The sequence below is a fragment of the Crassostrea angulata genome, chromosome 4, assembly GCF_025612915.1.
Source record: "Crassostrea angulata isolate pt1a10 chromosome 4, ASM2561291v2, whole genome shotgun sequence".
In the NCBI taxonomy this organism is placed as follows: Eukaryota; Metazoa; Mollusca; class Bivalvia; order Ostreida; family Ostreidae; genus Magallana; species Magallana angulata.
Genome location: NC_069114.1, coordinates 1989293 through 2061381, shown reverse-complemented (window position 1 = coordinate 2061381; position 72089 = coordinate 1989293). Strand labels below are relative to the sequence as shown.

The 72089-nt window shown below is 32.2% G+C and overlaps 2 protein-coding genes and 1 pseudogene across 2 annotated transcripts; all 3 read left to right on the top strand.

The window, feature by feature from the left end:
• The first annotated feature begins 10563 nt into the window (after nt 1-10563).
• Nucleotides 10564-11207, top strand: LOC128180499 (glycoprotein 3-alpha-L-fucosyltransferase A-like; annotated as a pseudogene).
• A 24745-nt stretch (nt 11208-35952) lies between these two features.
• LOC128181548 (4-galactosyl-N-acetylglucosaminide 3-alpha-L-fucosyltransferase 9-like) lies at nt 35953-44459 on the top strand. Its single transcript, XM_052849989.1, has 2 exons — nt 35953-36065; nt 42140-44459. The coding sequence occupies exon 2, from the start codon at nt 42151-42153 to the stop codon at nt 43264-43266; it is 1116 nt and encodes a 371-aa protein (XP_052705949.1). The 5' UTR covers nt 35953-36065; nt 42140-42150; the 3' UTR covers nt 43267-44459.
• A 15512-nt stretch (nt 44460-59971) lies between these two features.
• Nucleotides 59972-61096, top strand: LOC128179516 (glycoprotein 3-alpha-L-fucosyltransferase A-like). The gene has a single exon (XM_052846952.1). It carries the CDS (start codon nt 59972-59974, stop codon nt 61094-61096), a length of 1125 nt encoding a protein of 374 aa, XP_052702912.1.
• The last annotated feature ends 10993 nt before the right edge of the window (nt 61097-72089 follow it).

The window sequence follows — 72089 nt, the reverse complement described above, 5'->3', positions numbered from 1 at the left end:
AAGTCTAGCATGATTACGGAAATATATATATATATATAATCCAAAATGAGTAAAGTTAATCCACACAAGTATTAAACAATAAAAAATAACAGAAAGCCGATTCAAAACTCTACCGGTTTCATTATACATAATTCCAGTACGTAAGATTAACGCAGTTATCGCCCTTAGACGGAAGGTGGCGCTATCGTCGACCGCCATTACGGTGCTGACGGTCAACATTCGACTGATACGATGCCATACGAAAAAGGAGGTGGAAGACATTGTGTTGTCTTCAACTGTACCAATAATCAGAGAAAGTTGTATAGATGGAAGATAGAGGAATGCTCTGAGCACGGGAAAAGACACGAAGATTGTCCTTGCCAAGCGCCTTTCAGGATGTTTTGCATTCCAGCGCAAGTGGATACCAGATTGCGATGGCTCAAAGCTATCAATAGAAAGGATTATCAACCTGGAAAAAAGGACCAAGTATATTTATTATGTCGCAATTTATCAGTTATCGTCTTTTAATTTTTAAATTGATCTTATTAATTTCATATCGGAATTACATCGTCAATAATAACAGCTGAATATGCAATATATGCTGACCATATATATCTACACATGTACATGTATACACATGTATAACTACCACATGTGTTCTTTTATATACTGGTATGTAGACGTATACAGTATTCATTAACATACATGTTTATGTATAAATATGATATATGACTGTGCATCTTCACAGTTTTCATCAGGGTTAATTATATTTTTATCTTTTAATGCTAACAGGTCTGTTCAATTCATTTCCTTGATGGGTGTCCAACCAAACAGAACCCTGACCCACAATTATATATGGGATATCACAAAGAGGTTAGGGTGCAAAAAATTACATGTTTGTCATAAATTTTAGTCTGAATTTTGTTTAATTCTACTTTCAGAATGAGATACTTGCAGTTAATGTGATTCACATATTACTATGACTATTATTAGAATAGTTTAGTATTTTCAAACTGTCAAATTAAATAGCAGTTTGAACTTACATGAAGCTATTTTGAGTGGTCATACTTTCACCAGTGATTGCCTGCTGGCGGGTACAATGACTGTGTGGGACATGATTGAAGTTAACTATGGATGCAGGATCATCCTCGGGTATGTAAAAACACAATATGTGTTCAGATATGTATGATATATTACTATGCATGATTTTTAAATAGATAAAGCAAGGTAGGAGAAAACTGGTAAGGAGCATGTTTAATCAGGAGGATGAGCAGGAGCAGGATGAAGAAAGTGGCCTTATATGCATAGGAGGAGATGAAGCAGCAGCAGAAGCCACAGACATGGAAATCAATACTCCCTCAGCAGCAACAGCTTCTACCCAGACACCACCTGTTATTGTTCATCAGTGTGGGGTGTCTTGTGTTACCTATCGACCAAAATCAGATGCAACAACTCAGACAATTGATTCATTGCATGACCACTTATATTGTCTACAATTAACATCTAATACTGTAGGTACTCAAACAACACGTGAACTTTCATCTTTCAAAATTTTGACAGAGAAAGATTCAGTGTTTTATACAGGGTTGTCACTGACAGTATACTCTACTTTAGTAGATATAATGAGGGTACATGGCAACGATTTACCTTATTTATTGTCCATCGATGAACAAGTTTTGTTAACGTTAGTTAGATTACGTTTAGGGTTACAGTTCCAAGACTTGGGGAAAAGATTCGGAATTTCCCATCAGCTTGCTAGTAGAATTTTTTATTCATGGATAAATATCCTAGCTGTTCAGTTGAAAGATTTGATAATGTGGTTGCCAAAGGACACAATTCAAAGATCTCTACCAACTTCTTTTAGGAACACATATCCTAAAACTACATGTATCATAGATTGTACAGAAGTGTACCTTCAGAGGCCATAGTCCCTGAAAGCAAGGACTGCAACTTACAGCAGTTACAAGTCGCACAACACATTAAAATTTCTTGTTTGTATTGCACCAAATGGTTACATCATGTTTTTGTCAAAGTGTTATGGGGGCAGAGCAAGTGATAGGTTTATCACTAAAAAATCAGGGTTTTACAACTATTTGAATCCAAATGATGAAGTTATGGCTGACAGGGGATTCACAATAGGTGAAGAACTATTCAGTTTACATGTTGGGCTTAACATTCCTTCATTTTTACGAGGTAGAAAGCAGCTTAGTGAAAAAGAAGTTATTCAATCTCGTAGAATAGCATCAGTGCGCATTCATGTTGAAAGGGCAATTCGTAGAATGAAATCTTACAGAATTTTGAACAGCATTATTTCGATAAAGTCAGTCAAAAAAATGAACAAAGTAGTGAAGGTAGTGGGTGCTCTTTGTAATTTGAGACCTCAGCTTATTAAAGATTAGAGGTGCTCATGCATAGTGTAGAATTTTTACATTGTACTTTTTTGCTACTTCATTGCTCTTTTCTGAAGATAACAAGAAATTATGTACAAGTGTAAAGACTGTTTATTTTTGTTTTCACAAAGTTGAACACAATTTTTCATACTTCTCACTGAAAACAAATCTGCCTTGTGAAAAATCATCAACAATTCTAACAAGTAGATGATTGAAATAAAATGCTCTGATTCTTGGTAAAATATTGGAAACAAAAGTTTCGTTATATTGTACATCAATGCACACTGAATCCCCATTTTTTGCAAACCATGTAAAATATTTGCACGTTGATTTTCTTGTACAGAAAAGTTGCATTTGTATTTGTGTATAATATCCATTTCTGCCTGACTTATTAACATTGATAGTATCATTTTCTTTACAAATGTCATAACTTTTGTTGTTTAAAAGTTCATCAATTGATTTTACTGGACATTTTATTTCTAAAAGCATATCATCATCAATTGTGCCATCAGGACTTGCAGACAGAAAAGGTTCATCTTTATTTATAACAGTACCACAATTTTTAACTTCTAAATCAAATTTCTTTTCAAAGATTTCTTTGGCTATTGGTTCTGATACTTTTCCATGTTGTGTTGCATTGTTGCCCTTGAATCTAGGATATAAATGGTTTGTAACAAAATTTTGTGGATTTGCTTTGCTTGTTTTTGGTACTTTGTTAGCCACAGATGCTGGAATTCTAACCTTGCGACTATCAAACCACAAGTCAGAATTTTGTTCCGTAGTATTGAGACAGACTTCATCAATTTTGTTTTCAGACAGATGAACATATTTTCTATAAAAATCTCTACAAGGCTGACACTGAATATCAGCAATATTGATTGGATTTGAATAATCAAGATCATGATTCCCATGATGCACATCTTTTGGGTTACTTGTTTTTCCTGCAGATGTGCTTAACTGACAGGGCTCAGATAACAAAATCTTATTTATAATTGTGCCCTTGCACTGAAAAATTTTTGAAAGGCATGATGAATGTGAAAACTCAACCAATTCATTGTGTGATTCTAATTTCTTAAATCTAAATTCTTTTTGAGGTTTACATCTCACAATAATGTTATCTGTATTTATCGGTTTGTTTTTATTTGGCCGTGAAAAATCAATTTCTTTGAGCTCCGCCTGATGGTCAACTGCAGAGGATGTTGCTCCCTTGCCCCAAGACACTGGGAAATCTGTCACAGATTTTCCTGCGAATCCTTGATTCCATGCCATGACAACAGCATATCCAATGGCTGAAATATGGCTGCATCCTCTTCCTAAACCTGCTGGGCATGTGCAACTAGCATTCTCAATCTTGTAGCTATCTTCTCCATCGGATGCAATTAAAATCCATGCATGATAATCTGCACGTCCGACTCCAGGCTGGGATGGAGATACTTTTGCTTTCAGGAAAACATTTTGTCCAACATTTATACTTTGAATATCTCCTAGCCACCTGGAGTTGACATAATTTTGTCCCCAAAGAGATCTAAATGACTTCATTTCTTTACCATCATAAGCTTTTGAAAATATCAAGTAGTCTACTAAATCTTCATATAAAATATGAGGCCAGCTTTTCAGATCATTTGTTTTCCAACCTGGGTCAGATTCATTTGGTGGATCTGCAATTTTTAAATATTGTTATTTATTTCAATTTTGTTCATTATGCATAACTTTTTGGCGAAAGGAAAACTAACAATTAAAAGCAACTTATTATGAGGAGTTGCTGGTTGAAGAAATACAAAAACATTGATAACTAAATTTTTAATGCGTGCAAAAATTTTAAACTGCATAAGAAATTGGAGATCCACCAGCATTCTCTTCAGATTATCACACTTCACATTACGGGATTTGATTGTTTGTATAAACCATCCATTTATATACTCAAAATCTCGACTCAATGTGTTACTTTCATTCAAGTCAGAGAATTGAGGGATGTAAATAAAACAAATTTACGTTAAATGTGCGAGGTGGGCGGGTACGGATCCAAGTTTTACTGTGTAATAAACAAAATTACAAACACAGAAAGACCAAAAACAAACAGAACGTGAATTAAATGAGGTTTAAATATATATTTACAATTCTTTTTATCCATCACAGTGATGTTCCACACACAAAACGAGACAAAGTCGACGTAGTAAATATGACACTTGTTTACCGTTGTCAGCACCGTAATGGCGGTAAATCACGTGATCGTAATATGGCGCCGCCCATAAATTAGGTCAGAGAATTAAGTATAATCTTCAGGAGTTTGAACAATCACCATAGATACATAAGTACATACATTTCAAATGATCATTGTGACGTCATATAACATCAAGTATATGTTGCGCTTTTCAGAGTTCATTATGACGTCATAGTATAAGCGTTTTGTAATAGTACGGGAAAAACATATAATATATTCAAATATTCTATAATTGTACAAGAAAAACATAAAATATATTCAAACATTCATAATTATAATGCATTCAGTTTTGGTTTATATAATGAAATGAAATGTTTTTCTTTTGTTTCGCGCTCTTTTTCGGTTGTTATTTTATAAAATTTATAGATAGGACACACTGTAAAGTTCGGAAAAATGTTCTTGGCACAGTTTCTGAGATGTCCGCTAACAGCTGTGCACTGGTATTTTGTTTCACGAATTTGTTGTCGGTGGACGGTCATTCGATGTCTGAGGGTATCCCCGGTTTGACCAATATAGTTTTCTCCACATCCTGCACATGTTATGACGTAGATTAGATTAGAACTTTCACATGTAATAGAGGAATGTATATTAAAATTTCTGCCGTTTTTGAACTCGAACTGGTGGCCTTCTTGTAGGTAAGGGCAGGTGGCACATCTTGGCTTCTGGCATTTACGGACATCTGGTGTTTCTTCGATATTTTCAAATTTGGCACGGGTTAAAATCTTTTTCAGAGACGGACTTTGTCGTTTACTTTTAATGATCTGAAATTTGTTTAAGACTTCTTTCATTTTTTTTATCACGTTCTAAAAGTTGAAGGTTGCTTTTTATAATTTGGTAAAACTCTTGATTTTTCGGGTTGTGTGTTGAGACGTATGGAATAACACATTTTTCTGATTTATCTTGTATCTGTAGTAGCTCATTTCTATCATGGCATGTGGCTTTTTTGATTCCATGTTCCACTAGTGATTTGGGGTAGTTCCTTTGTTGTAGCAGGTAGCGTAGTTCACTTAGTCTGGAATTTAGAAGATTTTTGTCCGATATTATAGTACAAAGGCGCCTGGCTAAATTATAAGGTATGTTGTTCTTAATGTGTTTTGGATGGCACGAATCATAAACAAGGTATTGTTTGGTGTCCGTAGGTTTATAATTTATATCAGTAATAACTTTGTCCTCTCTTTTTATGATCATAACATCAAGAAATGGGAGTTTTTGTTCGCTACAGTCCATTGTAAATTTCAAATGGTTGTTTAAATTGTTTAAAATATTGTAAAACTTATTTAATTCATCCTTGGTTTTAGTCCAAATTATAAAACAGTCGTCCAAAAATCTTTTCCATGATTGTTGTATGAAAGTTTTAAATTCAACACTAAATTGGTCCTCCAGGTTTTTATATAGCTTTTCCTCCAGAAATCCTAGTACAAGTGTAGCATAGGTTGGGGCAACTTTAGTTCCCATAGCTGTTCCAAGTTTTTGTTTATATGTTATTCCATCAAAATTCATGAAATTGTGTTCCAGAATGAATTTTAAACTTTGTAAAATGAAAGGCTTGGAGAAATATATATATATATTAATCTTATTCTGATTTTATAACATATCTTGAAAAAAATCAAAATATTACACTTGCGTTTTTTACTTTTTTGTGTTTAATGATCACAAATACAACCATAATTATTCCATACTCAATATTAAACGCCAAAAAAGTGGTTGGTTTTTCTGTTTGGCTTGAAGATCTAGATATCGCAGAAGCATTTAGTTAGTTATCTCTGTGTCTGAGTCCGTGTGTGGGTCTCTCTCTCTCTCTCTCTCTCTCTCTCTCTCTCTCTCTCTCTCACACACACACACACACACACATACACACACACACATACACAAACACACGTAGACAGAGCATCTTGTTAAACGATACAAATTTATGAAACATCCAAAGAAACGCATGGTCACTTTACACCTCATGAAATATAACACCTACGGCTTTCTGGCGTTAGGTAAAATAAACTACACTGAAATTGTTTCCATTTTATTATTTGTTTTTAATTACAATGCATTGAAAAATGAAACCAACAAATAAACGTTACAATTAATCTCAATATATCTTTTCTTGCATCTGTGTGGTATTTATCACTTAAAGCTGCTGGTTCAGATTTTTTAGCTATGTATTATAATACCACCAGTGAAAACTGGCTCTCAATTTAAACACAGAAATATTCGAAGTAAAAAGTAAATATGTGGAGGTGCTTTGATGAATATTTTGGTTTTTCTTGTTCCTGTTCAATCAAAATTAATTTCACATCACATTAATATAATTGGAATGTTGAGTGGCGGAAAACTTAATATGAGAATTGGATGCAGATTTAGACTAATTTGATCTTGTTAGGACGAGGAGCTCTGTAAAATATGTGAAAAAATTCCAACCTCTCAATGTTTTAAAGAAATTATATAGTTTATGGATTAAATAAAACACAGTTAGGAATATAAAAGGGGATTATGTGTTATTTCACATCTCATAACAACAATCAAAAGAAGATAAATTGTTGAGTGGAGAAAACTTATGACGACGATCGGATGGATGTGGCCATTTTTAGTTACATTAATGTCCGTCAGGCGAGGATCTCTCCACAAGAAATCCCAAAAACCCAACAAATTAACATTATAAACAAAACAAAAATCTCTTAACGTAATAATATATAGTTTATGGGCAAAAATCCAATTCGAATTTATAAGGTATATCCAATTGGTTTTCTTTGGAGACATCCGTCCTCTTTTAACTATATATTCTTTTCATAATGTATCAAAACTGGTCAATAAAAATACAGAGTGCATTCCCCGGAGACAACAAGAATCACCACTATCTTATGACTAAAACCTTTCGTTATTTGATATTGAATGAATTATCATTATATGTGGATTGGGGTTAAGGTTATCTTGTATGTTTCAGTGTGAAACGCGACCCCTCGGCTTATAAAGATTTTTCTAATTCTTTCATGGTTCGTGAATAATAGACGTGTCTAATGCTTTGTTATCATATCAATTTTAGCATGTAATGTAAATAACATATAGCTGTTGTGTAAAGGGAAGGGTAAATTGTTAATTTTTAAAGATGAATTTAAAACGAACTTTAAATAAATCAATAGAAAAAAATAAGAAACTTTTTTCCCAAATCAATCCAAGCGAATGGCGTACATATATGATATAGACACCGCGTAGTTGAATGGATAAACAAGTCTATCTTTTAAAAAAAAGTTCTTTTTGGATTAACAAGTCTATCTTTTAAAAAAAAGGAGTTTTAAATAATTTTATAGGAGAGAGAGAATTTTCAGAAAAATGTTTTTTTTTTTTAAATTTGCAGATGGTATATTGTCATACCTTTTCTGGAGGGGATAGACTTATAAAAAATTATAAAAAAAAATTTCATACCGCACTAACGCTCGATATTCAATTTGTCTGCACGGCCTGGTGTGTTATAGGGCCGACGATATCCAAAAATTAATAAAATAAAAACAGGTTTTATCCAACTTGCTTGTTTTCGTCCTTTTAAGCCCTTCGACAAGAATCATTCGATATAAGGAATAAAAATAAATTAAAATCAAACCATCCTTCTATCAATGAGAAAATCAGCAGGAGTACTGTTGAAGTTACCATCGTATTAAAGCTATATAAGAAGTATGATATGTACAATTATTACTTCAAACTAAATATCAAATCCATGCGATAAATATCTTTCGCCTTCAATCTCAGGTTGTAGAATGATAATTATCGTCGCTATCTATGCAATACGAAAGCCCAGAAGGCTTATTCTAGTTACGTGGTGCAGACCCCCTGACCCCCTACCCACATCTCTAGATCCGCGCATGAAGACTATTATCTTAAGTATGTTTTAATCTAAATAAAAATTATCAGTCCTGTTTCAACAATGAATATACATTGCATTACATATCGCTTTTCTTGTATACATACAATACGTTTATAAAATACACAGCAATTATATAAAAAAAATTAAATTGTTTTCTTCACAAATCATTGCAATTTATGTGGTATATATGATCAACGTAATTCTTAATTTCAAGGAGTCTGACGTACTATATCAGGCAGGGATCCAGGGGAAAACACCCCAAAACGATCGGTAGAATAACACGCTGGATGTGAACGGTCATGAAGCAGAGGATGCCCACTGCTCCATGGCACCTGAACCTACCTCTAGTTTTTTAGAGGTCCGTGTTGGCTTTGCCCCTGTTTTATATTTTTCCTTTAAATTGGACTTTTGATTTTAAACACTGTTCGTTATCACAACATGTCATAGAGATGCGTAAGGCTTGTTTTAAATATTGTACTGGCCAAAATAATGGAATATGCAGTGTTATTGGAAACTTTTATTTTTACCAATATGTAACACGCAGTCTGAGAGTGTTGCTTACGCAATACATGTCCCCTACCCGCACACCCCCTCCCCCAAATGTGAAACAATTGTCGTTTTATTTGCTATAATGGTGTGGACAACATTTGCTTCAAGATTTTTTAAAAGAACAAACCCAACTAGTAATGAAAAACGAGTTGCTTTAAACGAATTTAGTCATCATATTCGGGTCCATTTTGTTTTTTGTTGGGGGTCCATTAGGCTACATAGATGCACCAGCTTAATACGAAACATTTCTGAAAATTAATAACTTGAAACCAGTGGGGAAAAGTAGCGCAATTCGAACTCGATGAGAGATAATTGCTGTGTTGGATGAATGTAACAGTAGGATCTGCACGAAAAATAGTCCCGTCTTCTCAATTCTCACTTTCATTTATTGGAACACTAATCTAACCTGATCAAGAATACGAAATTTGTGTCAAACAAACCTTTTTTTAAAACTTGAAACAACTATAAGATAACCTTATAAGACCAAGATATTTATACATGTACCTTCAAAATTGAGTCTTCGATGTGAACAAGAGAAAAAAGATAGCTTCACGATGAAGCAAGGGTGAATAATGTTTACCTCTTAATGAACTTGAAAACTCGTGCACGAGAGTACCTTAAATTATAATAACTTTATCTCCAATTTCCAGATTAAGGTGGTATGAGATACCTGTCCATATTGGTGTGGATAAAAGCACATTGTTATCAAAAATCTCTCACCGTCTTAGATTTTTTCAAATTTTACACTTTTTGACCAAAAAATGTTTTCTTTTTTTTAATTTTTGAAATGGTAAAATTAAAAGTCATCGTGAGATTCGAACTCATGACTTACAGATTTGCAGTAAAAGCGTCACAATATGAAAGTGTTTCATACCACCTTAAGATGGATAATCAGCAATCGATTACAACTATAATGTTTTACATGTATTCTCATAACAAACTTACCTTTACAAGGAAAGATTAAATGCTTAAATGCATATGGTTATGTTTGTTTGACGAATGAATTATCTTTTCATTTTATTAGCTGTGTAGATGACCATGAGCAATATTAATTGAAAATATCTAATAGATAATTCACATTTCATGTTTTCATTTAGGTTCTTCGAAAATGAAGCCTACAAACATAGCATTCCTTTTGTTTGGTATTACGGGTCTGCTTCTTGTTTTTATTCTGGGATAGTTTTCATTGTCAGAAGAAATATATTCCACTGATGTTCATCCACATATAAAGAAGATAGTAATGAGTGAAACACACACCACTTCATCTAATGGTGAAACATATTCCCATGAATAACAAAACCCTGGTAATCTTGTGGTACAACCTTCCATTTTATTGAAAGTCTTCAGCGACATATTTTCGAGCGAACCAGTGTAAAAATGTTGGATCTACCTGTATTTTATCAACCGTTAATTCTGATCTAAATAAAAGTGGTGGAGTAATCTTCACACACTCGACTTTGCCAAGAACTCCTCCTGTGAAGATTGAATCACAGGTCTGGATTTTCAATACTCTGGAAAACAAAGCGTTCACACATAGGCCAAATACCGCCTGGGACTATCAATTCGAATGGATCATGTCTTATCGTAGAGATGCTGACGTTTCAAGACCGTACGGGACAAAAGTATAGAAAGAAATTATTCTGAGGTTTTTCGTCAGAAAACAAAATTCGGTGTTTGGATGTCTGGTCACTGCCCTGTTCCATCTCGTCGTAAAGAATACATCGAAAAGTTGCAGAAGTACATTGATATTGACACGTTTGGATCGTGTGGGAAGAAAAAGTGTGGGGTTCGAACTCCAGCAATGAATGAATGTTTGAAGAATTTCTCCAGGGATTATAAGTTTTATTTCTCCTTCGAGAATAATATTTGTAGAGATTACTCCACAGAAAAAGTATTTAACTTATATGAATACAATATGAGCATTATACCGGTTGGAAATGGTCCATCCCAAGCAAGTGAATATTAACCAACGGGAACTTTCATAAACGCTCTAGATTATACCTCTCCGGAAACATTGGCAAAAAAACTTAAAGAAATTGGATCTAGTGAAAAATTATATTCTCAATTTCTGAAAGAAAAAGATAAATATGGTTCTATGAATAACTTTGAAATATTTCGCGATTCAATGTGTTCTGCTTGCAAAAAACTAGATCAACTAGAGGCTAAGAAAATACCAACAAAACCGAAAGTGACTGACATGTTTAAAACCGAATGTTAAATTACCTTAATGGGGTCATGGTCACGATTTTGGTCAAATTTTATTTTTACGTTTTTATTATTTACAATGCTTTAGAAATGCATTTCGAATCATTTAATATTTATTCATTTGATGAGATATCGGCGCTTCTGATTGGTCGAAAAATTTCTTTGATACCTGCATCAATAAAATTTTTGCCGGATCTACTTTTCTCAACTGTTCTGATCTAACACTATTTATAGAACGGGAATTTCCAAGATAAACACTGCCAAGAAAATGTATAGTTGTGTCTGTTTTATTGTCAGCACACAAAATGCAACCTTGTGAATTTAAAAAAAATGAAAGTTTAACCTTTAAAAATAAACAAAACACATTATTTGATTATTTGATCACGAAATATAAAATTAAGCGTCTTCTCACGATTTCGTCTGCTTGAGATCAATCAACATTTACAGCGAGGCTGGCTGTTCCTTTTCCAGGAATATTATAACGAACATATAGGCCTATAAACTTTCACGGTAACACTGCTGTTCAAATTTGGTAACGATAATTTTTAAATTTACACACGTACATGATCGGTCATCAGAATAAGCGTCGTACAGAAAAGCTATGAGTGATGCATCAACTCCTTCTGCGCATTCGAAACGGCTGATATATCATTTAAGTACATCACTGGCTATATAGTTACCACAACGTTTACAAAAGTCGCTTATACATACTATTCTCTGTCGACATATCAGTTATTTTCATCCACGATCGCCTTTCCTTTGATGGTTATGTCCAGTTGCATATTTTTCAGCGATCTCACATGAAAACTAGTTTTATTACGAGTTTTTCTGCACAGTGAATAATATCACAAGCTATCGCATGTATTTTCCTTTCGTTTTCAATTCAGCCGGTTCAGATTTTAACTCACTATTTGTGTTTAATCCTTTCATTCAGCTCAATAGCTCTGCATCAGCTGAAGGCGCATCCATTTTGAATATTGTTGCTGTTGTTGTTTTGTATTCATACGCGCCGCTTCATTTACATTATTTATATTTTTGATCAAAGACACTTCACATTTTTTTATTTGAATATGTTTTATTAAATGATAAGAAATGAAGATAATAATTTTTCTATTGATCGACGTATCAAAGAAAAAATTGACCGGAAAACATTTTCATCAATGCGCTACGCGCATTGATGAAGTTTTCCGGTCAATTTTTTCTTTGATACGTCGATCAATAGAAAAATTATTATCTTCATTTCTTAAATGATCAAATCAAATTTGAGAGTCATTTGTAGAGTTATAAGCAAGATACAGGGCTCACAATTCTTTGTCATTAAAAAAAGGCTCGTGCCCTGCTTTTGTTAACATCGGTTCCATATAGCAGTAAAAAATATTTTTCCAGCTTATTTGTCTTTTTATTCATTTTAAGCATGGATATACAATTCCTAACGTTTAACACATTCCTTTTAGGTTTAAAACTGAATTTTTTTCTTCAACGTTCAAAATGTAAACAAACGCTTTGTTTACATAGCGAAGAATTTCAGGCTCTGTAACTTGCTTATAACCCAACAAATGAGACTCAAATTTCGGTTGCCTATTAAAAATGCATTTTTAAAGCATTGTAGATATTAAATCGGAAAAATAATTTTTGACCAAAATCGTGACCTTCCCCATTTAAATTAACCGATTGTTAATAGTTCTGGTATACAAATGGAGGGAAAACTCTCATTAACAGCATGAACTTATTTTTTGCAGTTTCTTCATTATTTCTAACAGTTTAATAAATCACCGAAGCCGTGAATTTATTAATAAAACAATTGAAGCTCGTAATTTATTATAATATTTGTGATTCAAGACGGGTTTGTGCATTTGGTTATATCTTACCTTTGAATACAATTGCAATGAATAATTCTCCTTCAAAATATTAGCTTTTATTTTAACTTTCCGAAGACAAATAAACAAGGGCATGAACACATCGTTAGATCGAATAGTTGGGTACATGTATATAATCAACTAATGCATTTTCCATAGGCGGTAATGTTAACGATAGGGTTCATAGCTCCGGTCCGGTTAGCATCGAGGGACCTCTTGAATTAAAGCTCATTAAATTGTATCTTTCCTGTTAAAATTTCATGGTGTGAAGTCAGATTCGTTTTCCGGCAAAATGCGTCTGTATTGAAAAACTCTGAAAATGAAAGTAAAAGTAAGGAATTTCACAGTTTTGGAAAGGGTGTACATCAAACAATTTCAATTCTTTTCTTTCAGTGATAATTCAATTTTGACACTTGCATATAAAATTACAAATCCTCTTTTCTGACATGTATTAAGCATTTTGATTTAAAATGTCCCAATAAATGTATATACACTCTGCAAGTATATGAACTATTTTGCTTAAAGGCACTACTTTGTTGTCCTACCGATTCTAAAAATAGTTAGAGGGATATACCCAGATAAGAGGGTTAATCCAAAACTAATGTCACAGATAAAATCGTAAAAAATCGGCGAACAGTGACAACATCTCGTGCTTCAGGCATCCATCTATTTCAATTCAGATCTGAAAATGTCCATGCATTATGATAATTACTTCTGAAGATGATTACATTATAAAATGTCCATGCATTATGATAATTACTTCTGAAGATGATTATATTATAAAATATGCCAATGGCACTGCCTTCAACAAGCAAAATATAATGTGCTAATCCACAGCCACGATTAGAACTGAGTATAGCATTTTCAATTGAAAACAGTGACAAATTCCCGACAAAGTCCTCGCACAGTACACCACTATAAGTTTGCAACAATTCTACTTGAAATTCATAACAAAAATTATTCTCCTCAAGCTGAATTTTTTCCAGTAATTCACTTGGGTGCAAATAATAATGACTATTTGGAGATAAACTATTCTGTATTTTTTTCTATACATTTCATCTCCATGCTTCATGACATCATGTTAATCTTTTTAATCCAGTCATGAACATCTGATATAATTGTTTTCAATAAAAATGTTACACAAAGGGATACACACTGTTTACCTCTTGATAGCAATAGAAAAACATATCAGAACTTTGATTAAAATCACCTTTACACAAGATTATGAATTCAAAGGTCTAATATTGGTGCGAGATATTTATCAATGGGAGAAAGATCAGCTGAGTTTCTGATGAGAGGCATTAAGATATTGATAAAGAATTCTTTTAAATCATGAATATGACTGGTTTTGTCCGTTATAAAGTTTAGAAAATGTCTCATAACATTAAAACAAATTACATGATTGTATATTCCAACTAAGCCGGACAACATGACAATTAACATTTAACTTGGTTCTTCAATCGCTAAGATTTTATACATCAATTAATCTGTTGGTCACCCAAAATGTATAATCTTTATAGATTTTGCTTACAATGTATTGTTCAAAATTTAAATTCAGTTTAATTAACTAAAGAGTCAATGAACGAGAAGGCAAATTCAGACTTGTGTTTATTTTCTATGTACAAATTTTTTTTTAGAGATGAACAGCAGTCATAACGCATGTTGACTGGGGGCCAATGAAACACCTATTTAATATGTAGGACATCTGTGTATTTTAACTTCGGCTCGCGCATGAAGTTCGGTATTAAAATTCACAACTTTTCAAAAATGGCACATTGCGTTTGGGAACTTTACTTTCGATTCAACCTTCAACCTCTTCTATTGATTTTATGAGCTCGTCCACCAACTGAATCTTTGACGGCGTTGTGCATTCAGTTACGTAACTCCATTTAACAAAACACTACAACTATTGAACCCGAGCAAGAATATTTTGATCGATAAAGCTATTTGTTTATTTTCTTCATAGAATTCGGTTTACACATAGAGGACTTAAAATGATTTAATGCGTGTTTTTATAATATATATTTACAGAAATGCATGAAAAGTTTCTGAACTATTTTTTTTCGCGTAGACTCAATTCATGTGTTCTATGCGTGCCATCCGGTTTGAGACTTCGGCTGACAGTAAACCAATAGTCGGGGTCACGTGACCCCGTCTAAAAATGACTTTCACTTCATAACACTCTAGCATCTTCCTCTGATAACTGAAGCTGTTTGACATGTTTCAATAATTTGACTTATGAAAATGTTATGGCCAATTAAATTTATAATTCAAACACCAAGATTTCTGTGATACTTCTCTCCAAGAAAATGAACATTTATTGCAATGTTTACAAGCGGATTCAACTTCAACATTTATGCATATTTATAAACCATAAAAAATGATCCACATTCAAATAAAGCCCCAGTATTTAGCTTTTCCCTTCAGTCCCCAGATTCTTTATATTTACATGTACATACAAGTCTGTCAACTCGTAAAGTATCTTTACTTTTACAATTAGTTTTAAATATCATAAAATGTTTGCAGGATTCAATGAGCAGTAGTTATACCACGTTCAATATATATAAATAGCGGCTAGGCTAGCAGATTGCACGTGCCTGTGTTTACAAACAATCCAGCATGGCGGCACGTATGCGCCCATATTGATTCAGTCAAAAAGAACAATACAATATTGAAGACAAATTCTAGAATTAGAAAACGAATATATAACATAAAAACAATGAAATTACAATTTTCTACGCTATAATTATATGAATTTTTGCAAAATAAAATCACGAACTTAAATTTCTCGACCGACGGTCTGGCGGGTAAAGCTTACTACATTGACATGAAAGTGAAATTAAACATCGAACGTTAGCAACATTTTACTAAATTGCTCAAATTAATAAAACCTTACAATAATCAAAAATGTTTATAAATAGAAAAACTAAACATGATTAATCTTGCTTTTTCACGTCAAACTCTTCTCCTTTGCTGTCGTCTTCTTTTTCAGTCAATCCCACGCTATGGACAGTAGTTTCCGAAAAATTGAATTGGAAAAGATTAAACGTTGTTTTTTTGTTGATTCAAACGTCTCCAAAGTAAATAATTGCGATAATTCTGAACTTTTCAACTAGGAGATGAAAACTACTTTGTGTAGCGGAGATTTGATGTTGTTCGGTTTTTTGTTTATTTTTCAGCATGTAACGCCTACAGCCTTGGTTTTGCCTAAAGCAAAGCCCGGCTAATCAATTCCATAAAATTTTATCCAAAACATGGAGGGGAATTGACCTTAATATGTATGACACTTTCTTTGAATCAACTTCTGTCAAGATATCTAACGGACCCGACAAACACTATGGCCGCTTGACGTAGAACTATGACATCTGTGATATTGATTAGGATATTCCAATTATTATATTCTTATTGATATAATACATAAACTACATTTTATAGAAATATATGGATGACTCTTGTTGTATTTACTATAATCATGATATTAATACATAAACTCTAAATAATTGGTACTTTTTTATTCAAACACTTCAAAAACCTTTCCAGCCTGGTACCTTTTTCAACTCTCTCTCTCTCTCTCTCTCTCTCTCTCTCTCTCTCTCTCTCTCTTTCTCTCTCTCTCTCTCTCTCTCTCTCTCGTTTAAAAATTTTTCAAACGTTTGAAAAATATATAGTATATAATTGAATTAACAGGAAACAAACAAAATATGCGCAAAACGTTGAATGCAAAATGTTTCCTCAGATAAACTAGATGTACTTTGAGGGCGAGAAACGCGTTTTTTCGCGAAAGTTACACGTTATATCGCGGAAGTTATAGACGTTTATTTGCGAATGTTACACGAAAGTTACGCGTTTATTCGCGAATTTTTTTCACCTTCGAAAATGAGCTCAACGGGCTTTCGTAATATATAACTCATAAGGAGGGTCAATTTTTTTTTTGGGGGGGGGGGGGTAATTTTGTGCAATAGATATATGAATTACATTGTGTTACAACGCCAATTTGTTTGTGATCTAATAAATGAAAAATTACAAATGTCTATTGGTCTTCCAATACAATTCTTGTTTCATTTTGTCAAGTAATTTGCAAATGTCTATTGGTCTTCTAATACAATTCTTGTTACATTTTGTCAAGTAATTTGACTAAGGTTGAAAGTAATGACTATTTTCTTCAAACATACACATATCATTTTATTGCATGAAAATAACAATATGTAAAGATTTATTGAAAACGTTACTATAGCGTTGAAAAACTTACAAAATTACATTAGCATAACATTTTGAAGAATTTCTTTTTCAATTTCATAAACCTTATTTAGAATGTTAATATTTATCTAACGTAAATGTTATAAAAATATTTTAGATAACGTTATAATAGTGTTAAAAACAATACAAATTCACGTAATTCTAACGTCACAGATTATGTATATCGTAACATTTTGATAACGTTTACATATGTAACGTTTTAATAACGCTTTTGTGCTAACTAGGTTGTTTGAAGAGTTTAACAGTTATGTTCTCGACATTTTGTGAGCAGTGCAATTGATGTATTTAACATTCAGTTCATGTATCATTGCCACTTATCCCTTCGCGCAACTTTGCGAAAAGGATACAGCATTGCTGCTGCTGCTGCTGCTCTGTCTGTGTGTGTGTGTGTGTGTGTGTGTGTGTGTGTGTGTGTGTGTGTGTGTGTGTGTGTGTCCATTTCAACCTTATTAGCAAGATTCAACGAAAACCCTCGTATGCATGTTTATTAAACTTTGTACACTTCATAGGGATGATTAAGGACAAATCTTATACATTTTCAAGAAATTCTGTTAAATATGCTTTAAAATATCGTTACAATCCCAACTCTTAAAATAGAAATTTTTTGTAACTCAACAATAGACATTTCCGGTTCTTTAAGGTAAACATTTCAAATCAGCAACTTGATATTTTGTTGAATTTACGACTAGTAAACGTGAGAAACAAACGTTTTTAAGAAATCGGGACTTTGAAAGATGTCTAAAGTGAAAAATTGAAGCGAGAAGGAGATTGAGCTCATCTCAATTTAAAATCAGAACAAGCAACCGTCTGAGCCGATCTCCAGGCTATATTTCCCGATTTACTAAGAGAATAACAGGTTCATAATTCAGAGGAGACTTCGACGAATATTGTCAACATTATCAAATGGAATTCATTTCATGTTTAACGCTGTAGATATGTTACTCTTTTTTTAATTGGGGTTTAAATTACACTTGAACTTGATTCTCTTCATCGTCGGAATCTCGCTTCTCTTAAGAAAAGCGAGACTGACCGTGGCGAGACTGACCGTGGCGAGACTGACCGTGGGTGTCCGGCGATGGTTTTTCTTTCTTTTTTCTAGCATAATAAGTATATGTATACGCTAACAAGATTACCTATGTAATTTCATAGATAATAAAAAATGATCTTTTTATTTATCACCCGGCTTTATACATAATACATGTGTACACAAACAAACGTGTTCTCCTTGGGCTTCCACACCTTTAATACGTCTCCACTCTTCATCTAAACTTACCTTTGGTAAACTTACAGTTGAAAACATCGGTCCTTAATATAACATATAGATTGATCAATCGGCCCTTCTACAGGATACCTATGCTATTTTTTTTACATTGTATGCTTGGATTGATATTAAAAGAAAGCAGTGAACATCATCCCTGAAACCAGAAAAGAATGAGAAAGACTTTGTATAAAATAAGAAATCGGGGTTTACACTGAATTCACAAGGTACGTTAAACCCACATAGTAACAAAAACATTGGCATTTAATGAATAGATGTGTTAATCTGCTTCTCTATAAAATGATCGTCCATCATCCCGAAACCATAATATAATGTGAAATACTTTGTATAAAACGAGGGGTCAAAGTTCACATTGAAATAACGAAGCAAATGTAATACAGAAAGTAACAAAAAGAGGGCTTAAATAAATAATTATTTTTGACGACATGCAAACACTTCTTTTGGTTTCAGGCGAATACAACCATAGTTCACATTGATACATGTATATGGTTAAACTGCATTGTAAATAAAATGTATTACTTGTAGAGGGCGGGCACCCTGTAGGTTAGAGAGGTATGTAGGCTTAATAACTTATTCCTGAATATATACCCTTGCATTTGTTGCAATGATTGTCTCTAATGTGAATTTTCTATAAGTCATATCGTACATTTTGCTTCTTTTGCATATATGTTTATCGAATCATCGTTCGTCTTTTTACTATTTTAATCATACTAATCTTCACGTATTGCTTTGTTTTTGATGGATATCTCATATATATAATTATATTAACATTCGGGGTATTTTTCCCCTTGTGTTAGCACTGAAGCGTTATAAATATATTTACGATTAAATAAAATTAGCATAACCATTTCGATATGTATTTTGAAAAATAATCGATAAATCATATCTTTTTTTTTTTATGTCAAAATGAATTTCCCCGGCAGTTTCTTGCACTATATTTTTAGTTGCGGAAGCGCAATAAATAACACGTTTTATTAAGGTCTTCCGTTTCCAACGGAAGACCTTTCTATTATTGTGCGGGAAAAATTATTTTTCTTTTTTTTTTTTTTCTTCCTAGACGCGAACTTTGAGGCTTCATATCTTGCTTATTTCTGAACGGTTTTTGCTCAAATTTTCAGGGCTAATGTACTTTACAAAACACTATCTTAAGCAATTCATAAAATTTAGAATTCCCCTTCCGTTAAAGAGTTATTCCCCTTTTAAAAATTTTTAGGGCCTTTTGTTTCCAGACAAAGGCTCTAAGACTATGATAGCAGGGAATGGGAATCCAACGAATTTGAATAACAGAGACATTGTAGTTGTGCACATCTGTTTTTGTTTTAAGATTACGTTTTTTATTTAGGAAAAGGTAGGGGATCAAAAAACAGGATTCAAAAAAGTGCGAAAATTTAGACATATTTTCCTTTATATCTTTTAAACGAAAAATATTTTGTTAAGACATGTAGAATAAAAGTTGTGCAAAATATAGAGGGCTTTCATTTGACACCAATAAAAAAGGGCTGGCCCCTTAAATTAAGGGCCAATGGCCCCTAAAAAATTTTGCTTAATAACTCAAAAACGGTTAGGATTTTGATATGGCTGTCGCTGGAAAAGTTGTTTGTTGGGATCTCACAAAGGTCGTTACAATGTTATTTTGTATGTGATTTGTGTAGTATGAGTGTAAAAAGCTTTACATGTTGACATGTACATGTTTTCATTTGACAAGTTAACGAAAGTCTTTGTGCGTACAACTGGCATAAAGTTGCCGCAGAAAGTATGCTGGTTTATACAGGAGGCATTAATTCATAAGAATTTTTGTTGTTGTTGGAGTATACGCTTTTCCTTTAGGAGTTAAAATTATTGTTGTTAAGTTCTTGTAGTGCACAATCATTAAAAACGGCAATTGTAAAACAAAACATTCTTTTTCTTTTCTAGTAAACCACAAAATATGGAATTAAAAAACTCTATGCATTACATTTTAGTTATTAACGCCATGCATTTAAAATCTACCTTGAATCAGAGCTGCATGTGTGTGTGTACCATTACGTAAGCTCTCCCTTGCCCGCGGCCGAGAAAATCGGTTACCATGCTCGCGGCTGGACTACCTAGCGGTCAGCGGTTATCTAATACACGAGAGTTGCGTCTCTCATATATGAGTTTATGTAGCCGCGAACTCAAGAATTGTTTTAGTTTTGATTACACAAAATCTTTTGTGGATTAAACGATTGGATGTCAAGAAAGAAATAGTTCATTTAATTAATAAAAGCAATGTCATTCTCTAAAGCAATAATAGACATAGATCAATTGTGGGGTTTAAGTTTAAAATATATAACTTCTATTTGATAGAGTAAAGTCATTATACTGCAAACTTTTCAAATCTTCCTTGGTTCTGAGCTGTGCGATTCTGTGCTTTGTACCTTTACGTAATCTATTCTTCGCCCACGGCCGAGGAGATCAGCCACGGATGCATTACCTAGCGGTAAGCGGTTATTTAATACACAAGATTCGCACACCGCGACTTACACTTACATGCATATGAACGTGTTTGAGTTAATATAGCCGTATATACAAGAACTGTTTTAATTTTATGTTATAAAAGTTTGTCCTACTTGTATATATATTTAATTAAATATTTGAGTGTAAATGAATATTAATGAATGATATTACTCCAAATCGGAAAAATCGTTAGAATAAACTAATGTTTCGTTTGTTTAAGTAAAGTACTTTAAAAACTGTACAATTAATGTTTTAAATCAACACCCCCCCCCCCTCAAATATTAAACCTTTAAATGATGATCATCCCTCGCACATGGCTGAGGAGATCCGGCGCGAGTGGATAAGTGATCCGCCGTCGGTTCGTGTTCTTCTACATGTACCTTATGACGCGTTTATGTTTCATATTTTGCACGGACACAACTATATTTTATTATGTTTTCAACTATTATATTGGTTTAAGATGAAAAGATAAATTTATTTTACTTGTACAATTGATTAAGCATTGGTGTATACGATAGCGTACAAGGTAGTTTAAAAATCAAATCAAATTATAATCAAAGTTCCATGTTACATGTTTGCGGTAGGTGCTAGCACGATAAAAGAATGTCCTGAGTTGAGGCATTCGATGATTATTTAAAAGAATATTCACATGAGTTTTAAACAACTTTAGATTAGATTCTATCGGTCACATATTATAATCACTTCTGTAGTTTTTCTACATGTTCGTTTCATTATGGAAGCGAACTCATTGCTGCCCCCCCCCCCCCCGCCCCCTCCTCCCGCCCCGCTGACAAGAGCTCGCGCTGTATTTTTTATTTTTTTTGGCGAAACGATATCAAGATCTGTCGAAAATCATTTTTGGTGGCTTCTTCTTATGTGTAACATTTTGTTTCACTTTCCCAACCGTTTGTTTATTCAGTCAGTCTGTGTTAATTCAATCGCCACGTGCGACCGAGAATCTTGTGTCGCTTCAGCGCACACAGCTCAGAACATATATAGCCCCGGGTCATCAATTGTTATGTAATTGAGTAACAGTTGGAATGGTGCTTTTACTACATAAAATATAAATAAAAAAGCATCCAGAAAAAATGTTACCGTAACTCAATAGTCAATACCAAAAATAAAAATCCGTATGATTACAAACTGAAATCGGGTTTTCAGTATTCGGCGGGATTTGATTTTTCTTCTAACATTAGTCACATTCGTTAGAAAACAATGTTATACAAACATCCGATAATTTTTTTCCTATGTCGTATCATTCGCGTAAATAAATATGTTCTGTACATATCCATGTACCTCAGAAAAAATTCAAATGATTAAACAAAAAAGAAAGTTGTAATTACTATTTCGGATTTTTTTCAAAGTAATTTAACATTGTATTGAAAAGAACAAGAAATAAAAATGATTTAAATTTTTGACTCAATCTTCGTATATATTACCGGCGCTCCTTACATGTATAACGGCGTACAGTGTATATAGATTATCATGATCTATTTGAATTAAGTTCCATTCGTAAAGATTCCCATAATAATTAATTGCATGACTGTGTACATTGTAGGCAAATCCCTGTGCGTTTATTACGTCTTGTTTTCCGTTAACAGTGGTTTAAGTAATTAAAATAATTACTTGTAAAAATATCTGTAATCGGGATTCCAAAGAACTTACTTCCCGCAATTCATAGAAATGATCAGTATGTTTTCTTTTTATGTTTAAATTTAATTTTGTTCAAATAATTAATAAATTTTCTATCATTTAAATTGTGTGCTTCATCAAATACTGATTCCAATTACCTTGAAGTCATTAATTTTTCCATTGGCTATTGACAAAAAAAGAGACGCTTGACCATCCAATGAAAACAAATACACAGAGTTTGATTGACAGGTTCAGCCAGGTGCAGGTCTCACCCGATGTCCGAGGTTATGTGTGTCGCGAGTGGTCTCAATAAGAGTTATCGATGTAAATGAATTAAAAAAGATACATGCTTATCAAAACATGCTCGTGTAAGTTAAAGTTGATTAAGGCTTGTTCCAACAGAAATCATATTTTGCTAACTGTATTTAATATTTTTTATGTATAGCGAATTTTAATATTGTACAGTCATTTTACCGGTAACGAATCAGTATGCGGTTTCTCGTGCATGCAACTATTATTATCGGAATTCCAAATGTTTTTATTTTTTGTTTAAATCGCGTTTCTTTGTCCTTCTAAACTGTATCAAACCCGAAAAAATAAAGGATGAATTACGGAGACAGTAATTTCAACACCCCCTCCAGTTTCCTAGTTTTGAATTCGTTTCCCAGTATCGAATTAAGCGCCCTTTATCACTTCTGACCGAATATTTTGAGGCGAATTAATTTCAAAAATATACTAGAGGTACATGTTAATGGACTTATAAATGAACAAGGAAAAACAATTGTGGGAATATGTCATTCAAACAAATTATATGATCGTTATTTTTATCATACCGTTTTCCGGTCAAATTGAAACTGGACTTGAACAGTTTTCATTTCCGTTACTTTATAATATTGAATTTTCATACAAACACTTTATAGTAGTAATTGATGATAAGTAGTTGCCATTTTCCTTTGTTTTTCCCGTATATCTATCAATTTTTGCAGCCAAATAATACTTCTGTCGCAATGAACCGTAACTAGGAAAACTACACGTGGTTCTATTTGAAGTCGTAATTTCATTCAAAGCTCCATTATTATTTGATATGATGTATTATCTTTTTAAATGAATTATATTTACTAATTATTCACTAAATAGGGATCAATAACAAACTTCTTATTTTCATAGTTAGGCTTAATTGTTTTCACACTTTCGTTTTTTCTGCTTTGAACATCCGGCAGCCCATATCTGGGGCACATTTTTAATTTGTAAACAATTCGGTAAATAATCGTGCAAATGGCAAACACTGATATAATATTTATTTCTATGTTATAATCACCTAGCTAGAATTTTTTAAAACCTCAACTTTGTCTTCCACCAATAATTTTTCTAAAAATTATTCGATACTGGCAAATATTCGTTACCGGTAAAACTGTACCAGTACTGAAACATCGTATAAAACGTTATATATACATGTACTCTGTAACAAGTCGTCTTTTAATACATATACCTTTCTTTTGTTTGTTAAAAATAAATTCAATTTTGTAAAAAGATAAGTATATCATTTCTTCTAGATTTTTTTTTCATGAAAATACCTACAAGAGAGTTTTGCCAATCACAAACAGTTTAAAGAACATGTAATGTAAAACACGGGCTCCATTTTGAAACAAATTGTCAGAGAGTTCCGAATGAAATCTGATAAACGTTTCACATGGTTCTCGCACGCTTTGCTCGAAACGATTTAAACGCATTGTCCGAAATTCTGCACGCTTTGTCCGAAACGCTAAACGGTTTACACGAAACGCTTCACGATTCACACGAAACGCTAAACGGTTAATACGAAACGTTTTTCGCACGTAAGTCGCACGCTTTTTTTTGTTGTAGTAGTACGTTTCAGGGTCTGTAAATTTTGTCAGCACGCAACAATTCTAAATTGCACATTGTCTTCAAAAATTTACAAATATTTAAATAAAGAAGTTATCTTAGAGAAAAGGTTACGTGTTTTGTAAACGGGTTCGGTTTAAAATAAAAAAAAAACCACAATTCCTGACATGACACATGAGTACATACTGTTTATTACAATGCTTGCTACCCTCTGAAAATTTAACTCGCCATTAAATATCTCATTTTTTAAATAATGTTTGTTACGATTACATAAACTGTATGCGACAAATAGTTTTCCTAAAACATTTTCTTATTTTCTTTTTCAAAACACGTTTTATATGCAGGCTTTCAATCACAACACGTTTTTATAACAAAAGCAGAACTGAAAGTTTAGTAATTATAATCGTTTGACACCATATCACATATATTTTCAACTCGCAGCAACAACGGAAGACCTACTCGTGGCCTTGCCACGAGCTCTGCTCTAGTTTTTGTTCTATCAATTATTCATATTCCTGACAAAGAGCATATATAGAGTATGGCTTTGAAGCGATAATACAAAAATATTATTCATTTTTTCTGCACTGCTTAGTGTGCTAAAGATCCGACGATATCCGAAAAGAGTGTTCAATGCTTAAATAATTTAAACAAAAACACATTAAATTTAATGATCTTGAAGTTTCCAAGGGGGTGGGGGTGGGGGTGGTTCAATCTTTGAAACCCATCCCCACCTCTTTAGATCCGCGCATGAAAATAATTACTAAGATATCTTCTAATCTAAACTAAAATTTGTCAGTCGAGTTTTACGAAATAAATGAATATAATCATTACTTATTGTTTTTGTTTACAAACTATGTGATAATAACCAAGAAGCTTAAAAATATCAGAATGTTATCTTCCCATATCATTTATATGGTACACGTAATTCTTAATTTCAATGTGTTCCATTTGTCCCATATCGGAATCGCCGAATTTATACGCCGGTTTATAATTTAAGGTCAACCCCGTAAAATAGTCCGGCGGATCTTTAATGTTAACATTAAAGGTCCGGCTTTCCCCTATAAGAAAAGGTCCTACCAGTAGTCACTTATATTGAAATATATCTCAGAGCTATTACTCATTTTGCTGATTTACTTTTACATGTACCTAAAAGATGTCTTTGTTTACATTAACGGTCATTTGCGCATGGTACATCTATGACCGTATCACTAAGTTACTTTGTGGAATATTAAATATTGATAGCGGATTCGATTTTAACGAATTGTTTTAGAATCTGAAGAAAAAAATAAACATGTGAGTGTTTTGACAATTATTTGACACACTATTTACATGTAGTCTTTTCGTTTTTAAATCTCTTCCGGTGAATACGGATTAGCAGAAAGATAGAAAGAGAGAAAAATATCTCCCGTGTAGTGTTCTACACAACTTAGGTTGTCTTTTTACCTCCTGCTTTGTTTAATTTTCAGTAGATCAGGAACGTATGATAATATACTAACAATTAATACGTCTTTAGGTAGGGTTCATCATTATTTTAAGAAAATTAATGAAAGGTCGCATTATTCATTACCTGGACAGAGGGTATACATTCATAATATAGTGTATACGTAACAGTGGTAACTATTATGTGTTAAAAGACAAAAGAAATTAATTAGATGTTACATGTACTTATAATTAATAAGCATGTTTTGATTGACCGCAATGATGAAATAAACAGGCGTATAAACAAAATGGAGGAACATATTGTTGTCACAAATCTTTTTGTTATCATGGTAACAGATGTAACAAGTCAAATTTAAATACATTTATCTTTAATAATACAGTAGTTTATAGTAGTTTATTCACAACATTTTTTATGTGCCTTATTTATATCCTAATTATGCATTTTTCTGCCTCTGTTTTCATCGAATGTGAGTAAAGTTGTGTAGTAAAGAGGGATTAAACATTATATTATTTAAGAAATGAATAAAATATTTTTTATTCTGATCGACGTATCAAAGAAAAATTGACCGGAAAAAAATGATCTAAGCGCGTACCATTTAACCTCTCTTGTGCCATGCGGCCAATTTTGGGCCGATTTGAAATTGACACTTTTCCGTAAATGATTTATCAATTATTACGCCAAAAATTATAAAAAACATAGTATGCTCGACAAACAAATAAAGGAGTATTTTATAATTTGTCGACATGTTGACTTCACAATACAGGATAATTATCTGGATTAAAATCTAAGAATTGTATACACATTTCAAGGTACAAACTTTTTTTCAAATCATAAAATGTGAAGTGTCAGCGATAAAGAATGTATTGATATTATGTAAATTAATACAAAACAATAACAGCAACTATATTTTGGGGAAAATGCCGTGGTATTGAGCTCAATTTGATGGATTTAACACAAATAAAAAGTTGAAATCTGGACCTGCTTAGTTGAAAACGGAAGGGAAATACACGCTAATGGTACAAAAAGTTAAGCGACCTAATCGCAGAAGGTAAACAACATCAAATCGATTTTTTGCATCTTTTCCGAGATTACAATCATAAGAGGTTCTTTTGAGGAGCATCTAAAAAATTAGGGACATTTACTACAAGAATAGATAGGAAATAGCTTCATTTTCCCCATGTAAAATGATGTTGATAAAAAAATATTAACTAGTTGAAAAAAAAGGCAACTTATTTGCATCATGCATGTCAAGGGCTTTAAAAGATTTCTTTTTATAGCGTTGTATATAACTTCAATTTCACTCCTCATTTCCTTATTCATTATCAATTTTTTACATACTCCAAAAAAGTGGGGGGGCCAACTCCATGATAATTCAATTTCTTATATGTAAATTTTAAAAAAATTGTTGCTTCGAGAAAAAGTGGGGGGGGGGGGGGGGCTGCCCCCCCCCCCCTGGCCCCCCTGATGCTACGTGCCTGAACCGGATGAAATCTTGAATGGATTAAATCTGGTTTTTCCGGGTATATTTGACCAAGAGGATTAATGAATCAGAGTAGTTATTTAATCCGGATTATATTTTGATTACGCGACGGAGTGCTGTTCTTCCGCTTCCAACAGTAGGAAGGAAACGAAGTAAGAATCACAGTATATACAAACCATGGTCTCAAAGGTAATGAATTATGCACCAGAATACACCATGTTAATTAGGTTATAATTAAAAAAACCCGTGATAGTTATTAAATGAAAAGAGTCTTTAAATTTTCACACGACCTTAAAAAATTACAAATTTGGATATGATTCAGAAATTGCTTAAATTTATATTGTATTAATATTAATCATAATAATATTGATATTAATAATATCAATATTATTATTATAAACAAAATTTCTTTAAAATCCAAGCTTTAATTTTTCAGTAAAACTATCTGAAACCAATATTCTATCATATTTTTGAAAATTGTGAACATTTAGTAATGTAAAACAAACTGCAATCGCGACTTCTCGGGCTTCTCGAAAAAAAACCCCACATCTAATGTATAAAATAGGCGTCCATGGCAACCCCCCCCCCCCGTCATGGACGCCTACATGTATGATATACATTAGATGTCTTTTTCCCCAATCTTTTTTAGATTTGAAATGTAAAAAGAAAAAATTAAGTCATACTTAAATTAGATCAACAGAAAATTATTTTGATATGAATACAACCCATTTACGATCTGTTGAAATGCAACTTCGCACTCTCGCCATCGCACCTTCGCTCTTTTTATGTTTGTGGAGCTCTCTATTGTTTAAAGATAATTTTAGCTGCATAAAAATAACCTCTGAGGCGGAAGACGGACTTTTGAGAATTTATTTTCAAATAATTTTCGGGTAATTGTATTTCCCAAGGGTAGGTGGAGGGGTTCCGAGGCATATTTTTGCAAAATAAATATAAATGTAATTTTCAATTGTGGCGGGAGTTTGGGATAATTAGAAAAACACAGAAAGATTTAACTAAGATATGATACATATGTATGTCCATACATTCATTTCTTTCTTGTTGACAGAATAACAGGTACCAATTAAACTACTTGTTAAACAATAAATTTTGAAGAATACGAGCAGTAAATCTAAAAGTTAAAATTTAGCATTTTGAACAAATCGGCACCCCATCATTTACCTTTGATCTTTTATGAATTACCACATGTCATTACATACAAGTACAGTATTGATTAAAATGTAATTGTCCATTGCGAAGAGAGTTGGGGGGAAGGGAAAATTATTCAACTAAGGTATGACACACTTTCATTCATTCATTTACTTTTTTGTTTAATTAATAAAATATAACAGTTTAGCACAAATAATCAATGTAGAAAAAATACGAGCAATAAATTTTTCTTCACGTACAAGTTGGCACTGAAAACAAATCGGCAATGTATCGTCTACCATTTGATCTGACAGAATTTTAACATGCATTCTTCGATAATGAAAACGGTGCCAGTATTGTATTTTCCCAGTTCATGCGCAGATCTAGAATCGGGGGGGGGGGGTGCAGTGGTCCGGACCTCCCTAAAAAAATGAGTTTCCCCACCTCCGGCAAACTCAAACAACCGTTGGACCCCCCCCCCCCCCAAAAAAAAAAAAAATTTTTTTTCTGAATCCGCTTATGCAGTTTAAATTGGGTTGTCAACAAAACAAACAATATGTAGTGATCATATTTATTGGATAAAGCGGACTAATAATTTTGATTTAGATTTAAACATTTTGGATATTAATCTTCATGCGTGGATCGGGGAGGGGGCGGGGGCGAGTTCAAGACGGCCCCTAGGAAAATTCAAGCATATTAAATTTACATTATAATAAAATTACTGAAAATATGCATCGGATCCCCCCCCCCGACACACACAGGAAAAGAAAATGATCCTTCCCCCCTTTTAAAGGAATGATCGGCAATAATGATATATTGATAGCTAGAAGCAATCAACATGATCAGTTTGATGTAAAATAATTTTAAAAGTACTGAATTTTTACAAAATATAGAAAATTTTGAATCTGTACACCATAATTTCATCATTATAAACCGTCAACAAATTTAATTTTGAAATAAATTTGGGGAAGGCCGTTCGTAAACTCCTTGTCTAGTTATATATTTTTAACGTAATTATTAAATGTTAATGTATCTTCTTCGGAATACTGAATAGGGCTCTTCAAAGAGCATTAACACGTATACAAAGAAAGAGTTGTATTAAAATAATTTAATGCGACTGAAAAACATTGAATGCCATCATAACTTGCTATTGAGGTCGCATTATAACGTAACCTTGTTTATAAATCAAGCCGTCTTCCTAGCTACTATTATGCAACATCAATAGATCGAGGTCAGTTCATGGAGCATCTTCTTATGATTGAGGTCAGTTCATCGAGGTCAACTGCATTACTGAATGAATCTTTCGATCGAAATTCTTACGCGTGAGACAAAATATGCATTCTTGAATTAACAGGTCGAACTGTATTTCATTTATGTTTGCATCTCTTAAGGTAAATGAATTGAAATAAAACTGAGTAAAATGTTATATAAATAATAAACCAAACTTCAAGTTTTTATAAGAACTACTTATGCAAGCGGAATGTGTGCGCACGTGGAAGCATTTGCCGGATGCCTCATATGGACACAACAGTGATCGGCCGATCACAAAAACACTTATAGGACAAGCATATTAAAATCACTTGCCTTAACAATAAAAGAAAAACCTGCCTAGAAGGTTCATTTATGAAAGACGAATAGGGTCACCTAAAAATACTTTTATCTAGTAATGACGAGAAAATATCTCGTAATTACGAGAGAATATCTCGTAATTACAAGAGAGATGTTATCTCGTTATAACGAGTTTATTATGTCGTTATTAGGAGATAAGATCTTGTAATAACGAGAAAAGATATCCATAATACGAATTAACTATTTCGTAAGTACGAGAAAATATCTCGTTTTAAAGAGAAAATATCTCGTAACTACGAGAAAAGATATTGCTATTACGATTTGATTATCTCGTTATTACGAGAAAAGATCTCGTAAAGACAAGAAAAAATATCGTTAACACGAATTAACTATCTCGTATTTAATTTATAACGAGAAAAGGTGTCACTATAACAAGAAATATCTCGTAATTACGAGATGAGATATCGTTTTTACGAGTTAATATCTCATTATTACGAGAAAAGATCTCGTAAGTACGAGTAAAGTTCTCGTAAGAATGAGAAAAAATCTTGTAAATACGAGAAAATATATTGATGAAATAGTGCGTTTTATTGTTCTTACCTCTCATTGTGTAAAATGGACAGACATAAGATATTCATTAAATTAGTGAAATTAAAAGTTTTATAAGAAAGAGCAAAGCAAATTGATTAATAGATTAGTTAACCAATTACTAAATATGAAAGATATTTTGTTTTAAGACTCCAATATGTTAATATAAAAATGAAAATTCAATATAGTTTGTGCATGAAACTATAAAACACAATTCAGTGTAAATATCGTATATCCTTTATTTAAACTATATAGACATCTTTAATAAGTAGAATTGTGTTTTTATGACTAGGTTTACCTGATATTTACTTTGAAATGGGATTGTAATAAACATTGAAAAGTAAAATTACATGAAGTTTCCAGTTATTCATAATTGAGTCTACAGTGAAAATTTTTTGTCATAACTATTGTTAGAAATTTTTTATGTTGAATGAAAAAAATTTGACTTTTTCTATAAAAATGAGTGATATTCACTGATTTAGAATGAAATTTGATTACAATCACAAATATGGCCTAATATACACATTAAGGCTTAATTAACATGTTCCGAAAATCTCTCAATTAACACTTCTATTGTAACATTGGGGAACTATCCATTATATATTTTTTTTATCTTTTTTATTCTGATTGCAATTTGCTTTTATTTTTTTCACAATTGCAGTTGGTGATATTGCAATTAAGCTTTGCCGATGAAAAATTACAAAGAGATAAAACACACATAAAATGATGAATAACCGAGGAATGCTAAAATATTGTTTAATAAAAAAGCCAATGCAGGCGTTTTATGACTGTATGTAAAGGGAATTGGCAACTTTACCGAATACAGGCATTCGCTTGCACACTCAAGTGCCAGTGCATGAATTCAACGACTCTCAATAATCAATGCATGCATTGAGTGACTCCATCTAGAACCAATGCAGGCATTAAGTAACTCACCAAGCACGTAGTATGGGTGTGGCCTGCCCCCCCCCCCCCCCCCGTTTTTTTGCGCAGCAAAGATTTTTCTTAAATTTTCATACCAAAAATTGAATTAACCTCGACTTGCCACCCCCCCCCCCCCAAAAAAAAAAACAACAAAAAACAAAAAAAACACAGACGTTTATGGGACCATTATTAATGAATTGAATGCCTTATATAAAATCAATTGACCAAGTCAATAAAATAGATGTTTTGAACTATTTCTTTACAATACTAAGTAAACAGATTATGATTTGAGGACCTTTTGGAGATATGTACAAATGTCTTGTTAATATTTATTTTGGCCTATTTAAGCCATTTTGTGGTAATGTCAAGGGCTACATAATATAAATGTAGTATGAAAATGATATTGAAAAAAAACTCAGAGACAGGCTCACTTTAAGAAAAAAAAATTATGATTTATAATTGGACAAATTTTGTGACAGAAAGTAGTATTTCTTTTCAAGGATCATTCCCCATCACTCTCAATTCTCTCTTCCATCCAGATTTCAATGGAACCCTGTAAACAAAATTAAGGTATATTGCAGCATTATTTGTGAACAGTGATACACATTTACTTACTTGTATTTATTAGAATGAAATTCTGCATATTTTTATCACTGATATACTCATTACATGCTCATAATTTGCAATTCTATAAACTAATTTATAATATTCGCCATTGACCATACCTTTCCCACTATGACTGACTAGTGCTAGATGGCTAGCTTGTGTACATTTTAAAAAGCGTTTTGAATAATTATTCCTTCGATTAACATCGTAGTACTCTATGGTTCCTAGCGGCCAGAGCAACACAGGGATTGGAAGTACATGTAAATACCTAAAATGAATATGTTTAATATTTATCAGACTTTTTCTGATAACCTTAACATTTAAAGCATGATTCATTATTTCAATTTTCTACATTTTTTCCAAACTTTGTGACCAGTGCTTAGTTACTCGTAATCAACTTACCCAGCTTTTTATTGTGGTCACCACTGACTGACTGGCATCAGCTCGACATCCACCGACTTTTATTGTCTTTAACAATCCCTCACCCCCACCCCCCCCCCCCCCCACATGAGGTGATTTTGATGTTTCCCATGTTTTTCATGTTCCCCAATGTTTCTTAGGTAAAGAGGTCCATAGTGGCAGCAATTCAGACTAAAAGACAAAAATACAGTGTAGTCTGTTTACTCCATAACAGACAAATGTTGTACTGATCATGATTCATCATGGTCATGAAAAACCCCCCTTCATAAAATTAACACTGATATGTGCAAATTTATATAGATTAAAAAAGATATGTTTAAAAAATAAGAGTATTTGTAAAAACTGACTACTTCGATCCTCATTGAAATCAGCAGTGGCTGGACACAACTACATTGCTTTTATTGCCAGACTTAAAAAAAAAGCTGACAGGATCCCCAGGTCTGTGTTTCTTATTTTAACTTTACGAAGACAAATGAACAAAGGTATGAAAACATCATTAGAACAAATAAATATCATTGGTACAAATACCAAAATATGCAATCAAATGTTAATCAATAGCAGTCTTACATATACTGCGATTGATTTTAATCGACTACGTTATAAGATTGTGATTAATTTTATTATCTATATATATTCCTTGGTCTTTGCCCATAAAAAAATTCATTTGAAAGTTATGCATTCATTGCTTTAAATTCTAAATTAACTTTAACAGAAATTTTTTGCGATTATTGTTATGAAAAAATGAGAATAACAAACTGTCAATCATCTCAAAAATCAATAAAACGAAATATAAATTCAAAGTAGAGCAACACGGATCTCTTAAAAAGATAGAGGTGGGATCATGTGCCTAGGAGGATTTAGTATCCTCTGCTGACCGGTCTAATTTCTAATTTAGTATATCCATAGTGTGGCCGTCTATTCATGAAAACTTAGGGTTTTTTTTTTTTATTAACTGCTATTAAATCCAATCATTTCACCAAGACAAGTTTAGCTCTTTTAAAAAAGCATACCGCCTTTAGAACAAACCCTCAACAGCAATTAGTTATCAAAGACAGTTTAATTCTTTTGTTTATATATAAATGTCACCTTCCTCTACAAAGCATAGCGAGTGGATTTATCCGAACATTTTTGTGTCATGTGTCGTTTAAGCCTGCGTGCCTAAAATTGAGAACTGTGTACCAAAGCTTGTAAGTTGAGATCGACTATAGGGTGAAAGAGATCTTAGGTAGGGTCGTAGACTCGTATTATAGTTATACCACTGCATTTATCTATCTAAGTTGCAATTAGCTTTACCGATATTAGGCATACCGCATTTTTTTTTTTTTTTAATTTTGGTATAAATATTTGAATGAACAATGCTAAAAAAAAAACCAAATAATTTCAATAGATATTGTAGAATATTACTTTCAACTAGCTAGACCTGAAAACCAAAGGTTGAATTTCATTTATAGCAATTTGTATTGCTTTTTCGTTTTCTCATCACTTTTTAAGATTTGAAATCTACGAAATTTGTTAAGTTGTACGTGAAAAAGATCATCAGAAAATTATCTCCCTTGCGCCGAACAGTCTTTCAACCAATGAAATAAATGTAAATTTTCACATCATGTATTTTCAACCAATCACAAAAGAGAGGAAGTCCACCACCCGGAGACTGTAAATTATTTCAACTCTTTATACCGTCTTCCATTCAAGGAAGACGGTAATAAACACGTCTGTCTCTGTCTATCTGTCTCTCTGTCTCTCTGTCTCTCTCTCTCTCTCTCTCTCTGATATTTGAGGAATTCTCACAAATGAATCATTAGAGGATTGCACTGAAGAAAGATCATAGTTTAAATATTCAATTCACTTTATAGTGTGTTACTCTATGATCATAGACCCCCTCCCCCAATAAAAAAAAGAAAAAAAAATCGTTTTTATTTCAATTGTACAAGTGCTTTTTCTCTAATATGTCATTTTTTAATAAAAAAAAAGTTTTGTCTTGTCAACAGGTCAACAGTAGTGTAATATTTATTTATCATGATAATCAACTACTTCGTTAAACCATGTTTTGTTACGTTATGTTAACCAATCGGCTTCTTAGTTCATTACTATAAAGTGAGTATTGAGTAAAGTTCTCTTCATAATTTTCAATAAATGTAAGTAAGATATAAGGTAATATTTTTGGATGTATATCGGGATATAAATACGGGTTTGACGTGATCAAATCCCATTAAGGCAACCCTTATGTATATCCCGGTTTACAACCAAAAATGATACCTTATTTGTTAAATAAATAAATAAGACGACCGGAGGAAATCTTGACTGGATTATGTCTGTTATCCCAGATATCTATGACCGGGAGGATTAATGAATCGGGGGAAGTGAATTAATCCTTATTAAATTTTGATTACACGACTTTAACTGAGTGATGTTCTTCCTCAGTAGGAAGGAAATGAAATAGAAAACACAGAATATACAACGCAAGACCGCAAAATTCCTTGACAACTTTTGTTTAATGTCGACTTTGCTTATTTTGTATATTCATAACAAAGAAGGGCAACACTAGTAAGCAATGGCTAACAGTCTGAATTTTTGCCTGACATGTCTGCATCCTGGAATTTAATATCATGTTGACCTTTTTTATACACGTCAAAAATATACGAAAAATAGATTTTTTATCTATCTTATGAGAGAGAGAGAGAGAGAGAGAGAGAGAGAGAGAGAGAGAGAGAGAGAGAGAGTTTGTACAAACAGAAATATGGTTATTAAATATAAGATAGTGCTAATTGTATTCTTTTCACAAAACAACACTTCGAAGGTGAGAGATTTTGTTTTTGTTGTTTTTTTTGGGGGGGGGGGGTATTTCTTTCTTTCTTTTTTTTTCTTTCCTTTTTTTTTTGGGGGGGGGGGGGTGTTTGTTTGTTTTCTTTATGTGGGGATGGATTCAGTAAAAATGAGCAAATTTCCGATCACTTTTAATATAAATTAATGATTAAAGATAGCATAAAAATGGTACAATTTTGATAATTAATGTTGCGATGTAATAAAATTGAAATCTACACTGTCACAAAATGTGTGAAGGCTATATATGCCTTTGCCGCCGACGTCTATGTAATCCCTTACGTCACAAACAGGATTTGATCAATGTTTGCAGTATAGCAACTTTTCAAAATAGTAAAACATTTATCCGTTTACGTGTTATGTACGTGTAGTAGTGTAAGTACACAGAGATCTGAAGTGCACGTTAAAATCTTTAGAGAGTTACTTACATACGACGTACAGGTATGATTTAAAGGTGATTGTCAGTTGTGGCGGGAGTTTGAGATATTGGGAAAATACAGAAAGATTCAACTAAGGTATGATACAGATGCATGTCTATACATTCTTTTATTTTTTGCTGATAGGATAATAATATAACAATTAAACTAAAACAATAAAGAAGATGGGGGAATAGAATAGTGCAAATGCCGATTTGGTTTAGTCGTAAAATACAATTTCAAATCTTTTTTTTTAATTAAATGTATCTGACAATCTAACTATACAAGTTTTCAAAAGGACAATTTCTAAATATATTCAGTTTTGAATGTTTCAACAAACGATAGAAAAAAAATTCATTAAAGTCTTGGTGATATGGAACCAACAACCTAAAAAAGTCAAATTTTCCAAGGTTACTAATGTCTGGTGCTCTAAGCACTGAGTCATTAAAATCACAACAAAGGACATCGTTTAAGTGCTATATACGACTTTGGTCACGAATATACGGACTTGTATTCTTTTTTCTACAACTAATTAATGGGATACAAAATGATATATTTAAAGTATAGTTGGTCATCTTTTTTTTAATGAAATCTGGTCGATTTCCATCAGACATTATTTAGACTATGAAAATCAAAAGACTGAGAGTACTGAAAGACGGGGTCTTAAAAGTTTGAATTTGTAATTGTCCTGGATTTCCTCGAATATGCTTCCAAAATTTATGAGTTCGAATTAGTTGTTACAATCTATGTTAATTCGGCCTTTTTGCAATTGTCTAATACTTTGTCTAAATTTTACTCAATCCCGGACTTCATAATTGTAGAAAATGGACATAATGGTATATTATATAAAATAAAACCCCAAGGAAAAATTTTAAAAAAAATTACTACTAACCGGGAATATCAAACAACTATATCAAAGTAGATAATTTAAATCATTAGATTTATTTCATTTTGTGATTCAAGAGAAAATCCACAAGTCGGACGGTATCCGTAATTAAAGTTTTATGAAAACCCTGAAAACTCTAAAACTGCTTAATTAACAAACAAAGTGAACATTTGTATACCGATAACAAACACAAGCATCTGACGTTAAAAATATTTTTTTACAATAAGATTCCAAGAACTTTAACAATAAAAAGATTTGTCACGGTCGCCATTTTGATTTTTAAGACCGACTTATCTAACACGTTTTTTTTTTCATTTGCGATTCGTGCAAAATTAATAGGTAAAAATAAATCCGCTCGCCACTTACTACTTTTTTGTGTAAACTCGTGCATCACCTACACGAATTACGATACAACCGTTCCTTTTATTAAAAATCATACTCCGAAAATCAGAGACATAAATAACAGACATTGTCAACTCCGCCATTAGCGTGTAAATGTTACGGGACCAACTTTACTTTGAGACCTACAAGTGCAACAGCAATCTTGTATAAGTCATTAAATTTATACCTGATAGTGAACATGAACCTGTAAATATTTTAAGCATGTTTTTTTTATGAAATATTTACAAAAACTCTTTATTTACTTTTTAAATTACTTTTTTAAAACTTATTGACTTTTCCCAAAGTAATGGTAATGCATTACTTTACTCATGTAATGGTAATGTAATGTATTACTTCAAGAAAATTAAGTTAAGGTAATGGTAATATAATGCCCTAATACATAAAGTAACGGTTATGTAATGCATTATTTTACAATGTAATTCATCCCAAGCCTGATTCCAACTAAGCCGGAAAACATGAACGTTAACATTTAACTTGGTTCTTCAATCGATAAGATTGTATATATTATATGATGTATAAGTCTTCCAAAATGTATAATCTATTATAGATTTTGCTTACAATGCATTGTTTGAAATTTAAATTCAGTTTACTCAACTAAAGAGCCAACGAACGAGAAGGCAAATTCAGACTTGTTTTTATTTCCTTTGTACAAAATTCCTTTCGAGACGAACAGCAGTCATAGACCGGAAGTAGACTGGAAGCCAATGAAACACCTATTTAATTTGTAAAACATCTGTGTATAACCCGTCCCGATTTTAAACTCGGCTTGCACATGAAGTTTGGTAGTATTGAGGTGAAAGATTGTCAAAATAAAATTCACAACTTTTCAAAAATGGCACATTGCGTTTGGGAACCTTAATTTCGATTCCACCATTAACCTCTTCTATTGATTAATGAGCCCGTACAAAAACTTAATTGTCAACGGCGCTGTGCATTCAGTTACGTAACTCATTCCACATTTGAACTAGAGCAAGAATATTTTGATCTATGAAACTATTTGTTTAATTTCTAAATAGAACTTTGTTTATACACAGAGGACTTAAACAGATTTAATGCGTGTTTTTATAATACGTATTTACTGAAGTGTATGAAAACTTTCTGCACTATTTTCTGACGCGTGCCTTCCGGTTTGAGACTTCGGCTGACAGTAAACCAATAAACGGGGTCATGTGACCCCCTCTAAAAATCAAACGCAGACTCACTCTATAAAAATAAAAATAAAGTTCTAGAACATGTCACTATTTTTATACGCATCCGCCCGTTTACTTCAATATATCTCAAGTATTTAAGAGTCGACATGTTACATGTACACATGTATGATACAATATATAGATTGTTTTGGCTGTATGTTAAATATACATTGTTTTGAATGTTTTTAAATGAATTATCAGCGTTGATGGTATTCTAAATTGGCAGTATTTTATCTGTCCTTATTGAACCTAAAAACACTTTATGGTTGCATTTACTAATCCAGGTCGAAACCAGAGGGCTATACGAGACTTAACGATACGTGGTTTTAAAAAATGTTTCAAACAACATTGTTATATCTCTGGACTTTGTTTTTTTTTTTTCAAAAAAAAAAATTGAAAAAGTACATAAAAAACCATTTCTGGGTCATCTCTCCGTCTTTAAGCGATATTTTTAATGTAGAAATATTTCATCTTTACACATTCCAAAGTACAGAGAGCACCAAGAGATAACAAAATCAGCCGTAAAAAAAGTAGGATTCTCCATCTGTTCCGTCGTTTTGCTCAATTTAGACCCATAATGTGATCAAACCTTTTGCATTTCAAAATGCTTATTTTATGAACCACACTTTCTTACAAATTTAACATGTGAAAACATTCTCTGGTCCTCTTTTTTATTTATTTTTAATAATTCCCTATATGATCAAGATTTAGTATTTGATTCCAATGAGTTTTTGCGGTGCTAAAACCAAAAAGCCCGTGTTTTACTGCTTTAAAAGAATTGTGTGGTCAATGAAAAAATGTCTTTACATTCAATATTAAATTATGGAAAAAGTAAAACCAATACTTATATTCAATTTGATATCATGTAAAAGAGGATGTCAAAAGCTTGTTTAATGCCGGTTTTGGAAAAATTGTAGGAAATGAAGATATCTTTCATTACAGCAAAACTCGTTTATAACGAATTTCAAGGGACCATAGAAAAAACTTCGTTATAGCCGTAATTCGCTATACGTTTATAACGAATTCGTAAAAACTATTATAGCGAATTCGTTATAAAATAATTAAGAGTTTTTCCGGCTAACAGTTTTCTAAACTATCGTAAGTTATAAAATTAGTATTACCGTCATTTACAAAAATGTCAATATAACCATTTCATTTCAATTTTTAAAAAAATCCGTATACTATTTGAATTTGAGTATTTTACATATGCATCTTAAAATTGCATGTTTCTTCAAAGAAATTTGAAATGGAACAAATTCGTTATAAAAATGATAAAATACATTAAAATTTTGCCAGCGGGGGTCTTAAAATTACTTCGTTATAACCGTAAATTCGTTATAGCCGTGTTCGTTATATACATCAATTTTCTATTGGTTTATATAAGAAATTTGCCGGGACATGAATAATAATTCGTTATAGCCGTAAATTCGCTATATCCGTGTTCGTTATATTCGAGTTTTGCTGTAGTTCAAATGAATAAATCTCGAGATTTGTTACTTATTTTTTCATACTTCAAGTAAAGTAAAGTGACAATTTAAAATACAATTTTTCAATGTGTTTACAACAAATTTAGACCCAGGAAAGAATTAATATCTTACATCCCATACACATATAGGCACCTTTCATTTACAAATTTCCCGACCCCCTAATTTAACCCCTCTAGATCCGCACCGAAAGACTATGTTTTAATCAATAAATAAACTTATCAGTCTTTTTTCAAACATGAATATGAGCATTACTTATCGTTTTTCTTTAATGCATGTACACACAATAAGATTATCAACCACAAAGCAGTTAAATAATTTTTTAAAAACATTTTCTCTTCACAATTCATTGTGATTTAATAGGTACTTAAAATCAACGTAATTCTGAACTTCAAGGATTGTGACGTCCTGCATCAGGGATCCCGGACCCCACCCCCAACCCCAACCCTCCCCCTCCCCCAAACAGTCGGTAAAAGAACATGTGTATGGTGATGATAAATACTGATGGACTATACTGTGTCATGGGAAACATTGATTTCTTATCAATATGTATTAACTAATATTAATATGTATTATAACTAAAAAAACAAACATTCTGAGAGTATTGCACACCCAAAACATGCCCCTGTCCCCTCTCCCAAGTGTGAAACAATTATCGATTTATTTGCTATAAAGCTCTGGAAAAGATTTGGTTGAAGATTTTTTTTAACAAACCCGACTAGTAATGGAAAACGAGCTGCTTAAAATCAATTTCACCATGATCTTTAGGTCCATTTTGGGTTTATATTCCATTTGCGTATACAGATGCATCAGCGATATTTTTCTGAAATTAAAACTTTGAAACGGGGGATTAAAAGTAAAACAAGTTGAACTCGATGAGTGATAATTGCTGTGTTTGATGAATGGTACAGTAGGATCTGTACGAAAACGTCCCGTCTTAGACCCAGCATTTCAGAAATTTGTGTCAAACCACATTTTTTTTAAAATTTGAAACAACTTATAAACTTTTTAACTTGTTTATATTTCAATCTATAAAACCTAAAAAGTTCATGATATTTAAAAGGTCATGGTCACGATTTTGGGCAAAAATTAATTTTTCGATTTTAATGTTTACAATGCTTTCGTAAGTCATTTTTATAAGGCAACCAAAATTTGAGTGTCATTTGATGAGGTAAAAGCGAGTAACAGAGCTTACAATTATTTGCAATGTAAACAAAGCGTTTGTTTACATTAATAATATTTCGAATGTTGAAGTGAAAATTCCAGTAACTGTTTTAGACCTAAATTAAATGTGTTGATCGTTAGGAACTGTTTATTTATGCTTTATATGAATAATAAGATAGACAAACCAGCTTTAAAAAGATTTTTTATTGGTATATTGAACCTATGTAAACAAAAACAGGGCACGAGCCTTGATAACACGACGAAGAATTGTGAGCCCTGTATCTTGCTTTAAACTCAACGAGACTGGCACCCAAATTTCATTTGATCATTACAAATGCATTCCTAAAGCATTGCAAATGATTGTGACCATGCCCCTTTAAACCTTCAAAGGTCAGTGTTCGATGTGAACAAGAGATAAAAGATAGCTTCACGGTGAAGTTTACCTGTTTACTTCTTAATGAACTTGAAAAATCGTGTACGAGTGTATCTTGAATTATAACTTTCTCTCCAATAATCAGATTAAAGTGGTATTGGATACATGTCCATAATGGTGTGGATAAAAGTACATTGTAATAAAAAAAATTCTTTCACCGTTTTAGAATTATCAAATTTTTCAGCATTTGACAACAAAATATGGTGTCTTTTATTTCTAAAAAGGTAAAAATAATTAAAGCGATCGAGGGATTCGGACTAATAGCTTCCAGATTCCCAGTAAAAGCTGTAACCCATTGTTTTACGCTGTTAGGTAGCAACTTAGGGTTAAAAAAAAAGCATAAACTTGATTTTATTGTGTTTTTCTATATGAAGAACGTCATAATATTGAAATGTCCGATACCACCTTAAGATGGATATGCTATAATGTATAATGTATGATGTTTTATACTTATTTCAAACCTACCTTTACTTACAAGAATATAAAGCTCAAATCGCTTATGTTTGTTTAACAAATGAATTTTTTTCCTCATTTTATTAGCTGTGTTGATGGCCATGAGGAACATCTCTTAAACGTATTTCATCAATAACTTGCGTTATCTTTTTTTTATTTAGGTTCGTCGAAAATGAAGCCTACCAACTTGGCGTTCCTTGTGTTTGGTATTACGGGGCTGCTTCTTGTTTTTATTCTGGGATATTTTTCATCGTCAGAAAAAATATATTTCACTGATGTTCATCCACATATAAAGAACAGTGACACACAAACTACTTCATTTAATGGTGAATCAAATTCCATCAATAACAAAACTTTGGTAATCTTGTGGTACAACCTTCCATTTTATTTAAAGTCTTCAGTGACATATTTTCAAGCGAACAAGTGTAACAATTTTAGATCTACCTGTATATTATCAACCGTTCATTCTGATATACTTAGAAGTAGTGGTGTTATCTTCACTCATTCAACTCTACCAAGAACTCCTCCCATGAAAAATACATCTCAAGTCTGGATTTTTAATACTCTGGAAAACAAAGCATTCACACATTGGCCAAATACCGCCTGGGACTATAAATTCGAATGGACCATGTCTTATCGTAGAAATGCTGACGTTTCAAGACCGTATGGCAAAATCATAAGACTGGACAAAAGTATACATAGAAATTACTCTGAGGTTTTTCGACAGAAGACAAAATTCGGTGTTTGGATGTCTGGTCACTGCCCTGTTCCATCTCGTCGTAAAGAATACATCGAACAATTAAAGAAGTACATAGATATTGACACGTTTGGATCGTGTGGAAAAAAGAAGTGCGGCGTTCGAACTCCTGCGATGAATGAGTGTCTGAAGAATTTCTCCAGGGATTATAAGTTTTATTTCTCCTTCGAGAATAATATTTGTAGAGATTACTCCACAGAAAAAGTATTTAACTTATATCAATACAATTTGAGCATCATACCAGTTGTAAATGGTCCAGCTCAAGCAGGTGAATATTTACCTAAGGGAACTTTCATAAACGCTTTAGATTTTACGTCTCCGGAAAAATTGGCAAAAAAACTTAAAGAAATTGGATCTAGTGAAAAATTATATACTCAATATTTGAGAGAAAAAGATAAATATGGTTCTTTAAATAACTCTGAAATATTTCGCGAGTCAATGTGTTCTGCTTGCAAAAAGCTAGATCAACTAAAGGGTAAAAACATAATAGCAAAACCGAAAGTGATTGACGTGTTAAAAAATGAATGTTAACAGTTCTAGTAAACATTTGGAAGGAGAACTCTCACTATCATCATGAACTCATTCTAATACTTTCTTTATTATTTCTAACATTTTATTTAATCGCTGATTCCCTGAATTTATTAATAAAACAATTTGATACTCGAAAGGACTATATTTGATATGGGCCTAAACTGGCCCCCTAAAATGATCAACATCAATTTTACTGTAATTCTTTGTTTTCTTTGTTCAGATATATATGTGATGTTTTACAGAATTTTTTTTACATTTTGATTCAACTGCCCACAATTTAGAAATATGACATCGTAAAGACAACCCATTTCCGCCATTTTTGCATTTGTAGCATAAAACAGCTTGTTTTAAAGCAGTTATTCTTACAGAAGACATAGAGCGCATGTTTGAACAAACAAAATACTTTAATCAGAGATGTATCTAGCCAAGGCTAATAATTGACAAAAAAATTTCGTTGTTCAAGCATGCGATCTATATTTCCCATTCATAAAAAGAGAAGAAAAATGTCAATTTTTGACTGATTTTGATTGAACTATAGAAACGTCACTTCTGATGTCATATGCTGCCAGTGAGTGCAAATAAATCAAATAAATAGGTGAAAAATATTTTTTACATCAACTCCTCTAAAATATAACTTACATTTTATTGTACCAGAAACACTTAAAAAATGGCGAATTATGGGGCCAAATCTTACCATAAGGTTTTTTTTATTAAATCTAAGCTTGTATGACTAATTTTTCTTGCTAAATGTAAAATGTAACTTACCTTAAAATAAATCGTCCAACTTTTCATCAATATCTGATAAAAGTAAATATCGGAGAAGTATTGCTACAGAACAAGTAGCACAGTTTGTACGAGATATATAGAAAAGAGTCTTGTTCGTAAACAACTGTTCTGCTTTTTTGCTATAGACAATGTCAAATAAGAGTCACTAAAAACTAAAGGTGATAAAAATTAACTGAGGTAATTCTAATCAATGTACAGAACATCTGCAATACAAATAAGTACCAGGACCATAAATCAAAACATATCAAACATCTGCAAAACAATGATGTACCAAGACCTAAAATTAAACTAAAACAAACATCTACTCTACAAATATGTACCAGGACCTTAAAGAATTCGAAAAATATCTATATACATGAATATCTATATCATTCAGAAGTACACTGATCATAGGCGTCAGAACCGCAGGGGGGGGGGGGGGGGGGGGGGGCTGCATTTTGCACCAATTAAGAATTTCGTAATTTTGGGAAAATTTTTGTAGTTAAGAATTTTTTTTTGGAACCACAGGTATACCCCCCCCCCCCCCCCCGGATTAGGACTATCTTGATTTTGGGAATAAGGTTTTTATTTTTTTGCTTGTCAATATGTCTGAGTGTGGTAGAACAGATTTATTACTATCTATTTCATATGTATTTATTCGTTTTTGGATTTTCTACTTTCGTTTTGTGCTGTTTATTCTTAAATGTTATTCATTTAAAGTTTTATTGCGCGCGTATGGTTCTTTAATTTCTAATTATCTATTAGTATAAGTAACCGTTAAAACTAAGTAAAATTGGGCAGTACTAGTATTTCATTTTAAACGACGTCGGACAATCCAGTGTATATCAGCTGCATCTTGTGGTTTGTTAATATTATATTTAGTTATATATTTCATTAATACCATGATAGTGATCTTGCCATTGTAATTTCTGAAACTTGTTTGTAAGTTCTAATATTAAATTGCTACAAAACATGGTTTACCATATAAATGAATACTGAAGTAACGGTTGCATTTTTATGAACAAATTATCGAAACTAAAACATATTGAATGTACATGTAAAATTGTATTTTGTCTAATGTATTTTTCCTTGTTTATAGGTCAATGCTTTAAAACGTTTAATAAATCAGTTAAACAAAACGGCTGTCTTTTAGATTTCCTTACTGCTCGGTTACATGAGGATTTGGCTAGCCCCCCCCCCCCCCCCTCACTTTCAATTATTTGCTTCCGACGCCAGTGCTGATGTACTAGGATTTACATCAACATCTGCAGTACCATTCTCAGAGTTCAAGGTTCTACTGTATATGTATACACGCCATATAATACGTACCATTATATTACAAAATCCTGGCATCAAGTCTTAAAGCTAATACTGAGGGTAAAAATCGGTTAGAACCAAACACTGTGGATTATCCGACCTTGCACGTAAATTCCTGAAGCGTCACTGAAGTCTAAGATATCTGTGATATATTTATGAGTAGAATACTTATCATTATAAATATATGGGTAAAACGAAACAGATCATCAAGGTTCTCTTTACTTTGCTATTAAAGAGATATTTAATGGTTTTTGTCACAAAAGAAATGGCCCGAATTAACCAATTGTTTTCTGTTCCACAGTCTTGAGTAAATGAATTTACAGCTTCCGTAGCCGGATTTCAAAACAACGAATTAAAAATAGGCAATCTTTTGTTTTTTTAATTAGCAAATCTGTCAACAGAATGTAGACCATATAAAAAATCAATGAAACTAGAAAATTGTTTTGAGACACAGTCTTCATAATCTACAAGTTGATTGAATAATCAGCTTTCTGATTTTTGTCACTTGTGATCTGCTGAAACTCGACTGAAATAGTATGTTCACTGCATTACAAGAATGTGTTAAATACTATTTCTTTTTAATCAGCTTTCATAGTGCCCGACGGCAAAATATACACACAACTCTAATTATCTGTAAACCATTTGACGCATTTGTTAAATACGTTTCGTTAAATTATATTGAAGCCAATTCTATCGCTTTATTTTTCGCCAAGTCGATTTTTGCTCATTTCATTTTCATTCCACATTTGATCAATCGGATTTTTTTCATTTTAACCCACAGTAAATGCCCAGTTGCCTACAGGGCTAGCATCTGAATAAAGAAACGTACTTTCTCTTTCTGTTACTGTTAGTTTTTTGTCATTTTATGTTCGAACATTTATTAACCAGAACTTTAAATCGTTTATCAATTTTATAGGAAACTTGAAATTCAGTGTACTATCCCATGATACTTTGAAAACTATTTCCATGTAGCATTATCTTGTCATTAGTCTACAAATATTACCAAAGACTGGTTGCAATAAAATTATTTCCCCCGCAACTCTGACAAGCGCCCTAGATGAAACTTTTGGTAAATCTGAAAGAAACTGAACAATAGTAGACTCGACATCTTGGATTCTTCTTTCTAGAATAAAAATGCTAAATCTTACTGAATTTCACCTGATCCCTAACCATTCAATGTCTTGAACTGGTCTGAAAATAGATTTTTCTTGGTTAACTAATAATCCAGCATCCTCTGGTGATGATTTGATAAAGCTGAAAATTCTCTGACATTCCTCAAATGATTCTAGTCCGTCATCTAAACACAGAACAATTAGATGGCAGGGGACAGTTTTTTTATACAATTCATTGTAGCCAAGGGATGCATGTCTTCAGAACTCTGTAACTAGAATTTCCTCAGGTCCCATTCAGCACAAATACCTTTAAATAACTCTTTATAATGCCAATCACCAATTTCTGAAGAAAATAACTAGTCAAAACGTGTAAAATTCTCTACATTCTGGTTTTTATGAGATTTTGACCCTTTCATGTTTTGCTAATTTTTCTAGATTTTTCAGCTTTTTAGACCTCCCCCAGCTAATTCCCTACAGAGGGTTGACCTTCCGTACCGCGTGCATGTTGCACTATCACATGCCAGAAACGTAGCGGTGGACGGACAGTTTACAATGTCCCATCCACCTACTTTTCGTGTTATTTTACCTCCCGTCTGTAACTTGCAATTTCACTGTGTAAAGTCAACACAACAGTCATAGCCGCAGGTTTCGCATTTTACTTCTGATTCTCACGTACCTAACATTTGGGGCCTACATATTGCATATCAATTTCAACAAGAGACGCCCCTCTAACGAATGGTAATCATTTCATGAATTTTAGCAACACTCATAAGCCTTTAAGTACAGCAACTCTCAATTTTACGGAAATATTGAACTGTCCCTTGCTACCTTAAACACTGTGTATGTATATACGGGGCTGTAGACAAACCAAATGGAAGTACTGTAAAGCAATATCATCACGTTTATCTGAATATGCGGTGGATATCACTCATGAGATAATTTTTTGATATTCCGATGTGTGTTCTTACGCGTTGTGATGCCATTATTAGGCGGTTGATTGACGTAGAATAAAAACGTTAATAATACTATTCAGTTGAAAAGTGTTGAGTTGTAAATGTAAAGCATTTAATGAAATTATCATTATTTTCATGAATTCATAAAAGATGTTTGAAAATGAAATGTTTGTTTGTTATACTTCAAGGAACTTTTTTTCCATGCGTAAAGTTGTATACGTCTTGTTGATAATGTGTTGTGGGGCTCACAATTATAATTTTTACAGAAAAAGTTGGGATTAAGAAATTACTTAGTAAAACATGTGATAAAAAGAATTTCTCATGATTTGCGATGGTATATGATTTAAATCAAACTCGTTGTGTGTTTTATATCCCCTTGCCAAGGCTCGGGAATAGAAAATACACAACGAGTTGGATAAAATCATATGATGAAGCATGAATAGTGCTCTCGGCCTTATATAGGGGATGTGTAGCGATGATCAAAATATACATAGACAACTAATATGGAGGTAGTAGCCGGGAGATAAAAGGAAAATAATGCGTATTTATGAATTCATGTCAGCTTTAAGATCAAGTAAATTTAATACAGAAACAATTTTTTCTCAAATATTGTAAAGCCAGTCTGTGATCCTCAAACGTTATCTTTTCTTGTTTCAGAAAACCGCTTTACATACTCAGATCTAAAATCAAACTCTTCTTTTCTCTGTTTACTGCGACTCTCAATGGACTTACAATGAATGGTCTAAACGGAACTTGTATAACGCAACCCGATTTTATTAAGCCTTCCAGGCTCTCTGTAACAAAGGAAAAGTTCTGTAAAGCTGACTTTTTATTTTCATATAATCCCTCAATGGGTTAACTGCAAAAGGAATGTTATGGCTAGTTTTGAACAATCTCAAGATATCCTCAAATGCTTCTATCTTTCTCTAAATTTCATAATGATTTTGTAAACTATTTTTCGCATCTGTGCATTATTGATTTGACTCTACGATTGATAATTACTTGCAATGCATGCTCATTCATTATCTCATCTTATTGTTCGAACATATCTACAGATAATAAATACTTATTATCAAAATCACTTGGAATTTGAACGTTTGGAGATGTTGAGAAGACATCTGGTCTTTCAATGCCTATTTTGGAAGCACCTGTAGCAGACGTCACTGGCCTGTGGGATACGTCTACTACCTAATCGAAAGGGCTGGTTGAACGAGTTCGAGGCACCAGTATTGGTCTGCAGAGTGTTAGTCTGTTGTAGAGCAAGGGCAGACAACTGAGCAGCAGAACCGGCATCAGCAGAGGGAACGGGTTTGAATTATGATTGGAAGCGTGACTTTTCTGCTTATTGTTCCTGAGAGCTCTGTTCTCGGCGCTCCTGATTTTTTTTAATCGTTCGAGTCGTCAGCGATATCATTACATTGGTACGCATGAACTGTTTTCTACCCTGCAGGAGATCCGTTTGCCATCACTTTATACCTTTGTTTAGTTTTAAGTTTGGCAGTTAATCTTTTGACAATATTTTCATTGTTATTCGACAAATCTTTGAGATTTTCAAGTTTTGTCATTGAACAAATATTGTACCTTGTTTCCTCCATAGCTCAATTTTCCAGCTATATTGTCCTTGAGGTTCATAGAAAGTTGCTGTGCTGAGGAGTTTTTATCTTCTTATATTTACACTTGCAATGTATTCGCTTATATAACACTGTTTGTGCAATCTGCTGTTATTCTTGAATAGCATCATCTTGGGTCAAGAGGTCAAAGTAGAGCATTAATAATCTACTTTTTATATGTTATCAAACTAACGATTTATGCTGAAACACACCGAGACACCTAATAAATATCGTAATGAAAAAATAAATTAGGCATACATTAAAAAAAGCCGTATCTGAGTCTTTTTCAGCCAAAAACATTAAATGTTGTCTAATATTTTTCACTTGTTAACCTGGATATCATATTATAAACACGGGATCCCAAATACATCAGATTTAATTACCGACCTCCAGGGAACAATATTATTTTTATGATATCAATGTAGTTGCGTTTTTCTTTGGAGCTAATATTGGATATATTGTATTCGTTTCATCCCGGAACACTTTGCCAGAGCAGAATGACTGGTTTAGGTATATGGAGACTACTCAGGAAGATAATTAAAATTAATATTTTAGAGCTTTTTTCAAAAGCTGACTTTGTTCAACGAAATGGGAAAATTAGTTTTTCCGTTATGTTTTGAGAAGGGGATAACAATGATGGTACTTGAAATTATCTAATAGAAAACAAAGTACGTATATCCTGTAAATTATCAACCAGAACAGACATGTGTTTCACATCAGAGTTGTTTTTGATATCGTTTAATTATGTTAAGTTCTCTGAAGTTGCATCATTACTTCCTGGTGATATAATGGTTCATAGAATTGTACTTCATAGCCTGTCAGAGTTAACAAATGCAGCTCATAATATGAGGAATGCACTTATAAATATATGGAAAACACGTGTTTAGAAAAATTATTCAAAAAAACTTTCATAACTAGTGCGAGTTAATGATCTTTTACCTTTCTGTGTACACATATCATGTTTTTTATATGTACCTGGGTTATATCTTTAGATTTAGATTATATTTAGATTTAAGGCTGTCACACTAATGTGGAAGGAATTGCTATGCAGAACGCAATAACTCGATGTTATCTTAAAATCACATATTTTCTCGTCTGTTCTTTTGACGTTTGAATTATATCTTCAAAGCAATTGTTGCATTTATAAAGAACATTCAATCAAATATTCTTGATTGCGGAAGACATACATTTAACAGTAAGATCAAAGAATGACATATAGTCAGATAAAGTCTAATGTTGTTATTTTAAAGCTCTTATATACAAAAAACCCCTAATTTGACAGAATTTTTAGTTTATATTGAGGATAAGACAAATATGCAAGGGTTTAAATGAACCTCCAAAAACTACTATTTTCTTACAATGTTAAAACTTACAACTGTTAATGTGAACATATATAGGTTACACAAATAACAATTTTGATCGTAGTGCTACTTACACTAGACAAAGCAGTATTAAACAATATCAATCTTCACATTAAGAGATTTTTTGATGTCCATTGATATCGGTCGGTGTTTCTTTTCTTTTCTCTCATCATATTCGTCTCAATATTTTCAATATTGTTAAACTACTTATTTACAAAGCACATTTCGAATTAATTTTGTTAATTTTATTTACTAGAAAAGCCGATTAGGATTTGTTTCAAGGTCTTTGCAAAATTTGATCAGATACTGCTGCGCCACCTTAAACGCTGACGTCGTGATTTTATTACGAGTTAACTCTTCAACTTGTCACAAAACACGCTTTAAGATATTTAAAAGTTTTGTAATAGCCAGAACTTTTTTTGAGTAAATAATATACTTATTATCAAATATAAATGTATGTTTTATCATAATTTTTCACTCAAAAAGTACTTTTCCTCGCAATTTTCATTTCATTATGTTCAATTCAACTTTCTGTTTTTGACATTGCGCTGCATATTAAATTTCAGATCTAACATGCTTTTACTTCACTAACTTAATATCAAACAATATATGATTTTAAAACATTATTTGAATGCAAATTACTTGAACCCTTTGTGGCACAAATTTAATATTTCTTTGTCTTCGATTAACTGAATAACGCCACTTGTCTACGCTATTTTCGGACAACCCTCGTAATTTTCGCACTTTTACACTTGCAAACGCTTTCGCCCTGTCTTAAATTCGCCCAGACTCAGTTGTGTTTAAAGAAAAAATAATTGAATACATCAGAATTCGCCCAGTCTTGATTTTGCACGCTGAAAACGAGGGCGAAAGGTGCTAAAATAAAACGGGGTGCATATATCATTTATACAGTATAACAAAGTACACATACATACATATGTCACTATAAAAACGGATATGAGATAGGAGTAATTAACATTACTTTTTTAATCTAGTTAAAAATTGCTTTTTAGGTACAGGTTGAAACATCTTTCACCAAATTAAAGCTGGGTATTGAAGTATTCTGAATGAAATAAACACTATCTGAAGATTTTAATGTTATCTATTGAAATCACGAAATATAGAGCATAGTTAGTGATATACCTGCTAAGAAAGAGTGATCAATGAACGAATGGTTGAAATGTTTTAACAAAAAATGAATGGAAAAAATTAGCTAAAAAAAATCACCAAAAAGCTTTAAATGTCAGCCTTTACAAATATTTAACGAATTTGATATCTTTATTTTTTGACCAATTAACAAAAACATGCCATAAAAGGCCTTTCTTTTCAGCTCTTTTTGTTCTGATATGATTATGAATTAATAATAATAGACAAAAAAGAGTAACCAATTGAAATGTATATTGCGGATATACATGCTGTAGGGAATGAAGTAGTACAAATTAGTATTATTATGTCACTAATGATAATAAGCAGTAAAATGATCATCCTGTATTCAATAAGTACCACATTACCCCTTTTTCTGGATTGGATTTGTTATCGAAAATGTCAAAACCTGTAAAAAAAAAAAAAACAAACAAACAAACAAAACCATAAAAAAAAAACGAAACAAAAACCAAGCAAACAAACAAACAAACAAAAAACACGATTCCTTTCAACAACATAACCTGGACACAAAGAGAAACTAATGCTAAAGTTAATATGTTGAATTTTTGTTGTCAAAATCATATTAAAAGGGGGAACGGAAATTTAATTGGGGGATGGCAATTTGCAATAGGGAGGGGGGGGGGCTTTATGACAAGTCAATATCTCGTTCAAGTAAATTATTTTTCGATAAAATATAAATGGCACATTTACACTGCTGTCCCCCATCCACCAAAATCTGTTGCATGTGAGTGTGTGTAGAGGGGAGTGGGGTGGGGGGAGAGGTGGGCACTGCCCTTCCCAATCCAATGGAATTTTGTATCATTATGCTAATGATACATGTACGTGTAGATTTGTATTACACGTGTCTGTGACCCAGTTAAGTGTATTAAGAATAGCCAACGGATTCATCCTTATTATTTTATCAACATCCTCTGTTTAAGTTGCTGCCCTCGTCCGAACGACTCCACCGTAAAAACATATCAAATTCTACGTTTTTATTTAAATAAAATTTGTCATGATCAGTACCGTTCAATCCTAAACGCTGTCTGTCTGTCTGTCTGTCTGTCTGTCTGTCTGTCTCTCTCTCTCTCTCTCTCTCTCTCTCTCTCTCTCTCTCTCTCTCTCTCTCTCAGCTTCGAAGCGTTGTGTTGGCTTAACGTTTAGCTAAGCAATTTTCGTTTATAATGGCACATATTGGCACAACTACTTATAAAACTTCCATATTAAGTCATCGACCGCTTTTCTGAGCCCCGGAATAAAGACACTCGTTCTCAAAATATAACACTGTTTTATTAGTAGTTTTACGAATTTAAAGCATATTAAGTAATAACTCAAGCTTAACCATTTTATTATTATATCCTTTGTTGGAACTCCAAATCACCCAACCGTAATTTAAATTGCCAACTACATCGCAGGAGAATAGTTGATATTTTTTTTAGGGAATGAGAGTTTAAAAAAATTATAATTCTGCTACTAGTGCAAAAAGAATACAAGGTAAGTTAAATCAATTTAGCAGCATTTGTACTCTCTTTGGTATTTTCTTGATATAACTGCCTGAATTCTTTCGTTAAATTAATCATTTTAATTCATGTTTGTGAATGTACAAATATGCAACTTATTAATGCAATCTTTTCAAATTTCGACACTGACTTAGTCCATAAACTGTATTGAATTATGTTTTTTAAGGTTTAATAAAGGTAAAATGAAGATCTTGAACGAAGATCTATGTTAAAATACAAAAACAAGTTAAATAGACAAGATTGGGTTTGTTTTCTATTTCAGAAAGCGTTTCAATTTAATAAATTTTGTTGTTTGCATATTGTAAAATGTGATATATACACATTTTTATTTATATATTGTATATCTCTATTACATTTTTTTACATGAACAAAGCCTTTTTTTAAACTCGCATATCTCTTCAGACTCCCACGTCCATTTTGACCTACGTAACGCCTTTGTGCAAGACACCATACTTTTCTGTCTCAGCACACAACCTTTATGTTAAAAGACAAACTGAACCATATTATTATTCGTTTTTTTTTACCGATTTACGAGACTTTTAGAGAGAACTATAAATCAAGCTTTCGGACATCCAGAATCGCCATTTTGACCTACTAAATGCCATTTTTGTGGAGACAAGCATAAACTGACTCAGACACTTAATTATGATTAAAAACAGGCTGGAACAAATTATAATAATTTGAAGTGTTCTAGAGCCTTTTTTTAAAAATTAGAACCAGACTGTATTTTTAGGCAACTATTCGCTAATTCTTCAGAAAATGTGACGAATAAGCAAAGGTTTTATACTATTTATTATTAAGTATCAATAGTGTTTTTAATTGAACAATTTCAGATTCTTGTTTTCAAAAAATGGTGACATTTTATTTGAAAGGTTTCCTTAACATTTCATCAGCAAGTTTTTAGTACAAAAATGTGCATATTTTTTTAAATTTGATATAAAGGACAAAAATGTGCGAAGATGCTGGCAACATTTTCACCTTTTTCGTTCTGATATATTAGGATTTTGAACAACATTTCAATTTAGTAATATTTTGAAATAATAAATGAATGTTTTATTTAATATAAGTCTTAAAAAAATATTTGTGCTGAGATAACTAGTCATCATTAACTAAAATGTCAATGTGATTTGATACACCTCTGACAGTCAAACTAATAACCTTGAAACAACTCGTGTTCAAATTTGAATAACATTGAAGATTTAGTTACCGAAAAGCAAGCAGAATGTGTATAACTGAGGTCACCATCTTGTCATTTTGTAAACAAAGGGATATGACCTACACTTCCGGGAATATTTATTGGAGGGGGGGGGGGGTGGGAGCAATCAAATTTTATACAAAAAAATGACTAAAACATTTTCCAAAATATTTTGATATCGTGTGCTGTTCAAAATGAAGTCCATTGATATTAAATAACAATTTATAAGTCATATTTAAAACATGTGAAAGCGATAATTTAATCATTATTTTAATGACAAAAATACAATTCATTTCAGATAGTTGTTTTGAAGTAGATATGTTCACAACTCAAGTTGGTTGATTTTTTTTTCTTCAAAAATTGGAATATATTAATATTGCTGTGACCTCAGAATGTTCATCCTTACCGTGATTTGACATGTCAATAACGCATAAAATGTTGCAGCGCACCAGCTGATTTTGCTATTTAAGTTTTGTAGGTGTATTTTCCGTTATGACTGAATTAACTCATTTAATGTGCCCGAAATAATAATGAAAATTTAAGGGGGGGGGGGGGGGCATACCGTAAAATGGCTGATCTTTTTTAAATGCAGAGTTTTATGGGTAGTATTAAGAGACTTATAATTTTTTTAAAATAATCATAGTATAAGAGTATTATATATCAGGATAAACAGAACTGCATCTATTGAGAGACTGTAGGCACTCCAGATATATTTCATTCGTCAAAATAAACAAAACAGATTTGTTACTTATTTCCTTCATATTTCACAGAAAATGACAGTTAATACGATACGAAATCAATGTGTTTACCATAAATTTCATAAAGCTCTGGTTATGGAACATCATTGAAAATGACATGTGGTGATAACGAACAGTGGTCAAAATCAAGAATCTATATCTTGAATTCCATAAACCTGTAGGTACCTTTCATTTACTAGATCTCGACCTAAATACATGAACTTAATTTTATGATTTCACGCTGATAAAGTTACACAATGATTAAGATCACCAGAAGACGAATAGAATAAACGTTCATCTACCTAAAATATGTATAGCTGCCGGGAGACTGTTGTAATAAAATACAGGTATGACTGAAATATACATAAACATGATAACCTTTAAAACAAGTTTAATAATGAATGCATTTAAGTATAATGGGGATTTTAAAAAATCTCCGATTGCACAGCAGTTGCATATTTCAGACAGATAACTTTGAATAGGTTTTATATTATGATCGTTAATTTATTTTAAGTCAAAACAAGAAAAAATCAAGCTTCAAAAACCGGTCGCAAACCATTTGTTCTTCTAAACAAAAATTAGCAAAAAACAAAAACCCCGATTAAATTGTTTGAAAATTACAAGATCATGTCATTGCATTAGTTTAACGATTTTTTTTAGATAAATTGAGATATGTCAGAACTGTTTTATACATTCATACACATTAAAAAGCCATTCTAACGTATTTAAAATATCAAACGGTCTTAATTTTGAAATGAATAATTATTGAAATAATTTCTCTAGAAAATTGATTGCCTTAAAACCTTTGAGTAATTTCTTTTATTGTTATGTACCTTTGGAAAAAGCATTTATAAAATTTATCACACCACAAGACAGTATAATTGCTTTCTACTTAATAAATTGAAAAAGTTGATGGTCTGATGTAAAACACATTTTATTTAGAAATAAAAAACAGGACGAAAAAAATTCATGTCGTTAAGTCCTCTTATAGACCTATTTTCCTCGTTTGGTTGTTAAGTCTAGCATGATTACGGAAAGATATATATCTATATCTTATTCTGATTTTATAACATATCGTGAAAAAATTCAAAATATTACACTTGCGTTCTTTACTTTTTTGTGTTTAATGATCACAAATACAACCATAATTATTCCATACTCAATATTAAACGCCAAAAAAGTGGTTGGTTTTTCTGTTTGGCTTGAAGATCCAGATATCGCAGAAGCATTTAGTTAGTTATCTCTGTGTCTGAGTCTGTGTGTGGGTCTCTCTTTCTCTCTCTCTCTCTCTCCCTCTCTCTCTCTTTCTCTCTCTCTCACATACACAAACACACGTAGACAGAGCATCTTGTTAAACGATACAAATTTAAGAAACATCAAAAGAAACGCATGGTCACTTTACACCTCATTAAATATAACACCAACGGCTTTCTGGCGTTAGGTAAAATAAACTACACTGAAATTGTTCCCATTTTATTATTTGTTTTTAATTACAATGCATTGAAAAATGAGACCAACAACTAAACGTTACAATTAATCTCAATATATCTTTTCTTGCATCTATGTGGCATTTATCACTTAAAGGTGCTGGTTCAGATTTTTTAGCTATGTATTATAATACCACCAGTGAAAACTGGCTCTCAATTTAAACACAGAAATATTCGAAGTAAAAAGTAAATATGTGGAGGTGCTTTGATGAATATTTTGGTTTTTCTTGTTCCTGTTCAATTAAAATTAATTTCACATCACATTAATATAATTGGAATGTTGAGTGGCGGAAAACTTAATATGAGAATTGGATGCAGATTTAGACTAATTTGATCTTTTTGGGACGAGGAGCTCTGTAAAATAGGTGAAAAAATTCCAACCTTTCAATGTTTTAAAGAAATTATATAGTTTATGGATTAAATAAAACACAGTTAGGAATATAAAAGGGGATTATGTGTTATTTCACATCTCATTACAACAATCAAAAGAAGATAAATTGTTGAGTGGAGAAAACTTATGACGACGATCGGATGGATGTGGCCATTTTAAGTTACAATAATGTCCGTCAGGCGAAGATTTCTCCACAAGAAATCCCAAAAACCCAACAAATTAACATTATAAACAAAACAAAAATCTCTTACCGTTATAATATATAGTTTATGGGCAAAAATCACATTCGAATTTATAAGGTATATCCAATTGGTTTTCTTTGGAGACATCCGTCCTCTTTTAACTATATATTCTTTTCATAATGTATCAAAACTGGTCAATAAAAATACAGAGTGCATTCCCCGGAGACAACAAGAATCACCACTATATTATAACTAAAACCTTTCATTATTTGATATTGAATGAATTATCATTATATGTGGATTGGGGTTAAGGTTATCTTGTATGTTTCAGTGTGAAACGCGACCCCTCGGCTTATAGAGATTTTTCTAATTCTTTCATGGTTCGTGAATAATAGACGTGTCTAATGCTTTGTTATCATATCAATTTTAGCATGTAATGTAAATAACATATAGCTGTTGTGTAAAGGGAAGGGTAAATCGTTAATTTTTAAAGATGAATTTAAAACGAACTTTAAATAAATCAATAGAAAAAAATAAGAAACTTTTTTCCCAAATCAATCCAAGCGAATGGCGTACATATATGATATAGACAACGCGTAGTTGAATGGATAAACAAGTCTATCTTTTAAAAAAAAAAGTTCTTTTTGGATTAACAAGTCTATATTTTAAAAAAAAAAAGAGTTTTAAATAATTTTATAGGAGAGAGAGAACAGAAAAATGTTCTTTTTTTTAAATTTGCAGATGTTATACTGTCATACCCTTTCTGGAGGGGATAGACTTATAAAAAATTATAAAAAAAATTTCATACCGCACTAACGCTCGGTATTCAATTTGTCTGCACGGCCTGGTGTGTTATAGGACCGACAATATCCAAAAATTAATAAAATAAAAACAGGTTTTATCCAACTTGTTTGTTTTCGTCCTTTTAAGCCCTTCGACAAGAATAATTCGATATAAGGAATAAAAATAATTTAAAATCAAACCATCCTTCTATCAATGAGAAAATCAGCAGGAGTACTGTTGAAGTTCCCATTGTATTAAAGCCATATCAGAAGTATGATATGTACACTTATTACTTCAAACTAAATATCAAATCCATGCGATAAATATCTTTCGCCTTCAATCTCAGGTTGTAGAATGATAATTATCGTCGCTATCTATGCAATACGAAAGCCCAGAAGGCTTATTCTAGTTACGTGGTGCAGACCCCCTGACCCCCTACCCACATCTCTAGATCCGCGCATGAAGACTATTATCTTAAGTATGTTTTAATCTAAATAAAGATTATCAGTCCTGTTTCAACAATGAATATACATTGCATTACATATCGCTTTTCTTGTATACATACAATACGTTTATAAAATACACAGCAATTATAAAAAAAAAAATGAAATTGTTTTCTTCACAAATCATTGCGATTTATTTGGTATATATGATCAACGTAATTCTTAATTTCAAGGAGTCTGACGTACCATATCAGGCCATATCAGTACCATATCCAGGGGAAAACACCCAAAAACGATCGGTAGAATAACACACTGGATGTGAACGGTCATGAAGCAGAGGATGCCCACTGCTCCATGGCACCTGAACCTACCTCTAGGTTTTTAGAGGTCCGTGTTGGCTTGGCCCTGTTTTATATTTTTCCTTTAAATTGGACTTTTGATTTTAAACACTGTTCGTTATCATAACATGTCATAGAGATGCGTAAGGCTTGTTTTAAATATTGAACGGGCCAAAATAATGGAATATGCAGTGTTATTGGAAACTTTTATTTCTACCAATATGTAACACGCAGTCTGAGAGTGTTGCTTACGCAATACATGTCCCCTACCCGCACACCCTCTCCCCCAAATGTGAAACAATTGTCGTTTTATTTGCTATAATGGTGTGGGCAACATTTGTTTCCAGATTTTTTAAAAGAACAAACCCGACTAGTAATGAAAAACGAGTTGCTTTAAATGAATTTAGTCATCATATTCGGGTCCACTTTGGTTTTTTTTTTTTTTTTTTTGGGGGGGGGGGGTCCATTAGGCTACATAGATGCACCAGCATTAATACGAAACATTTCTGAAAATTAATAACTTTGAAACCAGTGGGGAAAAGTAGCGCAAGTCGAACTCGATGAGTGATAATTGCTGTGTTGGATGAATGTTACAGTAGGATCTGCACGAAAAAAAGTCCCGTCTTCTCAATTCTCACTTTCATTTATTGGAATACTAATCTAACCTGATCAAGAATAAGAAATTTGTGTCAAACAAACCTTTTTTTTAAAACTTGAAACAACTATAAGATAACCTTAAAAGACGAAGATATTTATACATGTACCTTCAAAATTGAGTCTTCGATGTGAACAAGAGAAAAAAGATAGCTTCACGATGAAGCAAGGGTGAATAATGTTTACCTCTTAATGAACTTGAAAACTCGTGCACAAGAGTACCTTAAATTATAATAACTTTATCACCAATTTCCAGATTAAGGTGGTATGAGATACCTGTCCATATTGGTGTGGATAAAAGCACATTGTTATCAAAAATCTCTCACCGTTTTAGATTTTTTCAAATTTTACACTATTTGACCAAAAAATGTTTTCTTTCTTTTTAATTTTTGAAATGGTAAAATTAAAAGCCATCGTAAGATTCGAACTCATGACGTACAGATTTGCAGTAAAAGCGTCACAATATGGAAGTGTCCCATACCACTTTAAGATGGATAATCAGCAATCGATTACAACTATAATGTTTACATGTATTCTCATAACAAACTTACCTTTACAAGGAAAAATTTAATGCTTAAATGCATATGGTTATGTTTGTTTGACGAATGAATTATCTTTTCATTTTAATAGCTGTGTAGATGACCATGAGCAATATTTATTGAAAATATCTAATAGATAATTCACATTTCATGTTTTCATTTAGGTTCTTCGAAAATGAAGCCTACAAACATAGCATTCCTTTTGTTTGGTATTACGGGTCTGCTTCTTGTTTTTATTCTGGGATATTTTTCATTGTCAGAAGAAATATATTCCACAGATGTTCATCCACATATAAAGAAGATAGTAATGAGTGAAACACACACCACTTCATCTAATGGTGAAACATATTCCATGAATAACAAAACCCTGGTAATCTTGTGGTACAACCTTCCATTTTATTTAAAGTCTTCAGCGACATATTTTCGAGCGAACCAGTGTAAAAATGTTGGATCTACCTGTATATTATCAACCGTTAATTCTGATCTAAATAAAAGTGGTGGAGTAATCTTCACACACTCGACTTTGCCAAGAATTCCTCCTGTGAAGATTGAATCACAGGTTTGGATTTTCAATACTCTGGAAAACAAAGCGTTCACACATAAGCCAAATACCGCCTGGGACTATAAATTCGAATGGATCATGTCTTATCGTAGAGATGCTGACGTTTCAAGACCGTATGGTAAAATCATAAGACTGGACAAAAGTATAGAAAGAAATTATTCTGAGGTTTTTCGTCAGAAAACAAAATTCGGTGTTTGGATGTCTGGTCACTGCCCTGTTCCATCTCGTCGTAAAGAATACATCGAAAAGTTGCAGAAGTACATTGATATTGACACGTTTGGATCGTGTGGGAAGAAAAAGTGTGGGGTTCGAACTCCAGCAATGAATGAATGTTTGAAGAATTTCTCCAGGGATTATAAGTTTTATTTCTCCTTCGAGAATAATATTTGTAGAGATTACTCCACAGAAAAAGTATTTAACTTATATGAATACAATATGAGCATTATACCGGTTGTAAATGGTTCATCCCAAGCAAGTGAATATTTACCAACGGGAACTTTCATAAACGCTCAAGATTATACCTCTCCGGAAACATTGGCCAAAAAACTTAAAGAAATTGGATCTAGTGAAAAATTATATTCTCAATATCTGAAAGAAAAAGATAAATATGGTTCTATGAATAACTTTGAAATATTTCGCGATTCAATGTGTTCTGCTTGCAAAAAACTAGATCAACCAGAGGCTAAGAAAATACCAACAAAACCGAAAGTGACTGACATGTTTAAAACCGAATGTTAAATTACCTTAATCGGGCATGGTCACGATTTTGGTCAAATTTTATTTTTACGTTTTTATTATTTACAATGCTTTAGAAATGCATTTCGAATGATCAAATTAAATTTGAGAGTCATTTGTAGAGTTATAAGCAAGATACAGGGCTCACAATTCTTTGTCATTAAAAAAAGGCTCGTGTCCTGTTTTTGTTAACATCGGTTCCATATAGCAGTAAAAAATCTTTTTCAAGCTTATTTGTCTTTTTATTTATTTTAAGCATGGATATACAATTCCTAACGTTTAACACATTCGTTTTAGGTTTAAAACTGAAATCTTTTCTTCAACGTTCAAAATGTGAACAAACGCTTTGTTTACATAGCGAAGAATTTCAGGCTCTGTAACTCGCTTATAACTCAACAAATGAGACTCAAATTTCGGTTGCCTATTAAAAATGCCTTTTTAAAGCATTGTAGATATTAAAATTGGAAAAATAATTTTTGACCAAAATCGTGACCATTCCCATTTAAATTAACCGATTGTTAACAGTTCTGGTATACAAATGGAGGGAAAACTCTTATTAACAGCATGAACTTATTTTTTGCAGTTTCTTCATTATTTCTAACAGTTTAATAAATCACCGAAGCCGTGAATTTATTAATAAAACAATTGAAGCTCGAAATTTATTATAATATTTGTGATTCAAGACGGGTTTGTGCATTTGGTTATATCTTACCTTTGAATACAACTGCAATGAATAATTCTCCTTGAAAGTATTAGCTTTTATTTTAACTTTCCGAAGACAAATAAACAAGGGTATGAACACATCGTTAGATTGAATAGATGGGTAAAGTCAACTAATGCATTTTCCATAGGCGGTAATGTTAACGATAGGGTTCATAGCTCCGGTCCGGTTAGCATCGAGGGACCTTTTGAATGAAAGCTCATTAAATTGTATCTTTCCTGTTAAAATTTCGTGGTGTGAAGTCAGATTCGTTTTCCAGCAAAATGCGTCTGTATTGAAAAACTCTGAAAATGAAAGTAAAAGTAAGGAATTTCACAGTTTTGGAAAGGGTGTACATCAAACAATTTCAATTCTTTTCTTTCAATGATAATTCAATTTTGACACTTGCATATAAAATTGCAAATCCTCTTTTCTGACATGTATTAAGCATTTTGATTTAAAATGTCCCAATAAATGTATATATACTCTGCAAGTATAGGAACTATTTTGCTTATAGGCACTACTTTGTTGTCCTACCGATTCTAAAAATAGTTAGAGGGATATACCCAGATAAGAGGGTTAATCCAAAACTAATGTCACAGATAAAATCGTAAAAAATCGGCGAACAGTTACAACATCTCGTGCTTCAGGCATCCATCTATTTCAATTCAGATCTGAAAATTCCCATGCATTATGATAATTACTTCTGAAGATGATATGTCTTTTAAAGCGTAAGGTGAGGATAATCGCCGCAACTTGTAACTTTGCTCTTTATAAAAGATTGACCACGATGCCCTGTTCACGTTTCTTATAATTTTTTTTTTCATAAAGTAATTCCTCTTTTTGTGATAGATTTATTAGTATACTGGATTATTTAATGCTCGATCATTTTTATCGATGACTCTCCAACAAGTCCTGAACTGTCCTTCCGACCGTAACTATGTCTTCTGACTATCTAATATTTTTTTAGCATGACAAATGATTTTATAAAATATTGCAACTACATTGAACGTACCCTGTTCACTTGCTCTCAATTCTAGGTTTTAATATCAAAGTACTGAAAGTACTGACAGCCAGGCTTTTAACTGTTTCAACATCTTTGGTATCAAACTAATGCAATTTAATAAAAATTTGATGGAATAGTTCTTTTCATGATTGATATATTTAACTTTCTGTTTTTCTTAATATTTTTGTTTTATTCGTTGTTTTAAAACACATGAAAATAATTTGCTGGTTTATATGGTTAATAAGCAGATATCGAATGAAAAAAGGACCATTAATATTGTGAAAAAAATGTATTCACAAAAAGTTGCATAAATTGTGAACTAGAAATGTCTGCTTCTGAATTAGTTTATGAGAAGAAACAAAAACTGCAATAAAAAATTTTAAAATATATGTGCTTAGAATGACCACTTTTATCACATATTGCAATGAAGGATGTATGATATTTGGCATCGGTGAATTATAAAATAGCAAATAACTTATGGTTACAGATCAGTTTTCAGTCATGCTTAATATATATAACATATCTTTAAGCATTTATTAAAATTAGTTTAAGAACAAAAACAAATTCAATGATACAAGACAATAAACAAATACTGGAATGGACGAATTAAAGTTTTATGAAATGTGTGTTAGTTGATAATGAGGGGGTAAACAAGAGACATTAAGAAAGCTCGTTGTAAACATCAGACAATTAGAATGCATGACATGAAATAGTTTGCATTGTTTATAAATACAACCCAACGTGCATTGTCTACTAGTATATATACAACACAAAAATTTAATACAAAATTGAAGAAGTTTTAGTGAAATAGCTTAAAAGGTTCACAAGATGTGCATGTACATATTATATGGAACAGGAAAATATGACTTACAAAACCAGCTAGTTTCATTTTGAAATATTGAAAATAAACAATACTGTTATATATGTTTGAGCTGCATGTCTCTTGTTTTTAAAGGAAAATAAATTCAACATCGCTAGTTTCGATACAAAAGTTGCATATATAAGCATTTATTATTTTATTTTTATGTTTAATCTTATACTTGAATACCTTCATTTTTTAATAACATGCTGTTGTTTACCAACCACTTTGCTGCATCAAAAACTTTGTTTGGTCTTATCTTTTCAAATACCATATGGTAATTATATGCCAATTTCCTTTTAAATTTCAATAGAATTGTATCTTCATCACACTGCATCCTTGATAATGTTTTCACGGTGGTGTTTACATTTGCCAGGACATTAACTACATTTCCCTTTAAACTCAGCAGTCCTCCTCGTGGCATTTCTCTGATCTGCATGAATGTCAATCTTGGAGCTACTAAACGTTCTTCCAGTTGAGCTAGTTTAAGTTCATCTGGAAGTTCGGGAAATTTTAATCCGTTTGCAATTAAACATGCTGGAATTTGCCCCAACAAAATAGCACCAACGCAGTTCCTACTAACCCATTCTTTATCATCAACACTTTTATATCCTGTAAGACATGTTAGCAAACCATCTCTGTGTTTAAACCTTGTCCTATCTACACGTTGTACAGAGTGTTTGAAAAACGTCTGTGTACAGGATGTATAATGGACCATTTAACACTGTCACGAAATCTATTTTGTATCTTTTCAAAATTGCAACCATTTTCATCTACAACAGAATTGCAATCATTTTCCAGAGTTTCAAGGTTTTCTGTACTTGTTTCTTCAATCAGTGTTTTCCTTTGCTTTGTTTTGGGGTGATTTGAGTTTGCACTTACTTAGGATCTTTTTTTCTTTCTTTTGAAAGTAAGAGCTCCTTTAAAAACATGCAAATCATACTGCAATTCTTCCAATGGCACAGAACAACAAGACTTAACCACATTTCGTACATGAAAACATACATCTGCAAGACAGGAACATTCACCTAAAATGCATGTTCCGCTTGAACAACTTCTTCCATTTTCATCTCTAGCATGAGAATCAAACAAGTAAAACTTTTGCCCATCATAAAATATGCCAATGGCACTGTCTTCCACAAGCAAAATGTAATGTGCTAATCCACAGCCACGATTAGAACTGAGTATACACAGCAAAATGTGCCACATGCGTTTCACATACGTTAAACATGTGTGATACGTATGTGACCTCACGTACGTTTAACGTGATTTAAGTACCACGTGTGTTTAACGTACGTTAATGAACATATGTTAAACAAATGGATACACACTGTTTACCTCTTGATAGCAATGGAAAAACGTCAGAACTTTGATTAAAATCACCTTTACACAAGATTTTAAAGTTCATTGCATGCTCCATCAATATTAAATATGTATTTCCTAACCCAACTTTTGAATATAATGCTTCTAATTTTTTATATCTTTATCAAAAAGTCTACATTTCTACATTTTACCTACAAGGTGAATTTTTTTTCCTAGAATGCTAAGCTCTATCTCCAAAGATAAATATTGATTTATCCACAATTTTTTATTTCAACATTTAATCCACATGCTGCATTTTTTTTTTCGGAATACTAAGCTTTATCTCCAAGGATATTTTTGAGTTATTAATTGTAAGTCATTTTACGTCTCAAAATGTATCACTTCCAAGAACATCGGATCGCTAGTTAAAATTTCAATTCAAACTCCAAGATTTCTAATATAATCATCTCCAAGACAATGTAGCATAGTTATTATGCTCCAAGCACAATCAACAATATGAAATAATTACGTTCAACTCCAAGATTGCCAAGAAACTTATTGAATATTTAAGATAATTGTTCAACTTCGATAAAGAATCAAAGTACTGAGAGTACTGAAAGGCGGGGTCTTGAAAGTTTGAATTTGTAATTGTTCACGTTTTCCTCCATTATGTTCCAAAAATTTTGAGTTTGAATTAGTTATTTCAATCTATATGTAGAATGCTAAAGTTCGGCTTTTTGCAATTGCCGGATACTTTGTCATAATTTTGCTCATCCCGACCGGGACTGTTCTTCATAATTGTAGAAAATTGACACAACGGTATATTATGTAAAATAAGACCCCAAGGAAAATTTTAAAAAACTACAACTAACTGGGAAATCAAAACAACTATATTTAGGTATATAATTGATATCGTTATATTTATTTATTTTGTGATCAAAGGGAAAATCTATAAGTCGGACGGTATCTGTTATACAATGTTTATGAAAACTCCGAAAACTCTCAAACTGTTTAATTGTAGGAAAAAAAGTTAAAATTTGTATACCGATAACAAACACAGGCATCTGACGTTAGAAATATTTCTTTTTTACAATAAGATTATTCCAAGTACTATAACAATAAAAAAAAGTTTGTCGCGGTAGCCATTTTGATTCTTACCTGTCATGATTTTCTTGCAGCGATTCATATAGAATTAATAGTGAAAAATAAATTCGTTCGCCACTTACTACTATTTTGTGTAAACTCTTGCATCATTTACACGAATCACGATATAACCGTTTCTGAAATTTTATTAAAAATCATACTCCAAATCATCGAGTCATCTGCTTTTCAAATCTATAAAACTAGAAAATGGAGCCAAAAGTGAATGAATCACGTCATATTTTGGGATAGACCTTTCCTGATTAGCTGTTATATATGAAAATTGTAAATTGTTAATTTTAGCTAGTAATTCAGATTTATTTGATTTTAAAAATTCTAAAATATGCAAAGTTAACGCTTTTAACAGTAAAATTAACAAGTGTTGTAGGTCATTGTCATTTCAGGGATCTTTGTCCTTTCAAAACACTCTCGTTTATTAAACGCACAATTTAATGCGTGTCTTGGAAAAATGAACTTAATTTCGAAAGCGATTTAATTTCAAATTTTTCAAGGAGCTACAATAAAGGATTTGTAAATCAGATTTTAAAACTACGATAAAAACTTACTTTTTATCTTCCTAAAATTAAAATAAGCCCTATTCATTTACATGTACTACCACACGATGAATTAAAAATTTAAAACATAACAACCATGCGTTACCTCTGAATTCATAGGTTTAATATTGGTGCGAGATATTTATCAATGGGAGAAAGATCAGCTGAGTTTCTGATGAGAGGCATTAAGATAATGATAAAGAATTCTTTTAAATCATGAATATGACTGGTTTTGTCCGTTATAAAGTTTAGAAAATGTCTCATAACATTAAATCAAATTACATGATTGTATATTCCAACTAAACTGGACAACATGAACATTAACATTAAATTTGGTTCTTCAATCGATAAGATTGTACATGTATATATCAATTGATCTATTGGTCACCCAAAATGTATAATCTATATAAATTTTGCTTACAATGTATTGTTAAAAATTTAAATTCAGTTTAACTAACTAAAGAGACAATGAACGAGAAGGCAAATTCAGACTTGTTTTTATTTTCTTTGTACAATTTTTAGAGATGAACAGCAGTCATAACGTGAGTTGACTGGGGGCCAATGAAACACCTTTTAATATGTAGGACATCTGTATATTTTAACCTCGGCCTGCGCATAAAGTTCGGTTTTAAAATTCACAACTTTTCAAAAATGGCACATTGCGTTTGGGAACTTTACTCTCGATTCAACCTTCAACCTCTTTTATTGATTTTATGATCTCGTCCACCAACTGAATCTTTGGCGGCGTTGTGCATTCAGTTACGTAACTCCATTTAACAAAACACTACAACTATTGAACCCGAGCAAGAATATTTTGATCAATAAAGCTATTTGTTTATTTTCTTTATAGAATTCGGTTTACACATAGAGGACTTAAAACGATTCAATGCGTGTTTTTATAACATATATTTATCGAAATGCATGAAAAGTTTCTGAACTATTTTCTTTCGCGTAGACTCAGTTCATGTGTTCTACGCGTGCCATCCGGTTTGAGACTTCGACTGACAGTAAACCAATAGACGGGGTCACGTGACCCCGTCTTAAAATGACTTTCACTTCATAACACTCTAGCATTTTCCTCTGATAACTGAAGCTGTTTTACATGTTTCAGTAATTTGACTTATGAACATTTTTATCGCCAATTAAAATTTTAATTCAAACACCAAGATTTCTGTGATACTTCTCTCCAAGAAAATGAACATTTATTGCAATGTTTACAAGCGGATTCGACTTCAACATTTATGCATATTTATAAACCATAAAAATTGTTCCACTTTCAAATAAAGCCCCAGTATTTAGCTTTTCCCTTCAGTCCCCAGATTCTTAATATATACATGTACATACAAGTCTGTTCAACTCGCAAAGTATCTTTACTTTTACAATTGGTTTTAAATATCATAAAATGTTTGCAGGATTCAATGAGCAGTAGTTATACCACGTTCAATATATATAAATAGCGGCTAGGCTAGCAGATTGCACGTGCCTATGTTTTCAAACAATCCAGCATGGCGGCACGGATTCAGTCTCAAAGAACAACACAATATTGAAGAAAAATTCTAGAATTAGAATACGAATACATGTATATAACATAAAAACAATGAATTTACAATTTCTTACGCTATAATTATATGAATTTTTGCAAAATTAAAACCAGGAACTTAAATTTGTCGACCGACAGTCTGGCGGGTAAAGCTTACTACATTGACATGAAAGTGAAATTAAACATCGAACGTTAGCAACATTTTACTAAATTGCTCAAATAAATAAAACCTTACAGTAATCAAAAATGTTTATAAAAAGAAAAACTGAACATGATTAATCTTGCTTTTTCACGTCAAACTCTTCTCCTTTGCTGTCGTATTCCCACGCTATAGACAGTAGTTTCCGAGTATTATTGCGCATAGTAAATAAAGTTTATATATTCGTCTACGTTACACAAAATTGAATTGGAAAAGATTAAACGTTGTTTTTTTTTTTGTTGATTCAAAAGTCTCCACAGTAAATATTATTGCGATAATTTTGAACTTTTCAACTAGGAGATGAAAACTACTTTGTGTAGCGGAATTTAATGTTGTTCGGTTTTTTGTTTATTTTTTCAGCATGAAATTGTAAAGCCTACAGCCTTGGTTTTGCCTAAAACAAAGCCCGGCTAATCAATTCCATAAAATTTCAAAGTAATTTTATCCCAACATTGAGGGGAATTGGCCTAAATGTATGTATGACACGTTCTTTGAATTGACTTTTGTCAAGATATCTAACGGACCCGACAAACACTATGGCCGCTTGACGTAGAACTATGACATTTGTGATATTAATTAGGATATTCCAATTATTATATTCTTATTGATATAATACATAAACTACATTTTATAGAAATATTAAAAATTTTCAAACGTTTGAAAAAGATATAGTATATAATTGAATTAACAGGAAACAAACAAAATATGCGCAAAACGTTGAATGCAAAATGTTTCCTCAGATAAACTAGATGTACTTTGAGGGCGAGAAACGCGTTTTTTCGCGAAAGTTACGCGTTATATCGCGAAAGTTATATACGTTTATTTGCGAATGTTACACAAAAGTTACGCGTTTATTCGCGAATTTTTTCACCTTCGGAAATGAGCTCAACGGGCTTTCGCAATATATAACTCATAAGGAGGGTCAATTTTTTGTTGTGGGTAATTTTATGCAATAAATATATTAATTACATTGTGTTACAACGCCAATTTGTTTGTGATCTAATAAATAAAAAAAATACAAATGTCTATTGGTCTTCAAATGCTATTCTTGTTTCATTTGGTCAAGTAATTTGCAAATGTCTATTGGTCTTCTAATACAATTCTTGTTACATTTTGTCATGTAATTTGCAAATGTCTATTGGTCTTCTAATACAATTTTTGTTACATTTTGTCATGTAATTTGACTAAGGTTGAAAGTATTGACTATTTCCTTCAAACATCCACATATCGTTTTATTGCATGAAAATAACAATATGTAAAGATTTATTGAAAACGTTACCATAGCGTTGAAAAACTTACATTAAAATTACATTAGCATAACATTTTGTAGAATTTCTTTTTCAATTTTATAAACCTTATTTAGAATGTTAATATTTATCTAATGTAAATGTTATAAAAATATTTTAAATAACGTTATAATAGCGTTAAAAACAATACAAATTCACGTAATTCTAACGTCACAGATTATGTATTCGTAACATTTTGATAACGTTTACATATGTAACGTTTTAATAACGCTTTTGTGCTAACTGGGTTGTTTGAAGAGTTTAACAGTTATGTTCTCGACATTTTGTGAGCAGTGCAATTGATGTATTTAAAATTCAGTCCATGTATCATTGCCACTTATCCCTTCGCGCAACATTGCGAAAAGGATACAGCATTGCTGCTGCTGATGCTCTGTGTATGTGTGTGTGTGTGTGTGTGTGTGTGTGTGTGTGTGTGTCCATTTCAGCCTTATTAGCAAGATTCAACGAAAACCCTCGTATGCATGTTTATTAAACTTTGTACACTTCATAGGGATGATTAAGGACAAATCTTATACATTTTCAAGGAATTCTGTTAAATATGCTTTAAAATATCGTTACAATCCCAACTCTTGAAATAGAAATTTTTTTGTAACTCAACAATAGACATTTCCGGTTCTTTAAGGTAAACATTTCAAATCAGCAACTTGATATTTTGTTGAATTTACGACTAGTAAACGTGAGAAACAAACGTTTTTAAGAAATCGGGACTTTGAAAGATGTCTAAAGTGAAAAATTGAAGCGAGAAGGAGATTGAGCTCATCTCAATTTAAAATCAGAACAAGCAACCGTCTGAGCCGATCTCCAGGCTATATTTCCCGATTCACTAAGAGAATAACAGGTTCATAATTCAGAGGAGACTTCGACGAATATTGTCAACATTATCAAATGGAATTCATTTCATGTTTAACGCTGTAGATATGTTACTCTTTTTTAAAATGGGGTTTAAATTACACTTGAACTTGATTCTCTTCATCGTCGGAATCTCGCTTCTCTTAAGAAAAGCGAGACTGACCGTGGGTTTCCGGCGATGGTTTTTCTTTCTTTTTTCTAGCATAATAAGTATATGTATACGCTAACAAGATTACCTATGTAATTTCATAGATAATAAAAAATGATCTTCTTATTTATCACCCGGCTTTATACATAATACATGTGTACACAAACAAACGTGTTCTCCTTGGGCTTCCACACCTTTAATACGTCTCCACTCTTCATCTAAACTTACCTTTGGTAAACTTACAGTTGAAAACATCGGTCCTTAATATAACATATAGATTGATCAATCGGCCCTTCTACAGGATACCTATGCTATTTTTTTGACATTGTATGCTTGGATTGATATTAAAAGAAAGCAGTGAACATCATCCCTGAAACCAGAAAAGAATGAGAAAGACTTTGTATAAAATAAGAAATCGGGGTTTACACTGAATTCACAAGGTACGTTAAACCCACATAGTAACAAAAACATTGGCATTTAATGAATAGATGTGTTAATCTGCTTCTCTATAAAATGATCGTCCATCATCCCCGAAACCATAATATAATGTGAAATACTTTGTATAAAACGAGGGGTCAAAGTTCACATCGAAATAACGAAGCAAAAGTATTACAAAAAGTAACAAAAAAAGGGCATTCATGCAGCTTTAAATAAATAATTATTTTTGACGACATGCAAACACTTCTTTTGGTTTCAGGCGAATACAACCATAGTTCACATTGATACATGTATATGGTTAAACTGCATTGTAAATAAAATGTAATACTTGTAGAGGGCGGACACCCTGTAGGTTAGAGAGGTATGTAGGCTTAATAACTTATTCCTGAATATATACCCTTGCATTTGTTGCAATGATTGTCTCTAATGTGAATTTTCTCTAAGTCATATCGTACATTTTGCTTCTTTTGCATATATGTTTATCGAATCATCGTTCGTCTTTTTACTATTTTATTCATACTAACCTTCACGTATTGCTTTGTTTTTGATGGATATCTCATATATATAATTATATTAACATTCGGGGTATTTTTCCCCTTGTGTTAGCACTGAAGCGTTATAAATATATTTACGATTAAATAAAATTAGCATAACCATTTCGATATGTATTTTGAAAAATAATCGATAAATCATATCTTTTTTTTTTTTATGTCAAAATGAATTTCCCCGGCAGTTTCTTGCACTATATTTTTAGTTGCGGAAGCGCAATAAATAACACGTTTTATTGTTGTTCTATCAATTATTCATATTCCTGACAAAGAGCATATATATTTTCTGCACTGCTTAGTGTGCTAAAGATCCGACGATATCCGAAAAGAGTGTTCAATGCTTAAATAATTTAAACAAAAACCCATTAAATTTAATGATCTTGAAGTTTCCAAGGGGGTGGGGGTG

Excerpts from the sequence above, each read along its gene's own strand:
- LOC128181548 (XM_052849989.1), top strand. The coding sequence starts at position 42,151 with ATGAAGCCTACCAACTTGGCGTTCCTTGTGTTTGGTATTACGGGGCTG.
- LOC128179516 (XM_052846952.1), top strand. The coding sequence starts at position 59,972 with ATGAAGCCTACAAACATAGCATTCCTTTTGTTTGGTATTACGGGTCTG.